The sequence below is a fragment of the Rattus rattus genome, chromosome 4 (assembly GCF_011064425.1).
Source record: "Rattus rattus isolate New Zealand chromosome 4, Rrattus_CSIRO_v1, whole genome shotgun sequence".
In the NCBI taxonomy this organism is placed as follows: Eukaryota; Metazoa; Chordata; class Mammalia; order Rodentia; family Muridae; genus Rattus; species Rattus rattus.
Window position 1 is genome coordinate 154,889,340 of NC_046157.1, and position 71,392 is coordinate 154,960,731.

At 49.0% G+C, this 71,392-nt stretch overlaps 2 protein-coding genes across 2 annotated transcripts; both read right to left on the bottom strand.

Moving 5' to 3' along the window:
- Positions 1-16,586: 16,586 nt before the first annotated feature.
- Ddx11 (DEAD/H-box helicase 11) lies at positions 16,587-42,671 on the bottom strand. The gene is given in 27 exon segments (XM_032901456.1): positions 16,587-18,010; positions 18,083-18,237; positions 18,402-18,480; positions 18,764-18,848; positions 19,496-19,596; positions 19,710-19,778; positions 20,006-20,155; positions 20,676-20,779; positions 21,030-21,102; positions 24,362-24,474; positions 24,872-24,994; positions 25,097-25,217; positions 25,414-25,452; positions 29,039-29,106; positions 29,219-29,251; positions 30,111-30,199; positions 30,533-30,579; positions 31,368-31,514; positions 33,058-33,263; positions 33,651-33,738; positions 35,248-35,355; positions 36,007-36,052; positions 39,087-39,241; positions 39,527-39,613; positions 39,716-39,726; positions 39,997-40,240; positions 42,528-42,671. Coding segments are annotated over 27 exon segments (2,721 nt in total). The 3' UTR covers positions 16,587-17,974.
- A 4,958-nt stretch (positions 42,672-47,629) lies between these two features.
- Positions 47,630-58,893, bottom strand: LOC116898559 (WASH complex subunit 1-like). Its single transcript, XM_032899767.1, has 8 exons — positions 58,756-58,893; positions 57,590-57,663; positions 56,126-56,279; positions 48,874-48,985; positions 48,553-48,699; positions 48,256-48,392; positions 47,848-48,003; positions 47,630-47,795 (listed from the first exon to the last, which is right to left on the bottom strand). Exons 3-8 carry the CDS (start codon positions 56,272-56,274, stop codon positions 47,630-47,632), a joined length of 867 nt encoding a protein of 288 aa, XP_032755658.1. The 5' UTR covers positions 56,275-56,279; positions 57,590-57,663; positions 58,756-58,893.
- Positions 58,894-71,392: the final 12,499 nt, after the last annotated feature.

Consider the following 71,392-nt stretch of genomic DNA (forward strand, 5'->3'; position numbering starts at 1 on the left):
TCACCATGAGGTCTCCTGGACCTGGGGTGTCCCTCAGCCTTTAGCCTGCTCCCTCTCCAGGCAGACAGTCAGTCTCCTTGCACATATCCTGTCCCTCTCCAGGATTTTCCTTAACTATGAAAATAAGACACTGAGTAGTACAGGTGGGAGGAGTTATCTTAATCCTCCGTGTTCTGACCTTCTGTCACTGTCTGTCTTCAGATGCCTCCAGCTATGATTCTGACTATCAGTAAGCACTTAATGGTCATGAGGCTTCCCTGACAGGAACAAAACAGGACTGAGCCAAAATCTCATTTCTGTGCTCCAAAGTCCTTCCCTGTTTGTAGTTGCTGAGGACGGTCTGAAGAGAGAGACTGAACCTGATCTGTCCTTGAAGGCACAACTTTGGAGCTCTCTGACTTAGAACTGTAGTTGCTGCTAATGCTGCTGCCTCTGAGGCAAAAATCTAGTTCAGCTCGTGAGAAGATGAGCTTTCCATCCCCCAACCTGAACTTTCTGTCTCAGAGCAGACGGTGTGTACACTTGAAAGGAAAGACCAGGTGAGGAACATGGTGAGGTCCCAGGTGGCTCTCACCGTGTGCTTCATCTCAACCCACGTCCCCAAGTTCCTTCAGTCCCATCTCAATATTACTCATAGTTCTAAGATGAATAGCGTCCTGGAGGGCTGATAGGACTGAGGGATCCCTGGGTGGCATGTCCCCTGCACAGACTCTTCAGGATCTCCTGTGAGGGCCTGTCCCTCTTCATTCATTACCCATCCTGTGGTGTGAATCCCTGAACACGCTGACACTCACTGCTCAGTGTGCACACCTGCCCGCCACTTCCAGGAAGTTCTCCCCTGTTTGATTCTGTGTTCCAGCCTCCTTTTCTATAGAACGTGTTTAGTGTAGTCAAAAAGGAACCTGACTAAAACAGTGTTTTGAGTAGCTAGACTTCCATGATGCATAGAGGCAGCATGAGGTGGGGTCCCTGGGAACACTTAGCTTTTGTCGAGTGCCCAACGTCCTGCCAGCAGGAAACACACGCGCGGACACACGAATCCTTCTGCAGCAAAACGTTTTTATTGTATCTTAAAGAGAGGGCCCGGGGCGCCAGCATGGCCCGGCTTATATACACCCTAGCGCAGCACATCCACACCTGATTGGTCGCTTACCCATGATCTCATAGGCACGCCCCAGAGTGGGCAAAGACCTGTCACGAAGACACTCTTGCCCATGCGCACACAGTTAACTTCCTGAAAGGAAGTCGGTTGGCGCGGCGGAGGCCAGCGCCATCTTGTAATGGCAAAAGCTATCCCGGCTTTCCATATGGGGCGCAGTGGAAGCCAGCGCCATCTTGTGGTGGCGAATGTTATTGCGGCTCTCCACATGTCCCCCTTATTGTTTTACTAATATGAGGCTGGTCTAGGTCCTGCAGTTACGTCCATCTGCTGTCGCTCCTGTCTTAGGTCGTTCCTCTATGTCACAGCCTTATCCGTCGAAGGGTAACCCTATCACCACTGGGCCCCGTGTCTTAGATTGGTCTATGCATGAGGAAAGTTGCCCCTCTCTGGATACCACAGTGCTGTGTGACAGTAACTGTTAAATGACCTAGGGCAAACTCTACAAAAGAGGCCAGCCAGAAAATGAGTTAGTGGGGAAATCATGATCACCCTATCGCGTGTAATGAGGAAACCTCAGCGATGTAGAAGGGCTGATCAAAGAATCATTGAGTCTCTTTCATCCCAGTGCAATGGATCCATAGATCCATGGGGTGCAAGAGCAGAGAACTCAGATACCGACTAATTCCTGAGCATAGATAACCAAATTCCAGGGGAGGCCCCTTGTTCAATGGCCACAAGTGCTTGAGTGATAATGACCTTGTCACGTTTCTGTTGAGATCTGAGTTTGCAAACCAACCATAGCATGAACACTAATCTACAGCATAGGGCTGTACCAAACAGAGCCACTCCCGATAAGTAGTGGGCACCTTATCTGGTTCTCCTCAGCTGCTACCACCAAGGGCCGTAGTCAAGCCGCTCCTATAATAAAATTTAGAATTCCCAATTGTTAGCAACTACTCCAGAACGTTCACCCACTGTGCTTGTCTAACAATAGAATGGGGGGATGGTAACTCCAGACACTGTAGACACAATGGCTATAGCAGTAAATGGCTGCTACAATAGCCGAGAAAATAACAAGGTCTTTCCCAGGACAGTTCAGGATCAGTCATTCTTCTCTGGAACAACCAGCAGGCAAGGGAACCATGTCTGAGATCTGCACAACCAGGGCAGAGTTCCCCAGTCCACAGCAGCTTCACACAGATGGCATTCCTGTGAAGCTACAGACTGCAAAATGACAACACCAGTTAAGGCAGCAAGAGTCACCAGGGGAATGAGGGGGGCAGGGATAGCAACTGGACTCCAGTCTTCTCCAGAAAGCAGCAGTGCACAGAGGGTCAGAGAGCAGGCCACTGTGGGACGGGACACATGCAGCAGTAACACTGACTGCAGCAACGCCAAAATCTCTGTGATGACAAAAGATGAGAGGGAATCTTCCATCTTCCTCTCAGGGCAGAGGAATGACTCCAGGGACCCCGAACCATGAGAGCTGAATCTTCATGCTCCCAGGATCAGCAAGTCTCAGCAACCACCTCTGGCAGCTGGCACACTCTTGTAGCATCCTGTAGAAAAAACACAAACATTCCCTCTTCCCCATATAAAATATCTGAACAGGATCATGCCAATACGTGCATCTTTCTATTTCACCTAGGCAGAAGTATGCCTAGTTGTAGGGTGCCATAAACACTCAGAGTGTTCCTTGGCATCCAAATTTTAAAATTGAAATAAAAGGATCATTATTAAATAATTGTATAGCATACATAGCATACAGGGATATAACTCCCCCTTTTTATTTATTAAGATATAAACTGTCTAGTATCATTGTCCTCCCTCGTTAAGGGGTCCAGGCAATCTAGTTTGAGTTCTTAAATGTCCTATAAAGGAACAGTACTTAGTGTTCTTAACCACTAAGCCATCTCTCTAGCACCTCACAAACTTTATTTACCTAAACATAAGCATTAATTAGAAATGCCAAATCCTGTAAATATTGTCCAGATTCAGTCGTACTAGAAATCCCTGAGCTGGCAGGGCAAGGCTGGGAAAGGACAGTGAGTTGTCAGACAATTCACACTGAAATCATCACTCACTGATTTCATGTAGAAAACTTGTCTCTAGTAAAGCATTAAGTAATTGAAATCAATTGTAAACCACAAGCCACACATTGGCTATCAGTATGTGAATTGAAAGCTTGATTTAAAAACAGTGGCTAAAGCACGGAATTTAATAATCTGTGCTGAAGCAACAGAAACTCAAGAGAATAAACAAGTGATGCAATCATACATGTAGCCTTTTCATTAGATGAACCACCTATAAATACAGTAAGCACATTTCCTATGGGTTGCATGCACAAATGTACAGGAAGTACAAAAGCATGCAAAGAGTAAAATTATCAATTTTGCCTGAAAAATTTGTATATGTAATAGGCCAAATATCAGTATTTTGTAATAACCAATTAACTGTTGTTTGGAATAAGATATGTTTTACCAGGTTTCTTTTTAAAATACTTCCATGACTCTAGCCTACAATTCTGTATTAACACAACTGAAGCTTTATCTCCAATGAAGATAACAAAGTTAAGACCTCTGGTAAGGTGAGGTACTTAGCCAACTAACATATCCTTAGAGGCTTAAAATTAGTTTTAAATATTCTTTTCTGGAGTAGTGTAACAGCTACTCCCCAAATATTAAAGCTCATTTTGAGAGCAAAGGTTTGTAGTAAAAATTTTCATATACACTGAAGGATTTAAAGTTCTAACTTCTTACATTGAAGAAGCGACAAAATTACATAATATAAGGCTGTTAGCCATTCCTAATGATGTCACTTTATGGGCTCTCTAAAATTATAAGCAAGCTCACGAAATGAAAACTCAAAATCAATCCTCTAAATCTATCTTGAAATGGCAGTTGGAGTAAGCAAACAGGCTATATAGTGCTCTCACAAGTTCCAAAACCTCATCAATCCTTCATAAATCCTATAACAATCTCTACCTGTTTGATTTTTCTTAATTACAAATAAGTTTGAGTTAGTCAATGTAACACTGGCAATCCTTAATCACAATCTTTCAGTTCTCCTTGTAACACCAGAGAACAGCCACAACTTTGGAAAGTCACCTGAGTTCTGAGTACTGTCCTTGGGGCAGTAGAATTAGTATCAAAATACAGATAACTTTAGGGCAAACCACAACTTTGGAAAGCAAAACTCAACCTCCAACAAGCTAGCCTCTAAAATCTAGTCTCCAAAACACCGAGTCTATCCTTCATGCTACAAAGTTTGACTGCCAATTCCTACATGTGAACGCACGATGGTGCGGTCTCCAATACCTCAACAAAGAGACGTTGTCCTAAATTCTTTTAGAAGCCTGGTTTCTAGAGTAAGAATTCCATAAAAATATTACCTCAATTTAGACCTGTTTCCCTAGGTTGGCTCATGCCACATGTTGTGTAGAATGACTTCATCCAAATTGCAATTTTAAGCCAACTTTCTGTTACCAATGTTACACCTTTTTAACCATATCCCATAACTTAAAAGCCAATAGTCCATAACCAAGGCAAGTAGAGTATATTTATACATTTAAAACCAATGAGAAACAAAATTGAAGTGGCTACACATATCTTTAATATTTAGACCAAGCACCATTTTTACCTTTTTAGCTATGATTTTAAGAGAAGCACCTTGTCACCTGTTGAGTCTAATAATCAGCTCATGCAGACGCTCACCCCTGGGCAGCTTCTCCAGCTGACCTAGACTCCTGGCTACAGGTACAGGGCTCCAAGGACTGATTGAAACTGCTTTTTATTCATTTGTTCCTTTTTGAAATGAGTTAAAACCAAATCAAAGTGTGAACGACCAGCAGATAAAGTTTTTTACCATTTTCTCTTTTGAACATGAAACGTAAAACATTTAAGCAACAAGAAACAAAAACCACAGACATAAACTGACAGACATGGACAGCTTGGTGCACCAAGGACAGACAATAGACAAAGGGGAAAACCTAGATGGTGTCCCAGCAAAGGAACCCAGGTTCCAATAGGAGTCAGCAGAGAGGTAGGATTTCCCCTTTCCCACCACTTCCACGGTGACCATCCACTCGAGTGGAGTTGATATGGACGATGGATTGTCTCAATTCCTGGACTAGTCCATCAACGTGTTGAAACCAAATTCCTGTAAGATACTGAGATATATTACGGGATATCTGAGCAGCACGACTGACATTCACAAATGGTATGGAAGTGAAACACAGTCCTGAATATTTCCACTCACAACCCAATTACATTAACTCCATCAAGCTGTGCATGGGCATTGAGATGTCCTTTTGTTTGATTCTCCTGAATAAATTTTCAGGCGGTCTACCTCTATCAATCTACCTCTATCTGATCAGTATGACTCTGTGAAGCTTAAACAAAATTACCAGCCTTGCCCACAAAGGATCCATAACTTTCGGTTTCTTCACAGTGGCTCTCCACCTAGGCCCATATCTTTCTTCTTCATAGCGAGCTGCCTCATCTTCTAAATCCTCTTCCTCAGAGGAGCCAAGCTTGTCTGTTTCTGAGCTATCAAGCTCTAAAACCTCTAAGTCCTTTACCGGATAAAGGCTTCTCCTTTTCAAAACTTTTTTCTCCTTTCTCTGTTTCTCTCCCGGGGCGTTCTTTCCCCAATCTCTTACTCCCTCAGATCTGAAGTCTTTGGAAGGGTCTGTTTTTTTTTTTTTTTTTTTTTTTTTTTTCTTTTTTCGAGCTGGGGACTGAACCCAGGGCCTTGCGCTTACTAGGCAAGTGCTCTACCGCTGAGCTAAATCCCCAACCCCTGTTTTCTTTTCTTTTTTTTTTTTTTTTTTATTATTATTAACTTGAGTATTTCTTATATACATTTCGAGTGTTATTCCCTTCCCGGTTTCCGGGCAAACATCCCCCTCCCCCCAACCCCCTGTTTTCTTATATTTACCTTTTCTCTTGGAGCTCTTTAATCTTTTACCTCGCTTTGTTTCTGACATGTTGTCTTGTAACTCCCCTAGCACACTCTGTCCTGCTACCACAGTTGGGCGGCTCCCATCTTCTAGGCACGACCTCTGACATTGCCTAGCAGCAGCCACAAAATCAAAAACCAAAAGAGAAAGCATGAAGGCTGCTAAAACGATAACAAAAGCTTCCGCCACATCTTCTAGTGGGGGAGAGAAGTGAAAAAGATCAAGACCAAACATATCTCTCAGAGCTTACCCGCGTCCTGCAGCTTTGGATTCTCTCCGCGGACGGAGGGCCCCTCCTTGGCGCCTGGCGATGGTGTGGCGTTTTATCCCGGGTTTCGGCACCAGATGTCGCGTGCCCAACATCCCGCCAGCAGGAAACGCACGCGCGGACACACAAATCCTGCAGCAAAACGTTTTTATTGTATCTTAAAGAGAGGGCCCGGGGCGCCAGCATGGCGTGGCTTATATACACCCTAGCGCAGCGCATCCATACTGATTGGTCGCTTACCCATGATCTCATAGGCACGCCCCAGAGTGGGCAAAGACCTGGCACGAAGACACTCTTGCACATGCACACACAGTTAACTTCCTGAAAGGAAGTCGGCTGGCGTGGCGGAGGCCAGCGCCATCTTGTAATGGCAAAAGCTATCCCGGCTTTCCATGTGGGGCGCAGTGGAAGCCAGCGCCATCTTGTGGTGGCGAATGTTATTGCGGCTCTCCACAAGCTTTGTCTCTCTCAGTAACCTACACTTTGTGATCAGACGTCAGCTTCGAAAGACACTGTGCTCCCATCTTCAGTGGGCAAGCCTTCTCTGAATGGCATTTCCCTAGTATCAGCATGCTTCTCCAGGAACATGACAATATCCTATGATGTTCTACCATCCATGCACTCTCTGCTGTCCTCTCTGTCTGCACACTTGACTCCTGTAACTCTCATTGTGAGGAGTTCATCCTCCGGTCTGGCACATTTCTTCTCTCCAGAATCTCAGTACAGTGTCAGGTCAGGAAGCTATGGGCTGGATCATGACCAAGGTACTGGGGACTCTGTCCTTCTCATCCCATGGTATCCCATCCCCTCATGTCTTCCTTGCAGATCCTGGTGCTTTCCCACAAGATGCTGCTGGATATGGCCCCGTGGCAGGCCAAGTGACTCTGTCTGCCAGACAGGAGACAGCGTCACTGGATCAGCAAGCTCACGTGCATCATCACAAGCAGATGTCGGATGGAGTTCTGGGAAACACAGTGTGGACACGTGTGATGTTCGTCCTCCATTTCAATGCCTAGACCTAGAATTCCTCTGCCGGTTGGGGCTTGGAAAATGGCCACGTGCAGAGGGGCTGGCAGTTCAGGTCAGTGGTTATTCCTCAAATGTGAGACCTCTGGGTATCCAACTGTTATCGAGCGCCTTCTCTTCCCTTGCCTTCCCCCATGCTTCAGCAAGGATGCTGCACACTCATTTCTCTCAGTGCAGAGGTGGAAAGAGAGAAGAAGGGGAGTAGCACAGGCTTGCCTCTCAATATGATTGGTGTTTCAGGGAAGGTCATTAGTGGAGGTGCTCAGGGTCCCTGGAAACTCCTCTGTGATGTCCTCTGACACATGGCACACACTGACACAGGTCCCTCTGACGCTTGACAGAACTCCCTGAAGGACATTTTTACATTACGACTGGAAATGAGACATTCAGAGGGAGTGAGGCAGTGTTCCCCTGGTCCCACTGAGCATGAGTTGGGAGCCAGAGGTTGATAACTTTGACTGACTAAGGGAAACACCAGATATCTTCTACTGTTGCCCTGGGTTGTTTTAGAGTCAGTGCAATTATCTGATTATCCTTTTCAGTTGCATTTCTACCACAGTGACGTGACACTTCCAGGTTATACTGCATGACCACAGTGAAACCAAGGCTCGTGTGCAAACGGACTACCCATGTCATAGCCATAGCCTAGAGCAGAGAGAAAGAAATGCATGCATGAGGCTTGCTTGCTTGTGCTCATTTAGAGCTCTCTGCTGTCATGCAGTCTGGGACACAAGCCTAGGGAATGACACTGCCGAAGCTGTTGTGCCTTCCCATGTCAATTAAGGTAATCAAATCTGTCCTCTACAGACATGCTCACAGGGGAACTTCATCTAGAGGACTCCTCTGTGAAGACTCTCCCTCCAGGTCACCTCTCCTGCACTGCTTGAGAGTCTGATTAAAGACCATGAATTGCTCCTGTGGCCACCACAGCTCCCAACATTGAAAACTCTCAGACTCATGACTGGAGGCTTCAGCTTCTCACTTTGCCTGGGCTCAAGGCTGACACCTTGTAGTGTGTTCTCTCTGCCCTCTCAGTTTCTCCTCACATTATACCTGACACTGTTTTCACTCAGCCATCAGCTCATAACTGCGATGTCTCTACTGTGTCCTCAAGTAATGCCTTCCAGACATAGATGAAGATTTCTCAGCAGACTTCTTTGCCTTCAGGGTGATCCCCCTTTTTTCTGTTTCCTCTGCCAGGTCCTTTTCCAGGTATGAAGCCCCTTCCTCCCAGAAAGGATAGCGACTGGTCAGCCTCTATGCCATTTCCTTCTGTTAACCCTGTGCTTCTTTGAGTAGGTCCAATTCTGTGCTACAGACATTACCCTAATTTTCACAGGTGGTATGGCTCTAAGAGCCCATAATCTTGAAAGTATGTTATATTATTTACATATATACTCATTCACTTCCGTATTCACTTTCTCCTTTATCCTCTCTGGCTGGCTGTCTCTCTGATACTTCTGCTTTCTCTCTGTCTTTACATCTGTTTCTGCCTATCTCCCTCCCTCTCTCTCTCTCTCTCTCTCTCTCTCTGTCTCTCTCTCTCTCTCTCTCTCTCTCTCTCTCTCCCCCTCTCCCTCCCTCCCCCCCTCTGTCTCTCTCTCATTGTTTGCGGGGGTGCAGCATGATATTTTCTGCGTAGCCTATAGAGATCAGAGAATACTCTATTGATGGATATCTCAAACTTGGTGAAATACCAGGTATCAGATTCAATTGCCTATTTTTGGAAAAGATTTTGCAGGTGATGAAGCTGAAGGATCTGAGGTAGTGCCAGTACATGCAGGAGAAGTACTAGACTGGTCTGGGGAGTGGGAGCCTTGGCCTTGGCACACACAAACAATCTGTTCCCTTTTGGATGGCAGTCAGGACAATCTTATCTCTCCTGCAGACTTGCCTTGATTGTTGACTTGGGGATCCTCAACCTCTCAGCTTAGTTCTCTAGTGTTAAGTCTCATTGAATCTTAGCATCCTACTTCATTCACCCCTGTTCTTTCTGCCTACCTTTATTTTGCCAGGACTTTCTGTGGCTATGACTGTACACCTGTAACACTTTAGGATGGGCAAGTCCACATCAGGGTACCCAGAACCCTTACACAAGATGCTCTTATTTACCTGTAGGAAGTCCAAGCCAGGAACCCCACTTTAGACTCAGTGCTGAGATTGACCTTAAAGTGCAAAGAGTGACCAGCTGCAGTGCGGTTCCTGAGCCCAAGAGCTCCCAGCTTCACTGTGAAACCTTCATGATTCATTCAGGGTTGGGACTTTTCTATTCTTTCGTTGTCAGTGTAAAGAAATACATCTGTAGAAGGTGGAAGTCGAGAGAGCAAGGGGCAGGCATTTCTTGCATGATCTTGACCCATGCTGGGTTTCTCCCTTCCACCTCCACCTTCCACACAAAATATACCCCATCTCTCCAATGGTCATGCCTGTTCTGGTGTCCTGCACTCAGTTAGGAGATTGGAGCAAGTGTCCAAGGAGTGAAGGTCAAGCTCTGGTTTCTATCAGAGAGTCTGAGCTAGACCACTGATGTGCTGGGAAACACTTCCCTACTCTATGGGACCTTCATCTGCTGTAATGTCCAACAACCTGTTCAAGGAGCAATGTGCCTCTGCCATGATGAATACAAGGTAGACAGAGAGTCCAGAAAAAGAAAATGAGTCTGCAGTCTACCAACTTAACACTGTGCAATTCTATCTTCTAGGGATCAGGGACAAATCTGCACGGTCCTACCTCCCAGAAGATGAGGCAAGGCGATGCAGGTAGCATGACTCATGACATGAAGCACTCAGAGGTTCACCACAAATCTGAAAGTCAAGATACTGACCTCCATTAATATTGTCTTTCCTTAGCCTCCCCTTGGAGACAAAACTGAAAGTCACCGTGGACCTTATCTTTAACATGCTGGTAAGACGATCACCTTAGATAGGCGAGCTTTTGATGCTAAGTCATGGGACTCCTAGCAGCTATGAGAGGAGAGGGCACAGGGGAGCTCAGTCCTGCAGCTGACACCACGCATGGCTGATGACCTGGGGTTGTGTTCTCAGTGGGCAGCACGGGGAAACTTCTACATCATGTAAAAGGAAACTCTCCCAAGAAGCCTCAGGTCTGCACCTAGAGCAGAGGCTTTGATGGCACCACATCCTAAAGCTAGGGAGGTTGGAAACATGGCTGCATATGACTAGTCCCACCGCTCTTGCTGCAGCTGTTGTCAGGGATGTCCCCCTACCTCTTCATCCAGTGCCTCCTGGTCTGACTTAGATACTCTTGCTGGAATCACAACCCAATGCATCTAAATTGTCCATATATGGAAGGACGGGCTATTTATTGTGTTCTGGCAAATGTACTCATGTCTGTCCATCACTGAGATAAATGATACACTGTGACCTTGTGAGAAAGGGGACAGCAGGCTGAGGCAGGTCTCTCCTGAAGACACAAAAAGTCATCAAGGCTCACAGGAAAGGGCCACATTTGAATTCCTACTTGACAGGCCCCAGACCCAGGAACTCTCCTTCCTCCTGGCTTTCTTTGTAAAACACTCTTCCCCTCAGACAGACCCATTTCAGTCATTCTCACAGCCATCACCTTGGCACATAGTCTGGATATCATCTCCCTTTGTGTGACATGGGAAGATGTTGGCCATGTCCTGTTTCCTAACAGTGCTAGAGTAAGCTCACTTTACTGCACATTTAACCTGTCTCAGCAGGCTTTTGTGTAACATGGGGAGATGTTGGCCATGTCCAGTGTCCTAATAGCTCTAAAATGATCCCACTTCACCCCACAGCTAGGCCTGTCACAGCAGGCTTTGCTATGAGCCATGCAGGCCTCTTCTTCCTTGTGTGTGCTTTCCCTATAAAGTAGACCTAGGTAATGTTATCTGAGGATGTCCTTCCACCTTGTAAGTCTTCCCAGCTCCCCCACCATGTCCTCAGCATTTAGAGGTGAGCAAAGGCATCAATTCCACCCATTGCACACAGCAGCTAACTCACACCTCATTCTTTCCTGACCTGGTCCAGATCTCCCCTCAAAACTACTCAGAGGACGTTATCCATCGATCATTTGTCTGAGGTGCATTAGGAGGGAAAGCAGAGGTGAAAGATCCTTTCTTGAGCATCCTCAGTTTTAGCTATTCAGACACACAGAGGGAGACCATGACTGCAAGCTGGCCTTTGTGAACACCATATCATCTAGGGACATGAAGCTCTGACGTTGGTACTTCTCTACAGTGGCAGTGGCCTGTGCTCTCATAACAGTGCTTTCTCTTTATAAATCTTAGAGGACAGAAGGTCCGTTCTCCCACAGATATGAGCTGGGTTTAGTACTACACATGCTGGGAGATGAGGATATTCAAATGGAGATGTAGCCTGTTCCTTCTGGCCCAACAGGGAGCCATAGATCACCTATTCTTTTCCCTGTCTGGAAATCTCAGGCTCTTCTGAGTTTAATATAAGGAGACAGTGGACTATAGGCTAGGGTCTCTGATGCAGAAATGTGTCCATTTCATGCACATTCTGTCCACTTGCCAACCATGTTCTCTGGCTTTTCAAGAGGATATAGTGTACATTAAGCTTTGTCACTGTCTCTGGAGAACTCAATCTGGCACTTCCTGTGGAGGATGCCACCTGAAAAGCCATGTGATTTTATTATTTTCTTTTTTCTTTTGATTTTATTATTTTCAATGCATGAACTTACTGTTCTCTTTGGTATATATGAACATTCATGAATATCAACTTAGAACTCTATAGACAAGATGTATTTGAAAAATGTCAGTGCTGTTATCCTGAGCTATGCCCTCAAGTCCCCACTCCACCTCCTGACAGGTTATCTCATCACCAAGATTTGCTGTCTTTCTAATATTTGCTCAGTTGCATCTGGCTCATGGTTCCTGGGGATGTCTCCTTCTGGTTTCTAGCAATGACCCTGCTGCTTCGAGCTGGCAGACTGTCTCAGTTTCTCAGGTGTTTGTTGACTGGACCACCCATCTCCCTTCTCTTGTTTGATGTGCAGCTTCCTTTGTAAAACACATTGCAAGAAAGAGTTGAAAAGACCACTTGTAAAATTTATTAATGGGCTGAATTCTCAGGAAACCCGTAGCCACGAGAAGGAGGTGCTTCAAGAGACACTAGTAAGCTGTGAAACCCTATCAAATTCCCAGTGATGTGTTCAAATGAGTGATGCTCGAGTGTGTTTAAATTTGGGAGAACTCATTTGGTACTGAGGAGCCTAGATAGTTCTTTTCAAAAGGCTAGGCTTGGGCCTACCGATGCAGAGTTTAGAGAATCCCACTTCAGCTTTCAGGTCTACCCAGGGATGAAAATAAATCTACTAATCTTTTGGCACAAACATGTAAACCCAGGAGCCACTACTACAGGGCATGAATGGTCCTTTGCTTGTAGCTAACTTGTCATCCTTTAGGCTTGAGCTTCCCTTTGGCACGTGTGCTTCCTGCCTCTTGGCCTACACCACGCTCTCTTCTTTGCCATCTCCAAGTCTGGGACATTACAAAGGCTGGATGATGTTGCAATGAGGGGTCTACTGGCTTACCCCCTAATTAGAAGCTGCTTGAGTTGTGGGGTTTTCCTGGGTTCAAGGTACCTGAGCAGAGTGGGGCAGGACAGGTACACACAGTCTGGAATCAGTGGTCACGCTTTAGCCATTCTCTGCTCTACTGTGGAAGACAGCACAGGAGAGGAACTTAGCTGACTTGCTCCTCATTATACTCTCACAGCTTTTCAACTTAGACCTCACCTGCTCTGGTCAAAGTTGCAGTCCAGTGTGTTATGAGTTCCTATCTACCGGTTGGTGGATGAACCAATAACTCAATGGATACTGTTTTGTAGAACATTCTGCACCTCCATGTTGAGCCAGCCTTTGATATCACCATGTCTTGTGATCCCTTCAGAGTGCATCTCAACATTGATCATCGTGAATAAACCTTCTAACCAGCACTGAGAATTCATTTCCCAGAAAATGGAACATCCTTGTGGAAATGACATCTCTGGACCCTCATAAACCCATCCTGGTGGAAGGTAGAGCTCTGTCAGTCATGGGAGCAATGCATCTCTGCTGGTCAAGATGAGTTGATTCCAGGAAACTTTTATCAAAATGTGTTAAGATGATCTCAAGCATTTGACTGTTAAGTGTTCAAAATGGTGTGTGGACACCCTATTTGCACAAAGGAAGTAAGAAGTCTACTGAATTCTTTGGGGGCTTTTGGACATGGCTTGTGTGTTTAGCAAGGTTCAGGTGTGGGAGGACATCTGTGGACAGTGGCATATCTGCAGTGTCCCACCATTTCTTCATGATGCTCCCATGAGACTGGGAAATGGAGAGGACACTGTCACACTAAAATGGAGTCTCTTGTGTATGAATGTAGGGGCTGTGCACAGTAGAGTGGGTGCTCATCAGAAGTAACATTTGGACATTTTTTTTCAGCTATGGAGGAAGAACAATTGGCCATCATCCTCACCCCTGGATGTGTTTATATGTTCATCCCAGCCCTTGAGCTGTCAAGTCTCCAGGGGAAAACTTCGTAGGGGAAAGTGCAGGATCTATGTGTGGGTCTCTTTGCTTGCCTTCAGTACACGGATAGCACAGATGATGCTTCCTCTAACTGGGAATTTGATGGCTGAATGTATAGTTGTGTCTGTCTCTCCTTCAAAGTATCTGGGACCCTCACATTCTCTGTGCTCACTAACCCCATTCTTGAAGCTCTTCCACACCTGCTTCCCAGTCATGGTCTGACCACAAATTATTAGACTTTTGAGGTGTTTATGAGGACAACCCTGACTGGATGTTTCCTTTTTTAGCCACACTGTAGGGAGGAGAACAAAGGCCTGGAGACGCCATGCTGTTCACCAGTTCAGGCAGTCACCTTCCCCAGGACAGCTACGATGCCACTGGACAGACAAGTATGGCACAGGTTAACTCTTTCCAAAAAGAGCCTGACTGTCCTAGTGCAGAGAGCTCCCAAGTCTCCCCCCTCAGCCTCCTTCAGTTCTTGTATGTCTCCTTGGCTAGCACTTCAGTGAACTTCTGATTCTGCTGACAGGAGAGCTCCACCGAAAAGCTCAGACTTCAGGTTAGAGGGACAAGTATAGCAAGGAGGGTTTCTTATGCATTGGTTGGGGTGCTAGGAAGTCTGGGAGGTGCAGACTGGTGGGAAAGAGCTGGAAATATATATTCTGCAAGAAACCATTCTTCTCTCAACTTACACAAGATCCTTCATTTTTTTTCTCCATATTCAGCCTCTTGTCAAACATTTTGGCCTTGCTGATGTCCACCGCTTAGCAGTGAATTGCAGCCAAGTAGCCTGGGCTCTATAAGGAGGGACCACATCCTTAGGAAGTACTTGGAAAGCATCCATGCACAGGAGGAAAGTTCAAGTCCAAAGTCTCATTAGAGATTCCAGGATACAGAGAGCCTGACAGCCTCAGGTCAGAGGTTACCTTCAATCCTAGAAGAGGAAGAAGGCCCCACTCCACAGAAGCAGCTTGGTGACGATGCTGTTGCAACCAGGACTAAGAATGTGACACTTGTGTCTGTGGATACCGGGTTCAGGAGTCTTGTGCCCAGGTATCCACAGTCCTCCTCAGGTACCTCATTTGGTGGCATTTTGCAAGTTCTGACATTATCAGTGTTATGTGCTGGTCGTGTCCCACTTGACACATAAGCTAAGAAAGATAACCTCTGAGTGGATATAGGATAAGATTTAAACTTAGGACTACATGCAGCCAGAAAGATGAAATGCCAGGGGTTGAGACATGTCTACTGGCTGAGGAGTTCACTTCTCAACGGCTCTCCTGATAGCATACACTGGGAGAGTAGGGTGGGGAAGAAAAGAGGTATCCTGGGGTTTCCCCTGGCTCCTTTAGTTGTATTCCGGGCTTTCTGCAGCAGCACATGACATGCAAGTAATATGTTGCTAATACTTTACCCAGTCTTCCAGCTGGCAAACCCTTAAAGCAATCCTTTGGTGTGTGTGCGCTGTTTTAATAATATATACAGCCCTGGCTTTATGTAACTCTATGCTTCCTCAAGATCCTTAGGTCCCATGAAGATTTTAGCTTGTTAAAACAGATGTCTGGAATGTGGGGCTTGTAAAATTGGCTGTTGCCTCAAAAGTGCAACCTGATGCGGGTTTGTCATCCCTGATGAGACACAGACGCCCCATCATGAGTTTCACTGTCCTCAGGAGGACACTTAACCATCAACAAGGATGCTCCCCACTTTGCAGAAGAAGAGATAAAAAGACTTCTGAAGCTTCTGCAACTTTCAAAAAGTGATCCTGAAGCAAGGAGAAGGTGCTGACTTAGGATGAGACCTCGAGCTCATATGTTCCACACAAAAAATCCATCCATCCATCCATCCATCCATCCATCCATCCATCCATCCACCCACCCACCCATCCATCCATCCATCCATCCATCCATCCATCCATCCATCCATCCATCCACTCACCCTCTCTCAAACATTCCTCCCTTTCCTCAAAAAATGTGCCTAGAATGTCTCCAGGATCTCCTGCCCGTGAACCTGGTCTCCAAAGTCACTAATTTTGGGTTGCACTATGCGGAGCTCTTCTGCACTTTGCTGCTCACAGGTCCTTTCTTTCCTTTGCCTGGGATCCCCGTCCTGCAGCTGTGCATTGTTTCTCCTTATCAAATCCAACATCCAGATGATCCTGCTTGAGTGATCCATAGACTTCTTAAATCCCCTGGGCTCCGCTGCTCTCTAGAAACACCCTGGAGGAATTCCTAAGTGAGGCTTCCTTCACCCATCACTGGGCACCTCGGAGGCTGGAAAAGCTGGCAGGCCTCAGCAAAGCAGCCCAGGCTTGTCCTGCAGATTACCCTCTCTAGACATGAGGAGCTTCCATGTGTCCAGCAAGGGCAGAATGGTAGGGCCTCCTTGTGTACACCCAGAAAGATACCCAGGTCAAGGATTCCACTGTGCTTAGGGCGTGAGCACAAGAGTGGTGAGATCAGTTCCTGGGAATCCTTTTACATGGGTCCAGGTTGAGCCCCCATAGAGATCTTCATTGAGAAACTTTAGGAAGAAGGGCTGGGTTACAGAATGAAGATGAGGGGAGGAATCCTGCACTAAATGCTGTCTCCCAGCACTGGGGAGATCAGTGGGAGAAATGACATGGATTAGCTTTATTTTTAGGATGAGGTAGGCACTTTGATCTCTATGTTTTAGGCTGGACACAGATACTCATATCAAAAGACAATGTATTTCAGGTTATAAGGCAAATGGAACAAACATTTTAATAAGTGAATAACACATTAAGGTGTAGAGGTCTCTAAGTGGCTTGATGGAAGTCACACAACAAATGAGGTCTCTGGGTCTCTTCATTCTGCAACCTGCTGCCGCCTTTGATGACCTGGATCAGTTATTCCTCCCACCGCATCTCCCCAATGCTTTTACATAGCTCACACTGCACGCTGTCCCTAGACAAATATCTATTATCATGATATCAATTGCATTTAGGAAAATTCTCATACTTGATCATAAAGTTCAATCGATGTTTTAATTGGGCATGATACCTGGATGATATTCCTATGATATGACCCTGGGAACATTGCCATTTCAGAAAGCAGGTAACAGATGAGTAGATTCCCAGTGACAATCCTTCAAGGTTTACAGAGGCTGTCATTCTCTGGGTCCTTTTAGAACTTGGATTTCTAGCTGCACTTCAGTGCATGCTAAAGTCCTGCGCTAGTGACAAAATCTTAATGTGTCTCCCTGTGAAGGTCTGTCTGTCTCAAAACATCCCCCAGGTGTGAGGGCCTTACCACTTCAATCTGGGGAGGATTCAAGGATCGAACCCCTTTGAGCTGCAAGCGGTACAAGCACCGTTGAAAGACAAGCCTGCACTCTCTCCTCTGCCTCCTCTTGGCTCCTCTCAGTTTGCAGCCCAGGGTGTTGCCTAAATGCCAAGGGCATATGGCTCCTGAGTTTGCCGAAGATCATATAAGGGACAGCCACTGCTGAACATGAAGGAGCTGTTCATGTTCAGGGAACAACAGAAGAAAATGAAAAACATGGAGACCCTTTTGCCCCATGACATGTCTTCAGGGGAATGTTGTTCTGAGCACAGAGGCCTGAGGAGCTGTGGACAGGATCAATGCTTCTTCCTTTATGGGGTATAGAGAAGTATATGACCAGGGTCCAAGTCTTTGTGAAGGTCCTTCAGAAAAATCAGTTTATGTCAGCTCTTTCAATATTAAGTATGTCCCCATTGTTTTCTCAAATTCTCTTCTGGACAGATGATGTGTGTACAATTTTGGGCCAGGCAATAAAGCTTGAAACAGGACATCTGTGTCTGAGATGGGAGTCCAAGGCCAAGGAAAGCTTACATGGCATGGGTCAGAGGCAGGCGGGCCTCACCTCAGAAAAGGCAGAGAGCTGAACCTGAGCCAGGTGCTACAGTGAGACTCTTGTCTCCGGGAACGTGGTGTCTTCAGGATGTTCTGGCTCTGTCCTTGTGGCTTCTCTATGTGAGTCCAAACGCTGGAGGGCACGGCCTCTGAAGGCTGGTGCACACAGCAGTCTGCATATGGTTTGCACCTTCTTAGGCCATATACGAAGGCCAGGTCAAGCACAGAAAATAAACAGAAGCTTACCCCAGACATGGGTGTGACTTTTCTCGATGGAACTGCAGAGAGAAAAAGGTGTGAGAAGCCCCATTTCCATCCAAGAAGACCTGGGGCAGAGGAGAAATCCTAACCTTCCGCATAGCAGCAAAAGCAGGCCCAAAGGTGGCTTTGACTTCCACTCGGTCTCGTATCCAGGCGGGCAACTTGGCCAGGATGGAAGGCCGGGCATACCGGTGATCCAGGAGCACAATGCTGGCAAAGTCCCTCTGGTGCCTGATGGCCCTGCCTGGGTAGATGTGTAAGTCAGGACCCTTGAGCTCAATTCACCTACCAATACTGCATGTGCACTGGGGTCTTCTCCTTCCCTGACCACTCAGATGGACAATAGTGTACATAGTAACAACCCTCCTGCCTCAAACCATCTGCCCCCAGCAGCTGCCCCACACTTACCTATGGATTGGTTTATAGCCTTCATACACAGATTCTCTATCAATACCGTCCCTGGCGGGGGCTGACCATGTGTCCTAGGCTGAGAAGAAAACAGAAGAGGGAAGCTCAGAATCTTACCTTTGCTTGCAGTGTAGTGCAGGCTTTGGAGCAAACTCAGGTTTCACGAGTCTGAGTCAACAGCTTGTGGTATAGTTCATGCCACAGAGAAGATCAATGGGTTAGAGGTGTACTCCAAACCTCTAGGGAAGACAGCAGTCATTTGTGCAATGGGAGGTCGGGCTGCAATGCCTTGTCATCCAGTCCCAGGGTGTGGGTGGCACCACTTCCTCCCTTTCCCCCTCTCAAACACTTCAGGTACTCACAAGGGTCTGATCCAAGTAGGCCATCTTCTCTTGTAGCTCTGGAGACTTAATGTTGGGGTACGGCATCCCCACCATCACCACACACCTGTATGGCATAAGTCATCAAGTCAGCATGTAGCTACCACGGACACTGCATCAACTGATAGGTGGAACGAGTTTTGTGTGATTTCATGGGCCTGTATGGTGTGTGCTGTACACATGCGTGTGGAGGCCAGAGGATGATAGATGTCATCTGACACTCTTCACACTATTCTCTAGGACATGGTTTTCCAGTAAATCTGAAGCTCACAGGATGCTAGGATTCATGGGCAGAACTACCCAGGGCCTGTCGCCTTTGACACACAGTGCTTACTGGTAAACACAGCCATGCAGGCTTTGATGTGTGTGTGTGGAGATCTGTTGTTGTGTCCTCTTACCTTCTGGGCATGCATCCTCACTCACTAAGCCATGTCCCATCCCTCCTACCACTTTTACGGCCCTCTTGTTCTTCCCATGGAGGTACCACTTGGAAAGGTTGTTTTAGCTCAGAGATCCAAGCCAGGCAGACCAGGATCCTAAGCAAGTCATGGCTGCCTTCTTCTCTGGTCTAAACAGCCAGATGGACAGTGATTTCAAATAATCCACCCACAGCCTGCAGCCCCCAAGCAGGTCATGTGGGTACTGACCCCATGGTATGCCTTAGCAATTAGGGCCCAGCGTTCCCAGCCCCGGCAGACAAGGGGACACACCTACCGGCCCAGGTCGTCAGAGAAGTTGATCCCTTCACTCATCTTCCCTCCAACCACAGAGAGGAGTAGGGCCCCTGTCAGATGGCCTTCTGAGTGACTGCAGCTCTGTCAGGACAGAATCACACCAGGATTCCTGAGCCAAGCCTGGGACCCACACAACTGTTCCCAGCTGCCAGGCACAGGTGGTCTCTGGACGCAGCCTCACTTCCGTCTCTCACCGCAATGCACTTGGAATACGCCGTCAGCACCTGCTCCACCTGGCTCGCTCTCTTGGGCTCTTGAAAGATCTGAGGGTAGAAGATGAGGCCTCCCAGCAAAAGGCTTCAAAAGACTGATTCTTGAGCCCAGTCTGGGTTTTGAAGCATGTGGATGGATCATGTAGTCAGGCTACAGCAAAGCCCTGTGGTCTGTGTGCCAGGCCTCGACTTGGTAGATACCAAGTTAACAAGGTTGAGGACCCCTCGGAAGAGCTACAAGTAGCAATATCCTTGTAGACAGGCTAAGGGGCACTCACCTTTTTCCTGACAGACAAACGTGCCAGCAGGCCAGTCTTGTCCCAGTGAGCATGTACCTGGCGCAGGTACTCGTAGGAAGGAAGGAAGCACACCATCCCTCCAGGGACCACATTGCACAAGTTACAGAGAATGCGGCCCGTCTCCTCCATCTGCAAAAAGCAGACAAAGAGCCAGCCTAGAGCAGGGCCCACAGTCACAGCCACAGCCACAGCCACAGCCACAGCCACACAGGATGGAAACTGAGCAGCTCCCCTTTGGTATCATGCAATGTGTTCGCTACTTTTAAGAGAAGTCCTCAACTGGGGCTTGGGGTGACTTCGTGCATTTATGCCATATCCCATCACTGGTACCCCAGAGATGACAAACCAGACTCTTGGTAAATCTCCCTATGTCCCTGTTTCATGGAGAATACCAACCAGAACAAACCGGCACTGAGAGGCCACAGGAGTTGTGACCTAGAAATTCACCCTTCCCAGGATAGAGACAAGGAACAAGAACCCCAAACTGGCCAGCCTTCTGCCCTGCATCCTCACGGGATGACAGGAGCTCTTTAGAAAGTATTAAGAAACGTATGGTGAGGAAGGCAGACCATCCGTCTCCATGCCAACACTGGTAGTTACCGATGCCTGGTCACAGGCCAGCGAGGACAGGGGGGGGGCTGGCACTAACCATCTGAGGCAGCTCTCTTCTCTGGTAGGTGAATTCCAGCTGTTGGTTAGAGGGCCCACTGCATATGATAAGGGGCAAGATGTTGTCTGGAGGGATCACGTGACCTGGTGATACCAAAGGAAGGCTGAAAACTAGTGTCTGGGTAGGGCAGTTTCTCAAATCATTTTTCCATCTAGGAGCTAAACTTTGAAATGCACTTAGCTCCTCTCTGCACTGACAGAGCAGTGTGAACAATGTGGTGAGCGGAGCGCAGAGCCTGAATCTGAGGAAGTGTGGTGGTAAGCAAGCCCACTAAGGTGCCAGCCAGTGGAGTCCTCTGCCTTTGCCCATTCTGCCCTCCACACAGTTGCTTACCACAGGAGAACTCAACCACTCTCGAAGCTTCTACCCCAGAACATGCCAGCAGCTGCTCCCGAAAGTCAGACACCTGCAGCAATGACATCAGGCCTTGTGACCTCAGAGCCTGGGGTTGTGTGCTCTTGCAGTGAATGCAAGAGAAGGCTGGGCTAGGAGGCAAGTCCAGGCACAGGAAAGGAGGAGCAGCCAATGATCCAAGGCAAAAGAAAACAACTGCTATCCAGTGTCCCCAGAAAACTTAAGAGAGAGCAGCAAGGGAAGCACCAGGATATACATTCACATCAACAATAGGGACCACGACCTACAACACATGTTCGAAAAATGAAACTAATCAAACATCGCAGTCAGGAAACACAGTAACAAAACGAACAGTTCTCAACACAGGAAAAAGAAACGGCCAATAAACGTGTGAAGAAATGCTCACCCTTACTCGCCACCAGAGAAATGAAAGTCAAAACTATGCTAAGATTCCTGCCTTATCCCAACAGAATGACTGTCAAGGCTCCGGGACCTTCAGGAAGAGGGGAAGATGGATTATGAGAGCCACGGGTGGAAGGAAATGTCTCAGGTCACACCAGGGCAGGTGACTGTGACAGATGGGATCCCGAGCAAACGCAAGGCAGGCAGAACCCCAGCATGGAGGTAGGGTTGTGGGGACAAAATCCCAGCACTAACCGAGGAACTACTAGCCTAACAACTGCTGCAAGGGGGAAGGCCTGTTTTCTTTAATGATGTGAACCCCTAGTAAGTTGATGACACAGAGGCAGACAGAACGCACTACCAAGACTGACTGGGCAGCACAGCACGGCCTTGATGGGGAGCAGAGCTGATGGGGAGGCGAATATGTTCAAACACAGCAGATAAAATTCTCAAGCAACACAAATATTTTTTAAATGGCAAGAAAAGTGAACAAAGAAATCTGGCGAGGATGTGGACAACAGGCCTGCGACACGGCTGATGGGAATGTAAGGTGGCCTAGCCACCGTGGGAGTCAGTGCACAGCTTCCTGCAAACAAAACACACTGAAAGTGGATCTTTCGTATGCACAGCTGAATAAACAATGAAATAAGAGGAAGAGGACATGCCGAGTCCTACAGTGCGGGGATTTCTACGATAGCTACAGGGAGAAAACAGGCAGAGTCTGGAGGAGTTCAGGCTGAAGGTGACCAGCTGACTAAGAGACCAGGAGAGCAGAGCCTGGAGGGACAGCAAGAGAGGAGCAGGGGACGAGATGGTGCACTGTACAGGATTCAAGCTGGGAAAGGAAAAGGAAGCCTAGCTGCTGGAAGAAGGGTTTTAGGGGAGGTAGCAGGGTGGAATGCTGGGAGGAGCCACAGGTTCTAAAGGATCCTGGAAGAGCTGCTATCACTTTGATGGGTTAAAAGGCGCCTCACTTAACCATTTGTCCCAGGATTCTGAGACCTAACAGCACTACTCTCCAGCTCTACTACTCCAGAATATGGAGCCAAAGGACTCCAAAAACCCACAGAGGGATTCCACACCATGCTCACTGCTGCACTAAACACCAAACAAGATACCCATCAACAGAGGTTTGGACACAGAAAATGTGGTCTACAAGACAGGTTTTGTTTTACTGGGCAGTGATGACACATGCCTTTAATCCCAGCACTTGGGAGGCAGAGGCAGATGGGTTTCTTGAGTACAAGGCTAGCCTGGTCTACAGAGCAAGTTTCAGGACAGCCAGGGCTACACCGAGAAGCCTGTCTCGGGAGGCTGAGGCAGGGAGGCAACTCAGGAAGATCACATTACGTGAATTAACTAGCTGCAGCCCTAGATGCTTTACAGGACCCCATCACACACAGATGATACAGTGATGCCATTGTCGGCGGGAACAGTGGGAGGGAAAGCTGGGAAATAGGAAGGAGAGTGAAATCCTAGGAGGATATCCTCAACGTATACACATATACAAAATCTTTAATAAAAACTTGAGGCCTGCACAGATGACCCCATGGTTAAGAACCTTCATTGCTTTGGCAGAGGACCTGGGTTTGGCTCCTAGCACCCACGTGCTGACTCAAGAGTCTGAAAAGCCAGGCAAGACAGCTCATTAAGACTACACAGTAAGAGCTGGACATGGTGGTGGATACCTTTATCTCAGCACTTGAGAGGCAGAGGCAGATGATTCTCCTGTGAGTTTGAGGGCAGCCTGATCAACACAGGGAATTCTAGGACAGCAAGGACAGACAGACAGGCAGACAGACAGACAGACAGACAGACAGACACACACACACACACACACACACACACACTACATAGTAGAGAGATTCCCATCTCAAAAACCAGCAAACAGAACAATAATGGCCACGCACAGTGTTAACACCAAATGAATACACACAAAGCCAAACCAAAAACTAAACCAGCTTCTACACGGGCTTAGAATGTGCCTTGACTGTAGAGTATGTGCCTGGCACGTACCTGGTTTTGAGGGCCATTAGCTGTAACACAGGGAACACAATAGAAAAGTCCTTTTTTTTTTCAGAGCTGAGGACCGAACCCAGGGCCTTGTGCTTGCTAGGCAAGTGCTCTACCACTGAGCTAAATCCCTAACCCCAGCAAAGTCTTAAGAAAGTTCTAGCCTCCATTCTAGCAGGCAACCAAGGCTGGAATCCAACTGTAATAGTCCAACAGTCTACACTATAGAGGGCTCTCAGGATGGAACAAGGAACAACCCTGGATCACAGAACTGAGAAAACTGGAGACAATGGGAAAAGAGTGTAGTATCCCACTACACAAAGCAGGATTGGGGTGAGCGGCACCTTGGTGGCATGTGAGACATGTCACATTTAAATGCAGCACTGAGGAGTATGCTAGAATAAACATTTGCTGACAAGAGTAAATAGTAACATCGTGTACAGAGAGAAACAGCAAACTATACCAATAATGTAGAAGTGTGGTTTAAAGAGTACACACACATATCCACGGAAGTTACAGACACCAGCACGACCCTTTGGTTTCCCCAATTCTGTAGTAAAGCTTGTCTTTGATGTCTATGAAATAAAACTAACTTTTCAAAACCATACAGGCAATGACTTTCCAGGAGATGCTGGCACAAGGAGGGAATGAGAGAATAGCAACTCCATGAGAGTCTGGACTACAGAAGGGCTTTTTCTCAGAGAGAGAAGCCAACTCCAGGGGCTGCAGACATACAAGAGACACAGGGCTGCCACCCCACCAGCCTAAAAGGCAAGGGCAGTGAAATGGTAGTGGTCCCTAGTAGGCGTTGCTAAGCCTGTATGTGCTGGCCCATTTGTGCTTAGGGGCCCAAGGACAGAGAGGAGAGGCTGATGTGTCCTTCCCGGGTACCTTACCGGCTGCATGGTGCCACCAGCAATGACCAGGGCTCGGCATTCCTTCACCACCTGGGCAAAGTGCACAGCTGGATTCAAGAGTAAGAACTTAAGGCTGCTCTGACCAACACTGCCTGAAAGACAAATGGCAAAGGGACAGAGCTGACTACGCAGAAGAAACCCAGATGATCTATGGAGGGCAGTGAGCTCCGCTCTCCCTTTAAAAAGAAAGCATTTCTCCTGCCCTTGGTACCACAGACTCTGGGAACTCAGGGGCAAAGATAGTCTGGCCAGTGTCCCATAACCCTTGGACAACAGGACACAGATAAGGTCCAGCCCCATCTAACCACAACCGCGAGTCTCTAGGTTCTGTAGGGACCTTGTCTGAGATAATTCAGCACCTCTGAAACCCAGTCCCCAGGTCTACTGGTGGCTCCAGCCTAGGAGGCATATGGTTCCTTCACACACAGAACCAGGCAGCATGACAGAGTGCTTCCAAGCTAGGCCCCTTGGTTACAAGCAGTGGATTACCTTGGCGGTTCACGATCACCCTGCCATCCTGGTTGGCTGTGGTGAGAGCTTCTAAAAAGGCCTCAATGTGCATCAGTGGGGAGGCAGGCCGCAGGGCTACAGCCTGGCCCTCCTCCAGGGAGTCTGCAGAAGAGGGCAGGAGGGGAAAGAAGGCCTTCCTTATATGGAGTCCATGTCTCTCACAGGGCCTGTGTCTGGCTCTCATGGCTCACCATCCTAGCTCACCCTTAGGAGGCCCTGACTGCAGGCTCTTCAGGAACTGCTGGAAGCCACCCAGACCTCGGTTCTCCTCAGAGTCTGAGACGGATGGAAGAACAACTCCAAAGCATTCTGTGAAGCCAAAGAGCTGTGTTGGGAACAAGAGGACAGACAAAAATGAGGAGGAACTCTGAATAAGACTCCCCAACCAGCCGGCACCCATTTCCTCCCAGGCCGGGAGTCACCCCACCCTATGGACAGTGGAATCAGAAGCTAGAATCCTCAGGCAACAGAGTAAGCAGGCAGGGGCACTCAGGCTCCTGGCCAAACAATGGGAAAGGTACCTTCCTGCTGAGCATGCTCTTCTCCAGGTACCGCTGAACCTGCAGAAGGAACATGGGCCATTGTGAGAAGGAAGCAAACTGTGGGCTAAACTCTAGAGACGGCCATTGAAGGGATAGGGCTCATTACCCCCTCAGAGGAACCCAAAGCCATGTAAAAAGGGAGAGGCAGTGGACCATGAGAGGCAGCCTGGTCCTTGGTTGAGCTAAAGGCGCTGAAGCCCCGGAGACCCTGAAGGGACAACAGGAGCTTTGCCTGCTCCCAGGCGCCAGACCCCTGCAATTAGCTGAAGCCCCCCATAGATATGTGGCCATCAGTCACATAAGGGCGATGCCCCAATCCCTCCACATGTAGCCCCAATGCCTCAGGCCAAGGAAAAGAGTTGTGCATGACCTGTGGTCACTTAGGCTCAAGACACAGATCTCTATGCTAATGAGGTACCTTTAGGCATAGAGGTAATAAGCTCCCTTCCCAGATATTCCTGACCCCCGCAGAAGGTATTTACTCTCAGGGTGACCCTAAGAATTGGGGTATGGTTTTACACATCCACTTTCCACCATGGCATTAATGATTCAGACTGTCTGAAGGCCTTTACCTGTAGAGCTGCTAGCTAATCTCCTGTAGAAGGCCTCTCTGAGCTCCCAGACACAACCTCTATCAAGCTAAGGGCCTCCACCAAGCCTGCCAACTGTCAAGCTAAGAACTCTCCCTGTGGGCCCAGCCAGAGCTCTCCGCCATCCTGCTCTCTCCCTCTGCTTCTGGCTATATGCAGCCCATGGACCCCCACCTCCATTCTCAGCTCTTCCTCATCTCCTAGCAGGGCCTGGATGTCCAAGAGCCTGAGAACCAGAAGGCCCTGGCCTCATTGAAGACCAGCAGACTGGAACCAGCTCCAGCTGTCCTGTACCTTAGACTGTGTTTTTCCACTTTGGAGTGGTCTCTTGGTGCTTCCCTACATCCCAGCACATGCCCAGAGCTACTTGGAATAACTCAGTCAAACTCTCTGTGTTTGCCTCCCCAAGCAGCCATGCCCTGTGGCGGAGTGGATCCCGGACCCACAACCCCAAGCAATCTTACTGGTCTACTTTCTGAGTCGAGCAGTAGGCAGGTACTCACTACTCTAGGGGCCCTAAGAATGCAGGGTTCCACAGGAGACCTCACAAGCATAGCCTCACCATTGACGTTCCCACTCTCTTGTCACCTTAAGGGAGTTCAAGACAAGATGTGAAGGGCAGGAAGGTTGGCTCACAACCATCTGTAATTCCAGTTCAGCAGATCTCCCTTCTCATGACCTCCGTGGGTACCAGGCATGCATACATGTGGTGCTCAGACATACATGCAGGGAAAACCTCCAAATACATTACAAAGAGCAAGGCACTAACTGCCAAGTGACAGATGCAGACGGGGCCTTGAAGAAGAGGTGAGTTAAAATCAATGCCAAGGGTAGTGAAGACAGCTCATAAGCTCGCCACACAAGCAGACACCTGAGCTGGAATGCTCAGAGAACACACAAAAGCCAGAGTCAGTTAGCACTGAGTGTCTAACCACAATGCTCATACTGAGAAATGGGATGCAGAGAGGAGAAACAGCCCAGAAGCCTGTGAACCAGCGTGCCTGGCACAAACAGCGAAAACAACCAAGAGACCCTATCTCCAACAGGATAGAGAAAGCAGGGACTAACATGGGAAAACTGTCCTCTCGCCTGACATGCACCGTGGCGATTCAAAACGCAAATGTGTGCTGGCATACACATTAAAAAGACAAATCTCGGGCTGGAGAGATGGCTCCGAGGTTAAGAGGTCTGCTCTTCCAGAGGTCCTGAGTTCAAATCCCAGCAACCACATGGTGGCTCACAACCATCTATAATGAGATCTGGTGCCCTTTTCTGACCTGCAGGAATACATGCAGGCAGAAAGCTCTATGATGTATACATAATAAATAAATAAATGTTTTTTTTAAAAAGACAAATCTTTAAAAAAACAAAGACAAACAAACAAACAAAAAACCTCAAAACCGTTCTAGGCCGGCCTGATCTATAGTCTGAATTCCAGAATGGCCAGGGCTAGATAGTAATACCCTATCTTAAACATCAAAACACAAAATAATAGAAAACTAAAATGAAAACCGAAGTCTGGTCCTTTACTTCAGAGCAGAAAGGAGATGAGCCTGGCCCAGGGGAGGTGGGGATGCAGCCTCCCTGCATGCTCAGTAGGGAAAGGTTGGTGCCTCTCCCCAGCTCATAGTGCATCATGAGGTCTGTGGGAAGTAGACAGATTGCAACCCAGGCTGGCATCGGGTGAAGTATGCCTTAGTCAGCCATTATAAAGGGAAAGGCAGAGGTGTGAGGCACGCTGGAGAAAGAAGGCTTCCTCAAGGCTCACAGCTGTGGTAACCAAGAGCCATGGGGAATGTCAACTATTCAGAGCTGAACAAAAGAGGAGAAAGGTACCAAAGACGACCAACAGGATGACAGTAGTGACGATGACCAGAATTAGTTTAAGGAACACTGATTTGAAAACTGGAAGGCAAGCATGGAGAACAAGATCCAGACTGGGTCTAGCTGGTGGGGTCCATCCAGCCAACCTTGGTTCACCCACGGATAGCCTGGGCCAGTCGCCCTCCAGACCAGCTAATCTGAGCCTGTTTTCCTGTACTTTTGCTTTATGTTTCAGGGTTTCTCTGTGTGGCCCTGGCTGTAGACCAGGCTGACCTGAAACACAGAGATCCACCTGCCTCCAACTCCTGAGTGCTGGAATGAAAGCGGGCACCACCACAGCCCAGCAGTTCTCCTGTTCTTAAGTGTCCACAGTTTGTGCTGGCAGAGTGCTCAGGACAAAGGGACACTAGGTTGTGGTTTAGAGTCCTAGCGACTGAACTGTGGGAGCACCAGTTTTCAAAGGCTAACAGAAGCAAAGGTCTGTGCCTGCCATCCTGCCCAAGGATCCACTGGGAAGACTGGCTGGGCAGTCCTAGCCACGCCCACCTGCTCCCCTCACACAGTAAGTCCACAGTGGACTGTAGTCATAGCCACGCCCACCTGTTCCTCACTCAGTAAGTACACAGTGGACTGTAGTCATAGCCACGCCCACCTTCCCACCTCACTCAGTAAGTACACTGTGGACTGTAGTCCTAGCCACGCCCACCCACCTGCTCCCCTGTAGTCCTAGCCACACAGTAAGTACACAGTGGACTGTAGTCATAGCCACGCCCACCTTCCCACCTCACTCAGTATGTACACAGGGGACTGTAATCCTAGCCACGCCCACCTGCTCATCACACTCAGTCACCCTGGAGAAAGTCTGGCAGAACAGAGGTGGGTAGGGATGGAGAGGTTGTGTTTACTCCAAGGGATGCCAAGACCAACCTCTCTTACCAACCCTAGGTCACAGAACCCCAGAGTGGTGTACAGGCCCTGGCACAACCACTTGGCTGCTGCTGTCCTAATTTAGATCCGTTGATGTTAAACACTCAAGGACAACGATTTACATATTATTTCTTCTATGTCTACTTGATTAGGTGACAGGGCAGAACACGACAGGCAAGTGAACAAAACTGACCTCCTCCCCTACCTCTCCTTTCAGAGCCTTAAGGAAACCCAAAGGTGCCGGAACCACAAGAGAGCTTTACCTTGAAGAGGTTGATGTTGTCCACCTGGCTCTGAAAGAGAAAGTCGTTGATGCTCTGCAGCTCAGACCCTGTGGGCAGACAAAGATGCTCCTTTGTACCTTGGTGAGGCCTCAGCTCCAGGCTTGGAGTAAAGCCCTGTGGGCTCAGACCACCTCCCACCCTTGACAGCCACTTCCTCACCTGTCTGAGGCAGGCTCTGTGTACTGGGTTTTGCTTAACAGACCTCTCAGAGGAAAGGCCAATGGGTCAGGGGTGGCAGCTCTGCCCACTTCTGAGCTATAACTCCCCTAAGCGTCATAGCTACAGGAACATTCATTTTCAAGTGACATCCGTGTGGGGCATTTGTACAAACAACACACTAAGAACCAGCCTGTCAGGGAGCTGTGGGTGTGACTCACACACTTCAAGTGGAACCCAAGGCCAGGCAAGAGGCAGGAGCAGAGTAGTCTCCCACTGTCCCTGAGCAGGACAAGGGAACACCAGGGTCTGAAGAAGACGTTGACTGTGGCACAGGCACAGAAGGAAGTGGAAAGTACCCTAACACAGGACGACATCTTGCTACAAAAGCCTCCACCGACTTCCTAAAATATAGCTGTAGAAAATTTCAAACCGATGACATATAGTGTAAGAGTCCCTTCCTGCCTTTAGGAAGAGGACAAAAAATCCTGACCTGCAGGCTAGAGACAACAGCCTGCATCCAGTCTCCTGAGCGACAGGCAGACCCCAGCTTCAGCCTTAGTTTTCCCTCTGTGAACGAAGTTTGAATCTCCTGGGCTTCCTTCTGCCAGTGTGTCATGGCCCCTAGGACACCATGTGGTTGTAACACGACCATGAAACATCAGGTCTGTTTCCCACTGCATGATGATCATAACTGGCACCCTTGGGTTTCTTAAAGTGAAAAGGCTGAGGTCAAACATCTCAGCTAAGACAGACAGACACAAGGACACCATAAGGAATGACCAAGACAGCTCTTGAAGGCATAAAACACCCAAGAGTCCTCACTGGCATTCAAGGACCAAGACCAACACAATAGGCAGATTAGGGGTCTGGTGGGAGGGGGGGGAAGAGGTGCACCTTCCCTCCCAAACAGCCACAAACTTGTCCAGCAAGTACAGGATCTGCTTGATGTACATCAGGTTCTTGGCCTTTAAACCATGCTTCCTGAGGAATGAGCATCAGAGCAGGGTTGTGGCATCCTCCAGGAACTCCCTGCACCAGATGCACGGCCTTTCTCTCCCGCCAGGGGCCGACACACTGGGCTCAGGTACACAAACCCTCCAGCACATAAAGGCTGCCTAGGACCAGGGTTCTCAGCACCTGCTGCTCTCCCCCAGAAAGCCTAGGATGAGGAGGGCACACACCAGGACAGACCAATTCAACCCATTCTTCCAAGACGCTGGCACTACCAGTCACCTCCACTAGTGCTCCAGGAGGCTAATGTGGAAGCCACAGAGGCTGAGCATGGGGGACCTTTTGCCTTGGGAAGTCTCTTACCTGTATCTTTCCATGTACTGGAGCAACTGGGAATGGGCCTGGCAGAGCTAAGGAGAAAACAGAACAGCACGAAGGAATTCCAGGATGTGGTTAAGAGAACCTCTGTAGCGATCTAGAAAATGCCAGCCCAGGACACATGGGGGCCATCAGGGTGATGGGCATCTGGGTAGCAACAGACAAAGGCAAAAATGCACAGGTAGGCCGTGGGGCTGACAAGAGCTGAGAGAGTAAGGGAAGAGTCCAAAGCCAAAGGTCCTCAAGCTCAGATGAGAACTGAGCTGGGAGATGGCTTACACTGCAGGACTGAGTTCAAGGTGGGTGACATCACATAGGTTTGTCAGAAGCCAGTGGTCACATCCTGGTTCACCTCAGTTTGTGCAGTTTGGGTATAAGATACACAGCTTTGCCCTCCAAGAATCCCCAAGTTCCCAAAATTACGCAGGGAACCCCTACCCCAAGAGAAAAGCATGAGGCACACAGAACCCCTTTACAGCTGCTTGCTGCCACATACACAGGAAGGTAATCAGGAGCCTGCAGAGGCCTGGAGCAATGTGGTACCACAAGGATAAAAGGCACTGCTGTGAGCCTGCTGGCCTGGATGCCCCATCCTTCCAACAGACAACTTTGAGCAGCACTGGGTGGAGGAGCTGAGGACAAAGCAGCCAGCCCTTTGCAAGCTGGCATCCAAGAACCTCACTCTTACCGAGGAACAGGAAAGGACACAGTTCCAGTTCAGTTCACCCTTCCCAAGCCCCACATCCAGAACACCCCCTGATCCAGGCATTTAAAGGGATGACCAATGTCACTCTGCCCCAAACAGGAGGGGCTGACCCACCTGGGAACCATTGACCTCTGTGCTGTGGATATTGGTGATGGTGTCAATCAGGTTGTGAGCCTCGTCCATGACCACCTGCCCTTGCAGCCTGATCCCCTAGTTGCCGGGTTGCTTTAGAGTCAGTGCAGCATTGGGTAAACCCACCAGCTGTAGGGAAAGGTGATGGTTGGAGAGGCCATGTAGCAACCTGTCTTCCCAGAGCTGAAGGCATCCTGCAGTAAACTACCCAGGCACTGCACTGTTGAATTTTTGCTCAGACCCTGCAGGAGGCAGTCTGGGACTCCCAATGCCATAGGAATCCGGACTCCGCCAGTTCCAACAGCCCCCTCCGCTCAGAAGGTTTCTGAGAGGGTCAACTATGGGAACTCAAATTGGAGCTGATCACTGGGAAAGGGGAGGGCTGGAGTCCCTGGAGGTGAGCTCTCCTGCACTGCCTTAGACTCCAAAGTTCTTCACCCCACTGAGAATCAATCACCAAGCAGCAGAAGGCAACCCCAGCCTCTGGTGCTGGGGCTTCAGCTACTCACTCAGCCCTGTGGCTCTGGCACATTCTCATGTAAATGACCCTTGGTTTTTCATCAGCCAACAGAATCTGAGAAACCATGTCAATGAGGGGTGAGTATAAATTCAGATTTGTAGGTGTCCTGCCATGAAGATTTTTCCAACAAGGAAGTGAGGGAGAGCACTCAGTTGGGTGAAAAGTGTTTTCCTTGAAATCAAGGGCCTTTCTGGGACACAATCCCATTGGGGAAAGGCCAGGAGTGGTGGCACCACTGGAGATGGCAGCAGGGGAAGCCTGTGACAGGCTCATTGATGCACCCACACAAAGATAAGGACAACGGGAAAACCAGGTGCCAATGTGGGTACCGTCCTTTACGACAGTGAGGGAAGAGAATATCTGTCTGGGCCCCAGTGCTCCCATGTAGAAACAGAACTATTTCAGTGGGCTGTTTATAAAGGGAAATGAGGTGAGAACAGCTTCCACATGTCTGAGAACACACCATGCTCAGGTCTTCTATCTCGGACAGCACCACCTCACTTTCGGACAGACATCTGGAGACAAGGCTGCCTCCTCAGTCTGTCTGTGCACACCCACATACAGCAGGGACATCCATGTGTGAGCACCGCCCCTGAGCAGGAGGATTACTCAGGACCTGCTCTTGGGAAATCCACTAAGTCTCCTGGATGACATTCAGAGCTCCCTTTGGAGGGAGCAGGAGAGGCACAAAGTACCTGACTTGTGAGGGCAGTGACAGCCTTGGCCTTGCTGTCAGAGAGAAGCAGATTTCTCCTGTACAAAGCCAAGGCGGTCAACCCGGACAGGACTGCCAGCAGCCGTCAGAGGGATACACCAGCAGCCCTCAGCTGAAAAAGCATTTGGTTATTTTCCAGTTCTGGGCTCAGCTCCTACCCAACACCCTTCAGTGTGGTTCTTTAGGATGAACAACACTCTTCTCAGATTCCTACGCAGCTGAACTCTCCATGATGCTAACTGGCCTCTCCCCAGGCCATGTGGGATCCCTGGCCTCCTCAATCTCTCTGCTCTGGAGAAGATGGCCTTGTGCCATAGCGGTGAGATGTGAAGCACTTGTCATGCTAACCCAGGTAGGGACATCGTCCTCTACACAAGAGAGATGAGGAAAGCCTTGTGTCAGCACATGGACTACTTCCCATTCCCCAGCTCGCTCACCTGGGCTGCAGGGATGGCAAAGCGGCTTCCATAATAGGGGCAGGCCTGGGCCTCCTTCCCGAGGGCCACGAGCTGCTCCATGTCCTTCACCTCCAGCAGAATCTCATCCCGGAGAAGCTCCATCTGCTCATGGTTGTAGAAGGGGCAGGAGGCCTGCATCTTCTGTCTCCTTCTCTTTGCCTTGTCTTCCCCAATTCTGATCTTTTCTGTGGTGGTGCAGATGGAGGGGAGCAAGGACAGGAAGGGGCTCAGCTACGTCTGGGGTCAGGAGTAGGAACGATGATATGGAACCACACACGTTCACGGGGTAGGAAATTCCTGCTTACTGTGGACTCGTCGGGATACTATGGGAATTGTCCTCTATGCTCTCCAAAAAGAGATGGCACAAACATGTCTATGCCAGGTCCCTGACCCTGACCCAGGAAGCACCAACACTTGTGCCCAAGGAGGGGCCTGAGGCAGAAGCCAGGGCCCGCTTAGCCATTCCTTCTGGTTAACACAGTCCTCACGCCATGGCCCTGTTGTAGACCCCACCACACTTCTGCCACTCACACGCTGTCCGGAACGTCTCACGACACAGGTCCTGTACCTACCGTGTTTGCGTCTTTGCATGTCCACGCAGCGGTCATTCATGAGGTGCACAGAACCCAGGCTTTTCACATCTTCATTCACACAAAGGCTCTACAAGGCAGGAGAAGAGGGAAAGCAGTGGCTTTCGTTCACATTGGGAAACCTCTGTTACCAAGCTTACCCTCAGTCAACTCTAAAGATTGCCTCATCTTGACCCTTGCTTACAGAATGGACCATTAACATAGAATCGGACCACTAAACTGCTCTTCTGCCCTCCTGAAGTTTTCGTTTGTGCCTAAGCTGCACCACACAAAGCTCTCCACCAACTCCAAGACTGAACCTGTTCTCTGCGTGCATGAGAACCCACTGTGTTTCGTATCAGTCGGGGGTGATTAGGTTTTATGTGTGTGGGCATTCTGTCTGCTTGTATAACTCTGCACCATGTGCGTGCCTGGGACGTGCACGGGGAGCCAGAAGGAAGCGTACGATGCCCTGGAACTAGGGTGACAGATGGCCGTGAGCTGCCATGGAGATGCTAGACATTGAACCTGGGTCCTCGGGAAGAGCACAGCAGCCAGTGTTCTTTGCCACTGGGCCATGGCTCCCGCCCAAGCTTATACTGTTTGAAGGAAGCTTCCTCACAGTCCGTTTCTGTACCAGTATTTTAGGGTTTTGTTCCTTAGTTGGTTTTGGGGTTTTAGTGTGCATTGTGGTCATTTGTTCTGAGAGAGCGTCTCACTGTGTAGAGCAGTCGAGCCTCAAATTCAAAAACTTCCTCTTCCTCCGTATCCCATGTGCAGGGATTAAAGGTGTGCAGCACCACACCAACCTATATGAAAGGGTTTCATGTGCTCACATTCTCTTTCTTTCCCAACCAAAGGGTGAGTTTGCAGTGGGTTTTTTTTTTTGTTTTGTTTTGTTTTGTTTTGTTAAGAAAACCTCTGCCCTTTATTGAAAAAAAAATTACTGTCCTTTGTTGTGATCTCTGGGCCTAGATGAGAGAAATGGAAGCCACAGTAGTACAGCATTTCTCTCTCTCTCTCTCTCTCTCTCTCTCTCTCTCTCTCTCTCTCTCTCTCTCTCCCTATCTGATTGTTTTTGAGATTGAAACTGCATTTTTCTCCTACCCTTTATTCCCTCCAAACGCTCCTTGCTATCTTTCCAATTCACCGCCTCTCTTTCATTGATATATGTATATTCATAAGTGTTTATGTGCATACACATTATCTGCCTAACTCCAGCCTGCTCAGTGTATAGAACGTTACTTGTAGTAGGTTGGCAGGACTGACCATCTGGTCTTGGATAGGCAATGGTGGACTGGTTCCTGAGGAAGAGGATTTCTCCCACTCAAGGCATTTCTGAGCTCAGCTGAACATCTTGGATACTGAACACTGACAGACGTCTTTAAAGATAAAGAACAGAAATGGCGCTGGCTGAAGGACAAAGGACGGACTCACTGCCAAGTCTGTGTCTCCTGCAACTTGTTAAGTATAATTGGCCAACCAAGGAGCGCTGCCCCCAGGCCCACCTTGCCCTCAGCAACCTCTGTCTATGCCTAGGCCAAGAGAAAAGACACAGGAGGAGGCATCTGTCTGGACAAGAACACCTCCTTCTGCTTACCTGCCGAGACCCAAGGGAGACTAGCCGCGTCTCCTTGCCAAAAGGGCTCTTCTGTACCTCACGCACAAACTGGGCCAGCTGTGAGTGTGTCCGACTGCAGTAATAAATCTGACCAGAGGAAAGGAAAGGGATTCAAAGAGGGGAGTCTAATTGGCAGGCACCATTGGCCTGAGATCCTGCAGGAGGAAGCAGGGCAGTCACAAATGCACACTCCTGAGATGACGAAGACTCTGCTCAGGTCAGGTTACACCTAACTGGGGCCCAGCAGTACCTAGGATCCAAGTCTCCCACAGTTTAAACTCAGACTCAAGTCCTAGGCTAGGAGACCTAGGAGACCCTGGGAAAGTGGGTTTCCCCACAGTGCTGATTCCTGATATGGCAACGACCTCACCTCTCTGGAGAGCATGGGAGGAAGGTTTTTCTGTACCCAGGCCCTGGAAGGAGAGGGGGAGCATGAGGTGCACATTCTGCTGCTCTCGAACTCAGCACAGTAAGACAGGAGAGCAGAGCACAAGGACATCCACACTGCACAGAAAAGTCCATCTCAGACAACACCAGGACTTTGAACATGGAGAGGTGTCATGGCACACACAGCTCACTGCACTCCATGAGCGTCCAAGAATAAGGACTCCACACATGCTTGCTCCTGCCTTGCCCTCCCCACCTCCCCCTGGAGAGGGGAACCTGTGTGTCCTAGGCCCAGTGTGGCTGATCCTCCAAGGCCTCCCTTAGAGGCCATCAGAGACTCGGGCAGCTTACCTTGGTTATATGTTCTTCCTCCAAGTCATCCTCACCCTCATCCGCCCTAGGAGACACCAAGATGGAGGTCAGTCTCCACACAGCACACTTAAATACCTAAAAGCACTGAAATGTGCTCTGGGCTCTCACTGACAAGCAGGAGGGCAGGCCTGTCCTCAGAAGTCAACAGGGCTGAGGGGCAAGCTCTGAATACAACACAGACACGACCCAGGAAACTGCCAAGCCTGCTCCTCAGGACACCCCACACAAGCTCTCTAGCTGCCTTCACTGCTGCTCAACTCTGTGAAACCTAGAAAACACAGAGAAGGAAAAGACCTGGAGTTCTTTTCTCTTTAAAGACCTCTTTATGTATTTTGTCTACATGGGTACTGTCTGGACGTACATCTATCTGCTCACAAGAATAGGGCATCAGGCACTTCAGAGCTGCCATGTGGTTGCTGGGAATTGAACTCAGAACCTTTGGAAAAGTATTCAGCACTGCTAACCACTGAGCCATCTCCCCAGCCCTAGACTTGCAGTTCTCTCTCTTTTTTTTTTTTTTTAATTTTTATTTATTTTACGTATGTGAGTACACTGTAGAGTGAGTACACTGTAGCTGTCTTAAGACACACCAGAAGGCTTTGGATTCCATTTCAGATGGTTGTCACACACCAGCTCTGGTCTGACAGAGCTGAGCTATCTGACTGAGCTATGTGGTGATCTTCAGAGAGCTGTCTCCAACAGAACATAAGGCTGTCAGCTTCTACCCCACAATTTGACTTTGGGTTGTTCTTTCTGCCACTCTCAAACACCCCTGCCCCAGGACCGCCAACTAAGCCACTGCTGGCCCTTGGCAGACTCTTTCTCTGTTACCTCTGCCTCTATGTGGTCGGTCTCCTCCTTAGGCTATCCTGGAAGAGACACTGCTGCTCCTTCTTAGTCCTCCTGGGATGTGATCGGGAGAGCTGCCGATTTGTTAAGGTGACACCCAACTACTATGCCTCAAGCCACGTGTACAAGCCCAGTACCAGGCTGCTCTTACTTCTGCACTACCTCAGGGGCCGATCAGAGCCTGGTTAATAACAAAACTTCCAAGACTCCATGACAGGCTTCAAATTGGCAGTTCAGGAGACTAGGCCTAGATCTGTTTCCAAGAAATGGGCAAGTCCAAGCAAGCCAGTTACTGGAAAAACCCCAGACCTTGGGCAGCCAATCAGAAACTGCCAACACCACCAGAAGCTGACCCACCACGTGCCAGAGCCAAGCAAGGGCAATGGGTCAGCAGCAGTTTTCAGGCTCCCCCAGCAGCAGTTTCCAGTCCCTCCCTCCACCCCCAAAAGTGGTTCTAGGATGTCTCTAGACAAATGGGGGTGAGAGTTCACTTTGGGGGTCTCCATCTTGGTAATGGAAGATGCCAACATGCTGGACTGCTGCTGAACAAAACACTCTGCTTTTACATACTATTTGAGTCCAGGATACCATTCTTCCGCGAATCACAGACACTTATACTATACTATATGGAGGATCCCTTACCCTTCTCTGAGCTTGTCTGGGGAGTTCAAAAACTCCATGTGCAGAATGTCATGTAACCTTGGTCAAGAGTACAGGTATGCCTTCCCTTTTACTGTTAACAGCCCATTCAGCAAGCACCTGAGATTCCTGAAATGCTTCCCCATGCTAATGAGGCATTCTGGTACCCGAAGCCTTCAGCCAATGATCTTTGCCCATCCTCGATGCTTCTACCACCTAACGCCCAACCCCCAAAGTATAGAAGGCTTGAATCACCCACAGGTAAAGTTGACCTGCCTCTCTCCAGCTGTCCCGAGGTGTCTTCTTCCCCCTATGTACTCAAGGGGTTTCCAACCCATCCCTACCTGGCATCTCTGCTCCCACTGCCCTCGTGGGCCATTGCTCTTTGGGGGCCAATATTTGCTGAAGATCCCCAAGGCCAGGGAGAGATGCAAATACCCACAAACCTTAATGTTTTAAGGACATTCTAGTACTGGATATGGAACATACCACTCTCAGGCTGAATTAATCCCTCCCCCAGCATCCTGCTGTACTTTGACATCCATCCAGTATTTACTCAGCCCTCAGAGACCTGTACCTGCTCCAACCTTAGGTCTTCTGTCTCTTCCTCTCTTTGCTCTGATACTTGGGCCTTCCCTCAAGCACACACAATCTCCACTTCCAGCCCAGTGAGTTTATGGGACCCTAATCAGAACCCTCATGCCTCAGCAGGCCTTACCTCGGTGTGACTTTACACACTACTACTATCCTACTCCATTTTCCTCTAAGCAAACACACTGGTTTCAAACTGAACTGTACACTTATGTCCCGCCCATCTCCCAGCCTAGAAATGTACGCTGGTCATGGACAGGGCTATACCCAGCTGACCTCAACTGGCTAAACAGGGTGCCCACAGATATATCCTGAACAGGATCCCAGCTGGGAAGAAGTCTGTTCTCCTCCCCTAAAGGCCATGAAAGTCCTGTGTCTCACTCACCCTGACACTGACATTTATGTCACTGTGCACATGAAACTCCAGATTGCAGCACCTGGGCCACCAGACTTTCCCTACTAGAATTGAAGTGGGAATGAGAAAAGAGTGCCTCGAGAGGAGCTGTGTGGTACAGCCATGAATAAGTCCCTCCTGTCGGAGTGTCCTGGGTCACTCACAAGTGAAGCTCATAAAATAAGAGCTTTCGGCTCATCTGGACCAGAAACCCTAAACGATGTCAACTGTGAGTCTGGAACTCTCTCTGACGGTTATGCTTACGCCTACTGGTGGAGAACACAGAATCCAGAACCAGGTGGACTACATCCAGGCCCAGCTCTCCCCCATTCATGAGCCCACAGCAATGGCCAAGACATAGCACCTGACCCAGCCATGGCCTCCAGGATTCCACCACTGGACGACAGCGGGGAAAACTAACTCAACACATACACAGGACTGTCACAGAGAAAAGGGTCAACCGTGGATGTCACCAGCACTTATGACCGCTTAAATACAAGCCCAAGGTGAACAAACAAGCAGTCGGCTATCAGGCGGTCTCCTGGGTGCTCCGGCTGAGGCTGCAGACTGACATCCGAGGTCTCACCTGCTGCCTCCTCTCTCCTCATCACTCTCATATTCTGCCAGAACCAGATGCTCCTCCCCACACTCCAGCTGCCCCAGCTGCTCTGGTGCTGTGTCTGCAGCAAGCATCTCCCTGCTGAGGCGCAGGAGAGTCTCCATCTCCTCTTCCTCCTGTCTCTGGGTGGGAACAAAGACACAGAGAGAAGTCTCGCACTGGAGCTCCAGCTGACTCTGTGACAGACCTGGGCCCAGCACTGCTGCCACCAAAAACAGAGAACCACATTCTCCTCAGAGGATGAACCCCACTGCCTGACTCAGATCCTCCACCACTTGAAAGCCCCAACCACTGTTTGAGGAGATGGTGGCCAATGGGAGCAAGAGTGGGGTCTGCCAATCGGGTGTCTCACATCGGGCCCAGGCAGTGTGCAGCTGCCCACAACCCACAGCCCTCCACGTGCTCACCGAGCGCTTGGCAGGAAACCTGCATCTTCTATCCTGGCAGACCTCCTGCAGCCGCTCCTCTCGCTTCCTCCTCCTCACCTGCTCCTCCTAGAGGACAGGGACAGCAGAAAGAGACTCCTGCAGAAGTGCCACCCCAGGCCTTTCTCAGTAACAAATCTACTGAGAGAGCCCCTCACAGGGTGCTACCACCTCCATTCTCTCTGCCAATCTGGCCCCACTGCTCAGGTCAGTGGGGCTACATCCTCTCTTCCTCCAAGGCATACAGTAACAGCCATTCTTCAACTCTGTCCTTTCCCAGGCGAGTGAAAAATGGAAAAGGCTTGCATCATAAAGAGACAGCAATGACCTCAAGGTCAGCCAAGGACTGAGAGGCAACACCAAAAGAAAAAAAATCCTAAGTCTTTTAATAAATTGAAAATAATCATTGAAGCCTGTTCCTGATCACTCCCTTCTCAGTCCTCAGATCTCACCTCAGCCTCCCACCAGGTCCCTTTCTTCTTTCTTCTGCACAAATTCAGTGACCCAGTCAGGATCTCCAGCAGGTCTCAGGGTGTCAGAGGGTTCTTGGCAGGATGAGGAAGACAGGAGGAGTTCCTCCCACTACTTGTGGGGGCCAGATGCAGGAGCGAGGAGACCAGCCTCTGCTTGCAATTTCTTCTGTTCAAAGTCCCGGAGCCAGGACAGGGCCCCACAAATCAGACTTAAGGACTTTCCCTGCAGGAGGAAAACGACCTCAAACCAGGCCAGAAGCAAAGCTTCCCAGATGATGCCCCATGTAATAAGGCCATCAAAGAAACCCTGGTTCTGAACACGATGATGCTCCAAGACCATCTAAAATGGAAAGGAATCAGTGGTCACCAGAGACACGGAAGGAAGGGAGGTAAGCTTGGTCGAGAAGGGGAATTAGCTGCTCTTAGGCCAAATAGCTCCATGTCCTAAAAGAATTTAAGTGTTTTTTTCAACTTACAAAAATATCTAAATAATGACGGGAAAAATACATTAACATAAAGCATGGAATCCAAAATTCTTGCCAAGGCCACCTCTGACTCCAAGCTTTAGGGCAACAAAAGCCCAAACACGCATAGTCAGTCACACGAGTTGCTACTGTGGGCGATGTCTACTGTCCAAAACACTCTTCCTGCCTGAGGTAACACCGTTCCATAGTACCGTTCACGCTGACAGGCAGCCCTATCCTGTGCTCCTAACCCCAGTGTCTGACTGACCATGAGGCCCTTAGGTGCGTCCTCATTCTTACAAGGACTGGCAGCCTTATAAAAAAAGGGTCATTCAGATGCAGTCACACAGAAAACAAAGGCACCATAAAAAAACGCAGGAAGATGGCATCTACCAGAACAGGAGGGGCCGGACAGCCTACTCACATAGCCTTCAGGAAGAGCCAAAACTATGAAAATGTTGACTCCAGACCTGAACCTCCAGAACTGTTAGTGCTGGATTTCTGCTGTGGACGCAATCTGCAATACTCTATACCATGAAGACCAGAAGACGGACTACAGAGGAAACTGTGGAGTCCCCCAGGCTGCTGTGCCTAGGATACATCTGGGTTCATGTGACTCTTTAGAGCTAACCCTCTCTCTTCTTAACCTTCTGAGTTTGTTGCATTTAGGGGTGGCTGAAAGTCTCCAGAGCAGGGTTCTGATCTCACCTGCCCTAAGTAAACAACTGGGAGGACCCTAAGTAAAACAACTCCTCACCTGCAATCCTCGATGAGACAGTGGCTTATCTCAGGAGCTCTGGGACTCTGACCTGACTCTCAAAGCTTATTCCCATATATGTAAATGCAAATATTTTTGTATATATGCAAAAATGGAACAGTGCACTGCCTGGTTCTATGCCAACTTGACACAAGCTGAGTTATCACAGGGAAAGGAGTCCCCCTTGAGGAAATGCCTCCATGAGACCCAGCTGTAAGGCACTTTCTCAATTAGTGATCAAGGGGGGAGGACTCCTTGTGGGTGGTGCCATCCCTGGGCTGGTGGTCTTTGGTTCTATGAGCAAGCCAGGGGAAGCAAGCCATGGCCTCTGCCTCCTGGCCTGCGTGAGTTCCAGCCCCGACGTCCTTGGGTGAGTTGACATAGCACTCACTGTGCACAGTACCTCCTCGGGTGAGTTCACATAGTACTGACTGTGCACAGTACCTCCTTGGGGGAGTTCACATAGTACTCAGTGTGCATAGTAACTCCTTGGGTGAGTTCAGATAGTACTCACTGTACACAGTACCTCCTTGGGTGAGTTCACATAGTACTCACTGTACACAGTACCTCCTTGGGTGAGTTCACACAGTACTCACTATGTACAGTACCTCCTTGGGGGAGTTGACATAGTACTCACTGTACACAGTACCTCCTTGGGTAAGTTCACATAGTACTCACTGTGCACAGTACCTCCTTGGGTGAGTTCACACAGTACTCACTGTGCACAGTACCTCCTTGGGTGAGTTCACATAGTACGTCCTTGGGGAAGTTCTTACAGTACTCACTGTGCACAGTAATACACCAAAGTTGGAGAAAGAAGCTGGGAACCTGCAACCACAGCCCTGTTTGGTTCCAACAATCCACCTCAGATACATCCCTCACTCAGTCTGGGTGAGGAAGGAAGATAGACTCGGGGTTGGCTCCCAACAGCACTCAGTAGCTTGGGTCCTACACTCTGAAACAGTGCTGAACCTGGGAAAAAGCCAAAGCTTTCTCGATGTTCCTCAACATCAAAGCAGCAGTGAGCCACAGAAATCACAAAGCCATTGGTGGTGTGGGTTACACTGCAATTTGAAAGTCTCAGCTGCCTTTAGCCTGTTCTCTCCATGGGGCTGCATTTAGCGGTTGAACAGAGGAAGAGACCACTATGCAGAAAGAGAACCTGATGACGACTGTGCCCAGCTTCCTCTTGAGGAAGGCAATGTCTACACAGGTGAACTGTCAGGGTGAGAAAGGCCGCCTCAAACTGTCTGAGTGGCGCTCGCACATCCCTCATCCCTCACACTCACCGTGCCAGTTGGACTCTCAAATATCCCAATCTTGCCAGCCTCCAAAACCTTGTAGAGTTCTGCCATGAAGTCTTTCTGGATAGGATAAGGGGGGAAGGGAAACGGAAAATGGATGCCATCCATCTCCTGGCTTTCCTCAGCCATTGCCCTAGAGGGAGGGAGGGAGGGAGGGGGAGGGGGGGGAGGAGGAGGAGAGAGAGAGAGAGAGAGAGAGAGAGAGAGAGAATTACTTTTCTCATGAGCCACGAAGTGGACTGAATCTGCTGAGTCCAAAGCACTTTTCCCACTAGTCACACAGTTTCCCTTTGGGTTGTACATTTTTCTGGCAAGCAGTCACCATGCTCTGTCCATTGCACACACGTGATTATACCAGAACCACACAACCCATAAAGTGATGCTGGTCAGATACTGGTTTTGTAGGCTCCAGCCCAGAAAGACCTTAGGATGAACCTCCTGTTCTGCTACTGGATGCCCTTCCAATAATTCCTCCTCAAAAGCAGAGGCCTGCCTTGCCAAGGTCAGTGCTCTTTGGATCAAGCTGCCTTGGACGTGGGAGTCCTCCAGCAATGTTCCCGAAGGCCTCTGTAATGGGCATCGCCTGCCCAAGCTGCCTCACCTGATCCTACGATGAAGGCCTATAAACCTATGGAAAATGGCACAGAATGACCAACAAGACCTGTTCAGAAGGCACTGATTCACATCCATACCTCCTCCATCAGACAGCTCACATCTGCTTTTCTTCATCCTAACCTCTATTTCCACACGAGCAGCGCCATCTACTGGTTATTCTTTCTGACCTTGGGACACAGGGCTTTCAGGGGCTCAATGGTAGAAAGTTTACCAGGAATTTGGAGCCTCCTTGGGCTATGATCCCTGGCACCCTAACGCCACTAAAAGACAGCTGCTTGGTTCCAGACAGCAGACTGTAAGAATGCTTTTCACAGCCACTAATCTCTGACTGGACTGGCTTCCCAATACTAAGGCCGTGCAGAGCATTCCCCTTCCCCTGTCGGGACAAGGGCTCTCAGCTCCATGCCTGTCTCATTCCTGTTTCCTCTTCTGAAACTCTTTTCCTCTACCACCTCTTTGCCATCTGGAGGAAACTCTCATCCACACCTCTTTTCCTGGGAGGTAACTGGACAGGCCCATCTGTTCTAAGTCCAAATAGTAATAACCCTAAGACCCACTTTATCCTTAATAAAATTACTGACCAAAACAAAACAACAAAAGGCCACACAACAAACTAAGAAAACGCAGTAATAAAAACAGCCATGCAACTGGAAAACCATTAAAACACAAAGAGAAGGTAAAGAAAAGTAACCAACAGGAGGTGAAGAGATGGCTGAGTAGTTAAGGGAACGTGCTGCCCTTCCAGAGGACCCAGGTTCAATTCCTAACACCCACTTCTCAGCTCACAACTGTCTCTAACTCCAGTTCTAAAGGATCCAGACATACAGGGAGGCAAAATACCCATACACATAAAATAGTAAAAATAAAAGTAATTTTTAAAAGGTAAGCACAGATTGTGAGCATCTAACGTGTGTTAAGCACTCTACAGAGCCCCCAGCACCACCCCTTAATTTCACTTAACCTCTCACTGGTATCAGGACACGACATGCTTCTGGAGGCTAAAGGTACAGAAATTAAAGGACTGCTGACTGGGGGCAATGCTCACTGCTGGAGCCCTTGCCTAACAGCAGCATGGAGCATGGAGCTTAATCAACAATTGAAAGAGGCTAGGTGTTAAGGAGTAACATAGTTACTTAAAGAAGAAAAAGCAAGCATTGGACTCACGCTCTAAGAGCTGGCTATGGTCAAACTCACCTGGGTACAACAGAGAAGTAGCAGGACTGAAAAGGAGAGGTCCTAGAGTTATGCACACTAAGGTGAAGAATGTCACTGTCTGGGAAAACCAGGGACCTGGGCTGAGAGCAGAAGGGGAAACATGAGCACTGCAAGCTAGCCTGGATTTCAGGACAGGTTCCTGAATACAGGAACCATGCATTTAGTATTTACTCCTACTTTTATGACACTTCCACCGCAAATGTGGAAGACTTCCACACATCAGATCGAACTTTCTGAACCTTAAAAAAAATGCGGGGGCAGGGGGCAGTGCAACGGAGGAAGTAACAGTATGGGCCCTGGGAGAGACTGCCAAATTGGATCTCAAGTTAATTATAGTCAACCTGTAGGTCTTCACCTGACGTCCACTATACACAATAATGCCCGAAAATCTCTTAATACAGCCTCCTTAAATTTTAGAACTCAACCTGCTACCACCACTGGGCTGCCCCTCACACTGGTTCTCTGCCAGGCCGCCTCCGCCCCCAGGTACGACCTTAGGGCGCGCTCCGTTCACGCCGCTCCCCGGCAGCCTCTTTTTGCGCCTCCGCTCGAGTCTGCCCTTCTCACCTCTCTGCCTTCGTTGTCAGCTCTTCACTCAGGCAGGACCGAATTCGCTCTCAGCCTCAGGGCGGACTCCCTGAGGCCCACAAGTAAGCCCAGTAGCCGCGGCAAAATTTCAAGCTTCACAGAAGGAGCATGCGCAAACAGAAAAGCCCGCCACTTGGCCACGCCCCCGTCACTGCGTCTGCGCACTCCAGCTCATCCGGTGCTTTGAGGTTCAAGTTGGTTTGGTTAGGGCTCTGTGCTTGAACCTTGATCTAACTCTTCGTATCAGAATTTTAATATTACCATTTATCGGGGTTTTGTTTTCACAGAGATATCGAGCTTTTTAAAAAAAAACTTTTATTTATTTAATGTATGAGTGCTCTGCTGCATATACATCTGCCTGCCCGAAGAGGGCATCAGATCTCCCTAAAGATGGTTGTGAGCCACAATGTGGTTGCTGGGAATTGAACTCAAGATTTCTGGAAGAGCATCCAGTGCTGTTAAATCCTCTCACCAGCTCCCAAGTTATCATTTTCTAAATACACTTTTCTCAATGTTAAATGTAAAAAGAGGAACTATTAAATATCAAATGTACACAAACCCTTAAGAGCTAAGAGGGTTGATATTCTTCGTGCATATATTTGTTTCCTCCTTGCTGTAGATATTGGATCTGTTTCACAATAACGACAAAGGTGTAGGTATTACACAGAGTCCTTTACAAACTTCTCCTGTTGTGTAACGCAGAATAAAATATTTAACAGACTCTGGGGAACAGGCAGTCCATTGAGACTTGGTTTTCTGTCACTAGTAACAAAAGCACACACAGCACAGGAGGCAGAGCAATTAGTCATTATAAACGTCCCTGTTTACTGCACTAGGAACATTGGACATGACCTATTTTCAGAGGCTGTGCCAGAAAATTCTAACCACAACTTCAAGTTTGGTGCCCTTAGCCCTCTCTTGCCAAGAGGTGTAAGAATGATTAATTCTCTGCCCCTTAGTGTCCATTTTCTAGGGAGACGGGCAGTTGCAGGATTTAGTCCTCAGTGGGATCTGAAAGCCATTGATTACCCTGATGGTTCTGTTGTCATCTCTCCGGATTCATGAAAGGCTCAAGACAGCTTGCAGTAGAAGAGGAGGACAGGGGATGTGCTGGCTCCCACCTCCTTAACCCCATGCCCAGGCTCTGTGGACTTGGTTACTGTTTCCCTTAAGTTTGATTGTATCAAGTTCCAACCCCAGAATATCCAGGATTTTTTGTTCCTTTCTTCCCACAACAGAGTTTCTCTGTGTAAGCTTAGCAATCCTGGAACTCCCTCAGTAGACCAGGCTGGACTCAAACTCAACGAGATCCTCCTACCTCTGCTTCCCAAGTGCTGGGATTAAAGGTGTGCACCGCCTGGTGAAAGTCCAGGATTTTAAACAGTCCAAAGCCTCTGAGTTCTTAGGGCCTCTTTGGAAAGCACTGTCTTGTCCCAGCAGATATTCTAAAAATGAACCATCCTCTCCCTGGTGGTTAGTGGGTAGGTTAAGTGCTTTCCACGAGGCAGCCATGTGTTTATTCCAGTCAGGTAGGACTCCTCTTCCTGTTTTTTTTTTCAATTTCTCACTCTTGCCACCTCTCTGGACTTTCATACTATCAAGAACACAACCCAGGTGGGTCAAGTGCTGATGACCCATGAAAACCTGGCAGCTTGGACCAGCAATGGGCCTGCCCAGTTTGGATTAGTAGGTCCTCTCCAGTGCTACAGCATGGCTGGAAGTCATCTGAAGGGCCCTGCTCTTCTCTGTGGTCTGCTGGAAGATAACCAAAGGGAAGAACTACTGATGACTTGACCAGCTAAGCAAGTGCTCTTTCCTGCTGGGGCTGAGGGCCCCATGGAACAGAGTAGTGGGCAGCCAAGATGTTCTCAGGATGCAGTTCTCTCACCTGGCCTGGCCCTCAGCAGGAAAACACCCCTTTCAGGTGGCAGGTGCAGAAGTGTAGGGAAGAAGCCAGAGAGGCTGTAAGAGTGGTGGGTAACGGCTTATGGCACTCTGAAGGCCTGAGCACCTTACACCCCTGGATCCTGTGTCCCACAAGTATGTGGTAACAGCTGACATGAGAGAAAGATGGTTTGCTACATCAGACCCTTTCAAATACCTCTAGCATTTCAGAGAACAGGGGAGGGCTGGAGAGGAACCCAGTGGGACCAACCTCACAAGAATGGGACAGTCTAGTGACACTTGTACCTCTTCCCTTTGACTATCAGGGTGTCGAGCTCATGTACCTGCAGGGACTGGATCTTCCCCTTGGGATCTCATACCAGGAGGAAGACTGAGGCTCCCATGGTGGGCAGAGGGGAGCCTGTCTCCATACAGCTCTGACGTGTCATGATGGGCAGGACCACATTCTGACTCTCACTGTTCACTTAAACCTGAACCTCATCTTAGGACTCCCAACGACGGACTTAGCAACCGTGGAGGGCCTAACTCAGTCTCCCTGTTCTCTTCCCAGTGGAGTCACATTGGGTACATCTCCCTTTTCTCCTTTTCATTAGGGTTTGTTTAACTGACCTGTTTCAGGGCTGAGCCCAGTCTGTTAACAACTCTGGTAACAAGCTGTGTCACCCCTAGGCTGGAAGGCAAGGTCCTGCACTGACCGTACATTGTCCCCTGCCTCACAAGAGAATTTGGGCAGATTCTCTATCTACTTGATCTTCTCTATGACTTCATTCCTGGCCCAGGCCCGTGAACCCTGGCCTTGCTGCAAATTCAGGACACCAGCCATCCTCTGTGAAGTCCAGCCGCACCTTCCAGGTGAGACAGGAAATGTACTGACTCTGCCGCAGCTCAGGGCCCACACTGAGTCCATGGGGCAGGTAGCACGCATGGACCCTGGGTAGACAGAGGCTTAGTGGAGCCCTCACGGAACAGTACAAGGGCCTGCCTGCCCAGGCGCCCCACACCCACCGGCTGCTCCAGCTGCTCTCTCTTGCTGATGGACAAAGGGGCATCGAACAACTTCTCCTCCTCCGTGCCCAGCATGGTGTGCGTTTTCGTTACTGCGCCAGCCAGAGGGTCCAGGAAAACATACTTCTTATACCTGTGGAGGGGGCTAGGGTCAGGAGGCTACCTCTGTCCTGGGGCCAGGGAGGCCCCTACCACCTCTCCTACGCATTGGGGAAGCACTTTGTGCATTGGAGATCCACTCTTAGGAACCCAATCAAGTCCTGAGAACTGTGCCAGGCTCAGGTCTCCGAAGCCACCCAAGCAAGGCCTCCCTCCCTCCCTCCCTCCCTCCCTCCCTCGCTCTCTCCCTCCCTCCCTCTTCCTGCTAGCTATCTCCTGGCCATACAGGTTTTCTGTGGTGTTGAAGAGCAGCAGGGAGCTGATGGAGCTAATGTTGCTGGGAAGACCCCCAAGTCCCTCCTCAGCCTCATCCTCAGGCTCCGACTTGGTGCTCACACACACGGGAAAGTATTTCAGCTTCTCCTGGGGCAGGATCACAGTGGATGGAGGTTCAGCGCTATGCTTGACCCAGCACCATCCTAACCGTAATCCTTATGGAGACCGAAATCCGTGGTCAGCCTCCCCTCCCCACCTCCCAGCAGCCATGGCCTCCAGGTGAGTGACATGCAGGTGGCATTCAGACCTGCAGAGCCCGCTCATCCAGCGGGCGGTGCTTGCTCTGGATCCTGTACCGGGGTCTTCTCTGCAGACCAGGGTCCAGGGCTCCAGTAAAGATGGAGCTATACTCCTGCAGGTGCTCCGGGGCTGGGTACTTGGCACTGGAAAAGACCTGCGGGTACAGGGACAACTCTGGGGCCTGAAATATTCAAGGCAGCCTGGCGATCTTACAGACAGGCAGGAAAAATGGGGTGGCCGTGGGCAGGAAGAAAGTGAGGTGTGGCTGAACAGTAGGGATATAGGAAGACCAGTGTGCCAGCCACAGGACACAGAAGCCATGGCCTACCTTGATGGCCTTCTTACTGCCCTTGATCTTCTCTATCTTAGCCTGGGCCAAGGAGACCCTCTCCCCAATGGCCTGCAGCTGGCGCCGGCTCAGCTCTACTCGCTGGGAGATCCTACAAAAGGGGAAATGTAGACATTGAGGACAGTTTCAGGTTCTGTGGCCTCGGTGCCCCTGTGCCAGGGGCACGCCTGAGCCTTGCCAAGTCCTGCCACAGGTGCTCAACACAGGAGAACCTGCCTATCGGCTACTCTTAGTGCTGCTCACCTGACTGCCGTCTGCCCACATTATTCAGCCTAAGGAAGTCAGTGCCATGAGCTCTGGACAGACAGACAGACGGACAACCAGCGTGACTCTAGCTTGGTGCCCACATATGTCATCTGAAAACACATGATTCCTGCATCCAGGCGTTTACAGCCTCAGGCAGGCAGACAGTTGTAGGAGCCACTGGCAGTTGGCGATGTTTGTATCTACACCCATCCCTGTTGGTCACATGGTGTTAACAGACTTCTGGTCTTTGCATAGAAGACAAGTGTGCAACAAGGTCAGGTAGCCAGGCAGACCTGTGACCTTACCTATATTTAGTCCCAGACAGCTAAGGAATTGCCCTATGCATTGTGGATCGCTCACAGAATAAATATGAAGGCCTAATGCTGGCTCACAAGACTTACATAGCCCCACCACTAACCTGTCCCATGCTCTCTAAGTGTGGGACAGCAGTAACAGTACCTGACATACCCTGATACCTCAAACCCAGTGTTGCCTCTGGGGTGAATGGAATGCAGTGTGACACTCACAGGACCAAAGCCTTCCCTTTGTTAAGGCCTTTCCTCACTGGAGCTTCCCTGACTGAAAGCCTGTCCAGGACACTTCCCAGGCCTGGCCTGCTTCTTTCCCACAACCCCTGGTGTATCTTGTGCACACTAAAGGCCAGGCCTTCCTTATTTTGACCATGCTCTGGTCTTGCACAGAACCTGGCACAGACACATCCCCAGGTGCTCTCACTGTACCCATGTGGTTCCCACTTGACATGTATGAGCTTCACAGACACTTCCCCACACCTCTGCCCCACAGCAGGTTTTTATCGCTGAGATGCTGACTCTGACCGTGTTTAATACAGTGTCAGACTCTCAGTGCTCTCCCATCTCCTTATCTGCCACAAATACCAGCAGCTCCTGCCTGGAACCCACACACAAACCCTCAGAGCAGGCCTCTGAGCATTAGCTCCATGAAATCATGATGCACTGCAGCTCACACTGGGAGCCAAAATACACAGGTGACTTCTGCCAGGATATTTGGTCATAGCAACAGGAAAAGTAAGCCCCGTGAAGGACAGGAGGTCAGAGGTTCTCCAAAGACACTTCTGGCTGTGAGTATGACATTTCTACCAAGAGTCTTCAGGGGAGTGACTAGATGGCCAGGAGAGTGCCTAGATACCCTGTACCACAACACCACAACACTAAATAGGTCGCACATTCCCCATGAAGCCAGGTAGACCCAACCACTGCAGGGCTTCACTGACCATGCGTCCACCATGGGACTGGTGGACTGCTTCCCCTTCAGCCCTGTGCCCATCTGTTCTCATATCTCCCCACAAAGATAACTGGCACCTCCCAGCACTCTAGCAAACCCCTAGAGCATGCCAGCACTGGTGAATGTCCTCTACTCTCTGATGGTTCTGAGTAACCTGCTAATGACAAGACTAATTAAGGCTGACTCCTCGTGGAACCCTTTCGTGGCCAGGTACCACACAGGGAGAAGAGAAGCCATACAGGAAGTGGAGTGAAGGGGAAAGGGAAGAACCTGAGAGGGGAAAGGATCAAGAGAAAGAAAGGAAGAGGGAAGAAGGATGGGAGAGAGTAGGAGGAGGAACTGGCCAGGCCTGTGCTGGTCAGAGTATCTACATATTCATACACTCTGTCTAGTTCCCACAGACATCAATCTGACTCTTAGAATTTCACAGTTCTGGGAGGTGTTACATTCTTGTGCAGGTAACTTAGGCATGGGTTTCCTAAATGGAGTCAGGCCCCTGTGGAAGCATAGCAAATCCCCAGGTTCTATCCCTTCTCTCTGTCAAGTTCCTGCAGAGGACAGGTGGGAAGGAATCTGCTTCCTAGTGCTGACTGGTGACCAGCCCACCATGCTGTGCACGGCTCACAATCAGCTGATGTGAGGGCCCAGAGAAGGGTCAATGTCTTTCTGCTCACCTGTCTGTTCTCCAAAATGGTTCCCAAGGGGGTGGCCATGGAGAAGTAGAAGGGTAGGTGCTAAGCTCATCCTCACACCACAAGACCAAGCATAAAGTGTCCCTTAGGCTGTGGACATCTGCAGCAGGGTGAGCAGACAAACTGACCCGTCTGTCCTCACTGACCCATCCTTCTTCTGAGACCCTGGTCTCATAACCTACCTGCTTCCTTGAGGTATTTCTTTTCCCGTCCTCTCTGCCTCCTCAGCTGGAACCATACCATTGACCCTGTCTTGTGAATCTTTAACTCTGCAGGCTGACTCTAGGACCCACCCACTCCCCTTTTTGTCCTTTCCCAGATTCTTCCGCCCCACTATTTCTCTGTTTTGGAACCTCACATAGTCCCATGAATCTTCGGGATAAATCACGAAGTCCTACCCAAATACAAGAACCCCGGCAGGCTTCACCTCACAGGTCCCAGCTTTTCCCTCAGAGCCCTGCTTACAGCCAAGTCTCCATCCAGTCTGAAGCCTTCCCACAGTATGATTGAGGACACAGAGGAACAGCAGGCAGTGCTCACAGCCATTTTTCCCCTCTTTAATATAAAGTAAAAAGATGTCAGTGTGTTAGAAGCAGCAATGCCTGTAACCTCCAGACCTTTTCCTGTCCCCGTACGGCACGCCCCTTCCCTGCAGCCTAGGCCAGACCATACTGTGGGCTGAATTCAGGCCTTCAATGCCCACTTCTAGACTATAGAGACTATCATGCCCAGTCTGAACCCTATCCACAACCTCTCCCTCCCCCTGAACTTGGGCCCTATGGAGGGGTGAGGGTGACTCTTCCTCTTCTTTTCTTTCCTTCTTCTGGCTTTCTTGAGACTCAGTTGCTCTGTATAGCCCCGGCTGTCCTGAACTTGCTCTGTAGAGACCACAGTGGCCTCAAACTCAGAGACCCACCTGTCTCTGCCTCCCTGGCACTGGGTTTGAAGACATGTGCCGCCACCTCCCGGCTTCTTTTCTTTATGAAATGCATCTCTCATACAAGCCCCAGTGCAAACTGCAGGGCAATTCTATCCTGGACGAGGAGGGCTGCCTGTGACCTAGGGCCATGTTGATCAGCCTGTGACAGCCCCTTGCTAACAGCCCTTGAATGTGGAAGATAGGCAAATCCAGCTAGGTCACAAGGGCTGGTGCTGGATCAACAAGAACCGCAGGTACAGGGAAAACCGTTCCTGCTGGGCCTGAGTCTGAAGTCTGAGCTCTGCCCTGACTGGCTTCACCATGACACTACCAGAGCAAGGCCCGTCTGTGAGCGCACAGTTCAGAAGTCAGCAGGTAAAAGGGAGGGGTGGGGGGAGGAGAGGCCAGGCCATGATGGCACCATCTGAGCCCTTCATCGCAGAAACCTGATCTATTCACTACTTAATTTTACAGAACCTCATTTGGACACTTCTGATAGTCAAAGGTGCCACCAAATATTTTTTTCTAGATCTCTGCAAAACCAAGGACATCACGCTGGGGACCACTTAAGACTCACGCAGTTCCTTGCTCTCCAATTCCAAGTTTCTGGAGGAAGCCATGTCTTGCATCTTTTGTAACCCTTGGTGTCTAGCTGGGAGAGGAGCTGGTAGGAACGAGATAACGTAAGACCTTGCATGAGGTAGCCTGGACTCAGGCTCAGTATTGATACCTCTAGTTCAGTCACATGGAGCACCTACGCCATGCTTAACCCACACCCATTCTCCTGTCCCGCTTCACCCTCCTGCCTGCTCACCCCATCCACAGGCGAGGGGACGCGCAACTGTCTACACGGTTTGAGCACAAGAACGGGAAAGGACAGCCTGTTGAACTCAGCATCTGTCTCGGCCTCCCTGAGGCTATGACCCTGATAAGCCCCCACTGCTCTGAGGGACTGGTTTAGTGTCTATTCCATCACTGAACATACAACATCCATCGGCTTGGCTGATGGCTTGAAAGGCCAGGGTCCTCTTGCTGTCATGCTACTTGGATGCATTTAGCATGGGAGGCATCTTAACAATTCCCGTGACCGCCGAGGGCAGCCATATGGGCGGCAGTGGGTAGAGATAACAGCAGGTAAGAGACAACTTACTAGGAAACACTTACTTGGTAGAGACTGCTTATCTCTGCTTCTTTAACTCTTTCCTTCTTTCCAGCCTACAGCCCTAGTAGGAAAGGCCACTGCTATCCTAAGTGCGGGAGAAAACACTGAGGCTAGGCTATGTGGCCAGGGTTTCCAAAGTGAAAGTGGGGTGCCCCTGGGGTCTCAGTGAGGGTATTCTGCTCCAGAGAAGACCTCCCCAGCCACATCAGCAACTGCTCTTTTTTATTGCCAAGTACTCAACAGGCTTTGGGTAGGAGGAGGCTGAAGCGGATCTGAGGGTTAAATGGAGTCTGGCTGAAGACAGTGATCACAAACACAGGCAGTCCCATTTACCCCAGTCTGGATGCTCTTGGAAAACACAGGCTCCTGGAGAAAGAGGAGCAGGCCCCAGGAAGGAGTAAAGGCCCTGGCATAAACTGAGAAGATGGGAGACTTGAGACTACAAAAGGACTGTTAGTCAGCTTGAAGAGGACCTGGGTTCCATTCCCAGCCCCTTGTGGCGGCTTACAACCATCCTCAACTCCAGGTAAGAAGGGTTAAAGTTAATAATCTAACACGCTCTTCTGGTCTCCTCGGGTACCAGGGGTGCACACAGCCCAACACATTTAAAAAAAAACAAAAAACAAAAAACAAAAACTTAAAAACAAATGGAAAGACCTTACTTGGAGTGGGAAGAAATGTAACACTTAACACTAGGTGTGGACAACCAGGCAGGAGACAAGGTTCACCTCAGGTCACCTATGCTCAAAGACAGGACCTGGGTACTAACACACCTGGCCTGGGAAGGATCTGAGACCAGCATCCATTGTATCTTTAAAGGGCACTCACTGAGGATACACTGTTGCCCAAGGCTGCTCTACACAAGTGCTGAGAGTCATCCTACATCCCCTCTGCTACAGCTTGGCTGCCTCCCTTCCAGGACCCATGGGAAAGGCCTGCAGGCCACCTGAAGTAGAATAAGGAAAAGGTCTCAGCTGGGCAGGGGTGCTGCACATCGTTAATCACAGTGCTCGGGAGGGAGAGACAGGCAGACTTCTCTGAGTTCCAGGCCAGCTGGGTCTACAGAGTGAGTTCTGGGACAGCCAAGGACACAGAGAAACCCTGTCTTAAAAAAACAAAACAAAACAAGTTTACAGCACTGGCTGTTCTTCCAGAGGTCCTGAGCTCAATTCCCGCACCCACATGTTGCTTACAACCATCTGTAACTAGTCCCAGGGAATCTGATGCTCTCTTCTGGAGTAAGCACACATTAATAAATGTAAAAACAAAATTGTTTTTAAATGTAGGGCCTCATTTAAGAGGTGGAACCTAGTAAGAGGAGGCTGAGCCATCAGAGGTCTGCCCTTTAAGGGAATAGGAGAATCCCCGCCTCTTCCTGCTTCTTGACTTGCTGGACCCCAAGACTTCAGGAACCTCCTACGCCTTGCCCTGCCAACAAGATGCACTGGGCAGTGTGGCCGGTGACCAGACTGAAACCCTCCAATTCTGAGCCCCATGTAAGACTGTGAAGGCCCTGCTCAACCCCAGCTTCTCTGTGGTAGCCACACCTGTTTCCTTCAAGGCCCTTCCCACCTTAGGCTCCCACTCACTCTTTCTTTGGGGACGTTATTCCTCCCACCCCATCTGTTTGCCTCCCAGGCTTTACCGTAGGACGTTACCTCTCACACATCCCTTCCTCCATCCCTCTACATTGAACAGGACTCCGGCTCTAAGTCTACAGAACCTAAGCCCCGTCCCAGCGATGTGTGTAGCAGTCAGGTGACAACCTCAGGGAATGAATCCTCTCTTTTACCTCGTGGGTCGCAAGGATGAAACCCTCATCGTCAGGCTTGGCAGGAAATGCCTTAACCCACTTAATCTTTGGCTTTCTTTTTCTGCCTATGAAATGGGCAGATGGCCAGACATGATGACACGCACCTCTAGTGCCACGGCGATCAGAAGCTTAAGGTCACTCTCCAATACACAGCAAGTTCAAGGTCTGACTGGGTCAGTGATACCCTATTTCTGCCCCCACCACCAAAGAGGAGGAATGATAACACTGGCTCCTCCCAGAACGTCTCAAGGGTTAAAAGCATTAACACTGCTAGGTCAGTGGTGGGTAATGCTATATAAAGATGTTTGTAGAGGTATGGTTAACTACTCACTACACTAGTTAAATTCACCTTGGCACAGCATCACGTTTTAACCTACAAAGGACCACAGGCACAAAGGTATATGATGCGTAACATCGCAATAGAGCAGACATCCTCCCCTCCCCTAAAGATGCAGTAGCTATGGCAACATTGCCACAATGCAGGGTATTAGTCCTGGGTTTGAGGAGATGCTGAAGAAAATAACTCTGTTTGGCCAGTAGCATAGCACAGCACTTACAGTTACGCACCATGTACTTAGCAAAGGTAAAATGAGATTTGCTGGCTTGTCTTCACTGTGGTGTAACCGCTATGGTTCTCTTACAGCATATTCCCTCTGCTTACAGACGTCAGCTGCTACCTCGTTGTGCAGCAGCAGTTCCACGGGAGACACTGCCGTGGAGGACCAGAGCATCTGCATCTGTGGAGCACACTGTCTCGGCCCACAGGGACAAAGCCATCTAGTGATCCAGTCCTCAGCACACAGCGGGGTTAAGGAAGGCACAGCAGCTCTTAGGCCTGTCCACCCAGCCAGCGATATGCTCTAGCTGAACAGCGACACTCTCGATCTACAGCTAGACCTGAGCACAGGGCCTGTGCCCCCGGCCCTGAGTCAGTGAAGGACGAGATCTGGTGGTGGATCTTCCACCACAGGCCCATGGGAATGCTAAGGGGCTACACTACAGTGAGGAGGTGGTGAGTTCTCAGGCACTTACAGCCCTGAGAACTGGTTGGGTCACTAAAGAGCTTGTTTGCAGAAGGTACACAGGGTTGTGGAGAATGGCCCTCAGAAAAGGGGTGCTCCTGCACCGGGTCCCACCTGCTGAAGATGTCTCCGGAGATGTTCTGTAAGTACTGCAGGGCGTCTGCCACTTGCTGGATTGCCTCCTCTCGACGCAGGTCTGGCTGGATGAGGGGCACCGCATAAACCTGGCCTGCCAAGGAGTGCTGGGTCTTCACCGCCGTCATGGTGCCTGCGGGAAGGAACCAAGACATCAAGAACACAGCCCCACACCCAACCCCTCCATCTACCAGCCACACACAAGGTGGCCGTGTCACACGCCTGGGACCCCGGGAGACAGAAGCAAGGACTGTCCGTTGTTTAAGGCCATCTTCTGATACAGACAGCTCAAGACCAGCCCGGGCTACCTGAGACACTGCCTACGTGGTAAATGGAGAGAACCCGCTCCCAAAATTGTCCTCTGACCTTCATATGTTTGACAACACATGTGGACCTGCACAACATACACATGTTGTACACACACACACACACACACACACACACACACACTCACTCACACACACACACACACACACACAAATTAAATAAAAAGTATTATAGAAAGTCTCGATACTATTTTAGGCAAGACATATCCTAGAATGAACTCCAGCATAAGAATCAAAATTAGGGGTTGGGGACTTAGCTCAGTGGTAGCTCAGCGCAAGGCCCTGGCTGGGTTCTGTCCCCAGCACCAAAAAAAAAAAAAAAAAAAAAAAAAAGAATCAAAGTTAACGGTGACATTGTTTTATCATTCATCCACCACGTGGCTGTCTTTATTCAACTTAGTAAAATATGCTATCTCACCACTACTAACAATAATTAGTATTTGTAACTATTATTTTCACTAGCTAATAACTAGAGCAACTCTGCCAGCCTGCCTCATCTCAACTAGGACCTTCCTTCTCTCAGTGTCAGTGAATTTAATCAGTGCCCCCAATTTCAATTTAGGAAGTTTGAGCAAACAACATTTTCAACTGTAAAATACTTACCTTTACTCAAGACTGGCTATGAATCAATTATCTAATTCACAATTGTTACCAGTCAGTACATTCTGTTGTTTTTCAGACACAAAAATGCAAACCATTTTAAGAGCTCACTTTTTTTTTTGTCCTAATTGACAGACATCTTCTCTTGCTTGATACCCTGCCCTATGCTGACTCAGCAGGTCCTGATGTGATTGATGCCCTGTGCTGACTCAGCGGGTCCTGATGGGAAGAGCCCCAGCTTCACTCAGCATCATTGTGATTGCTAATGTTCACATTAAACTCTGGAACTAGGCATCGCTATTGCAAAGAGGTTGATGGCTCTCATTGGAAGAGTCTGGAGTGTCACTGTGAAGAACACTTCAAGCATTAACCATCTCCACTGGGACAACCGTCACTTCTTCCAAAGTGAAGTTCAAGATAGGTCTGTTGACTACTGACACGGGCTGGGGGTGTTCTGCCACTTCCTCTGCATCGTCAGCTTGCTATATACGATAATTCTGCCCTAATTGCACATCACCTTGTAGTCTCAGTGTCCACACTGGAAAATCAAGTGAATTTCTGGTGATTCTCCTGCTCTGGGACACCCACGTTCTGCAAGTAAATCCAGTAAACTCAGGGGTTGCCCAAGGTGGGCTTCGATGGAATTGTACTTTGGGTTGTCATCGGGGCTCTGTAAGGAGGGGTGGATGCCTGTTTGCAGTCCTGCCCACAAGGGGAGGTTTCCAAACCATCTAAAATGGATTGAAGGCCACCCACCCTACTTGTGAGGGAAAATAATAAATAGTTGAAAACGCAATTTACTATAAGTCGTCTTTCTGTGACTTTTGTTCTGAGACAAAGTAATTCCTCCCTCCAGCAAGTGACTACAGTTCTATCTTGGCCTCCAATCGTTCCTGCTCGTTTATTTTTCACTTGTCATGCATGCCATGAATATATAAACATTCCCATTCCCGTATCACGGTGTCTCTTACATACATACACACACACACACACACACACACACACACACACACACACACACCTCTGTCAAGTATATATATATATATATATATATATATATGGCCCTCAGAAAAGGGGTGCTCCTGCACCGGGTCCCACCTGCTGAAGATGTCTCCGGAGATGTTCTGTAAGTACTGCAGGGCGTCTGCCACTTGCTGGATTGCCTCCTCTCGACGCAGGTCTGGCTGGATGAGGGGCACCGCATAAACCTGGCCTGCCAAGGAGTGCTGGGTCTTCACCGCCGTCATGGTGCCTGCGGGAAGGAACCAAGACATCAAGAACACAGCCCCACACCCAACCCCTCCATCTACCAGCCACACACAAGGTGGCCGTGTCACACGCCTGGGACCTATATATATATAGAGAGAGAGAGAGAGAGAGAGAGAGAGAGAGAGAGAGAGAGAGAGTTTTAGCATAAGTGACACGTTTCTAGTGATCGGCACTTAACCCAGATCACCAACACCCCCATGTGCCCGCCTCCAGTGAAATTCTTAATCTCGGAAGTTCCCGGCACAATCCACCCGCACCCTGGGGGGTGTCGTCCTCCCTCACTCTGCTCCCCGGAATCTTCAGGAAGCCTCAGGGCCTCTTCCCTGCAGCCAGAGCTGCAGAGTGTGGGAGGGGTGGCGGGCCGGATTCCGGCACAGATTTCCAGGACCGTTCCGCCCGGGCGCCCTCACTCGCCTCCAGCCGGTGGGCAGCAGGGTCGCGGCCTCCCCTCGATCCCGCGCTCGCAGTCCGCCCCTTCCCTTCCCCGAAAGCTCGCCGAAGGGTGGTGTCCTCACGTGCGCGTCCCCGCCCCCGATGACCCGCAGCCCGGGGTCCTAGCGTCCGCCCGCTTTCAGCTCGGTTCTCCGTCTTCCGGCTCTCTCGGACGCTGGTGGGCGGGGCTCAGAACAGGAAGCTGCCCAATGCTCTGTGCCTGCCTTCCCTGTCTGTGAGGTTCAGGTCTCTCCTGCTCCCAGCTCCAAGAAGCCCTCGCCTTACATCTGACCTACTATAGAACATCAAGTGGAGCCCCACCACCACCACCAAACGCCCCCTCTGTTCCAGCCTTACACACTTAAATGGCTTAAGAAATCTTTTAGAAGATCCTGTGTTTACCTCTGAAGGTAAAGTCCCTTAGTTTCCAACTTTAAAAAATCAACGTAGAACCGGACAGATTCGGTATGATTTGACCTGGAATACTCAAGTTCTGCATAGAAACAGACTGTAGAATATTGCTTCCTGGGACTGGGAAAGCAGTGTGGTAGATGGACCGTGTGTATTGAGAGTGTTAGAGGCAGATGAGGCTCTCTCTTTCTCCATCCCTTATTCTAGTTTTCAGACAGCCCTTCTAACCCACAGCCAGACAAAGCCTTAGGGGCAAAGAAGCCACCGACAGCCCACAGCTGATGAGCTCTGCGTGAGGCAGCAGCCACAAAAGAAATGCTGACAGAAATCCACCCCACCCCCAGCTGAAAAATAGCAGAGAAGCAGCAGCAGCGGGCTTGCAAAGATTGCCATAGCAACCAGGAAAGGTTTCTTAAAGTTGTCTGTGCACAGGGCCTGGAGAGAGAGCTCAGAGGGAAGAGCGCTAAGTGCCCTTGCAGAGGACCCAAGTAAGGCTGCAGCACCCACTTTGATTTCCTCACAGGCACCTGTAACTCCAGCTTCAGCAGGATCCAGGGCTCCCTTCTGCCTTCTTTGGACACCCACACTTAATGCACGCACACGCACACTCGCCTCCCCCCACCCCCTATGCACAAACGCTCGTCCAGGACTCTACCCATTGCTAGGTTAAGCTGGGCCTCTGTCAGGTGTTGTGGCCGTCTGATGTTGAAAGCATTGTGCTGTGGGGAAGTTGTGAGCTATGTGCTTGCAGGGAGGGCACCCCCTTTGGAAGTTGGGGAGTCTTCTGGAAGACTCCCAAATGCTGCAGCAAGTGCCATGCAGGAGCAGCACTCCTGCTCTGGTAACATCAGTGCCAGGTCTCATGATGCCTGCAGGTAGTGAGGTACTAGGGCAGGGGAGGGCGTCCCTTTCTTGTCCATACCACCGACTGGGCAACAAGTGTCAGGGCCAGCCCTCTTACACTTGCTCTTACTGAGGGCAACGCACCATCCTTATGCTGGACTGAGATATAGGCAGTGGGGCTCCTGCTATTGCATGATGACTATGGCTAATGCCACGTGGTTATGTTAGGTAGTACCTGACATGGCCCGTGGGGAGTTTGCTGGAGAGCATGCATATAATTTCTACTTTTAGCTAAAAATTCTGCAGACCTTGTCTCAAATTGGTTGTCCTTCTTTTGGAGTCACATGGCCCATTGTTCTAACGTTTTGTTGACTAGGATACCACACCTGTACTCAACAGATTTTCTGTATTGAGTGGCTTTTTTGTGTAAGTCACCTCTTACCTCCCTGGACACAGCTTAATGAAGTCTTGCATCTTCTTGTTGAGGACCTTAATAATTTCGGATTGGTCAAATCACCCAGGGAAAACAAAACATGTACGGATTTTCTCAGCCCCACTGAATAAAACTGACCTTCTTCCTTCCTGTCCATGAGCTCTGGTTTACAATTATAATTGCTTGGTTGCTGTCTTCTTTTAAATCAGACAGTGCAGCCCTGAAGTGTATCTCCACCCTATTCCAGACCCTCTTCTGACCTGACTGTGACCCCAACAGTGGCCAGAGTGAAGAGGCCCTGTACAATTTTTGCTTAGCTCATTTTAGAACTGAAGGCAGCTACTGGGAAATGTTGTTTTTGTGAGATGTGGTCTTTCTTTTGAGTCCGGCACATCTGGTAATGATTACACAATGTCTACCTCCTTCGAGTAACAATGAAAGACTGGGGCCTGGCAGAGGCAAGAGAGTGTGAGTGTGCAGGAAGGAAAGAGATAGAGCAGCCTCAAGCCTAAAGAGGGAGCTCAACTAAAGCCTGAGAGAGACTGGGAAGCAGAGAGAGGCTAGCATGGGATCTCTGGAGGAGAAAGTGCTATTGAGTGTGCTCAACCTCAAGCTGCAAGCAAGGTAAGGGGAGGGAGGGAGGGGAGGGACAGAGACAGAGACAGCGACAGAGACAGAGACAGAGACAGAGCAAGCTCATCCTCCAGTTGAGACTGCCTTTCAGTTTGTACCCAAAAACACTGCCTGTTTGTTCCTTAAGGGCCTTCCAGATATCACTGCTTCTAGTTGAGCCCACCAATCCTGTGTGGAGGCTGGACCCCAGCAACAGACCACAGAACTGTTCTAAGTCTGGTTGATTCAATGGGTTCATGGGAGCTCCTTGCTGAAGGATGCATGGCACAGGGGCGGCATGGGGTTCACCTTGGAAAATCTGCATTTCTGAAGCTACACCTGCCTTGCTTATCTGAAATTTCCTTCACATGTAATGGTGCGTCAGTGTTCCTGATTTCTCATCCCCTCCCACATGTTTGTGCTCATCCTGTCGGTTCCCTTCTGAGCCATAGTGAACAGGGCAACCATGAGCCTGGATGTCTGAGGATCCCTGCCTTACATTGATGGATCAGGCAGGAGTCCCCTTTTCCTTGTTCTGAGGAACTTTCATGCTGGCAGCTAGGGTGGCTGCCCCAGCCTCACTTCCCAACATCAGTGTGTGAGCACCAATGGTTCTCCCCGTCCTGCCTGTCATTTTCCGTGTTACCAGTCATGGTGGAGGGGGGACCTGTCACCTCAAACAACTTTAATTCCATTCCCGGGATGGTAAGGATGCTGAACACTTGTTGAAGTGTCTACCTTTGTGGGTCTTCTTTTGAGGGTCTTCTGTTTAGTTTTCTCCCCCATGCATGGATTACATGACATGGCTTTTTGTGTAATTTTATGTGGGGCAGTGGATCCTGCCACCAGACAAAAGACCTGAAAAAAAAATGGAAGTAGGTTTTAAAGACCCCGGCAATTCTCATAATTGAGAACAGTAGGCATTTAGTTCCAATTCAGGCCAAGGCCTACAGGTTTCAGAACAAGTAAACATGACATTCCAGTAGTCGGATGATGTACCTTAGGGACAACTTAAGCCCATCCCACATGCAAATGAAGCATCCTAACCTCTCTGATTGAGCCAACCAGAAGCATCTACCCCTGGATCCTAGACAACCCCATAATGTTCATAAGTTCCTTGTTTACAAGGAAGAAAGTGCAGAGTTATTTCACCAAGAATCATCCGAGCGCATCCGTCTTATTGAGCTGTAATACACTTGGGAATGGTTTTCCCTGAGGAAGCCTTCCTTGCTTCCTTGCCCCGTCCAGCAGTCTGGGTTTGAGGCTTCCCTGCAGCTGCTTGGCTTGACACTGAGGATGCCATTGGCTGTAATTGCACTCCACATCCTGCCACTCCCTTGGTGGCTCTGCCTCTAGTTCTCTGGATAAAGTATAGTGTATGAAATACTCACTGGGCAAGCACAGATGAGTCAGTCTCCAAACTCCTGAGGCCATGTCTGCTTTGATTTACTTTTCTTTGTGGTGGAGTCCACGTGTGCACACTTGAGTAGTTCTTAGGTGAATCTTAAGTGCCTCTCAGTGTGTGAACACTAGGGTAGAGTTTTAGGGTGACTTTGATGTCCTTTCTCAACCCTCTGCTGCTCTTCAACACCACAGAGGAAATGACTGACCAGGAAATAGCCAGCAAGAAGAGCTGAGGGACAGGCCTGGCTTAGATGACCCTAGAGTATTAACCTTGAGAAGAATACTGGTCTGACAGGTTATGTGACTTCTAAGAGCAGGAAATCTGATGTTAAAATATTTCCCTGAGAGAGTATTCAAATCAACAAAATCAGAACTGAAAAGGGAGACATAACAACAGAAACAGGAAATTCAAAAACTCATTAGATCCTATTACAAAAGCCTGTACTCAACAAGACTGGCAAATCTGGATGATGTGGACAATTTTCTAGGCAGATACCAGGTACCAAGGTTAGATCAGGATGGGATAAACCATCTGAACAGTCCCACAACTCCTAAAGAAATAGAAACACTCATTAGAGTCTCCCAACCAAAAAAAGCCCAGGACTGGATGGGTTTAGTGTAGAATTATGTCACAGCTTCGTGGAAGACCTAATACCAGTACTCTCCAACTATTCCACAAAATAGAAACTGGAAGAACACTACCCAATTCCTTCTATGACGTCACAGTTCACCTATAGCTAAACCACACAGAGACCCAAAAATGAAAGGGAGCTTCAGCCCAATTTCCCTTTTGAATGTTGATGCAAAATTACTCAATGAAGTTCTTGTGACTCCAAGAACATATCAAAGCAATCATCCATTATGATCAAGTAAGCTTCATTCCAGTGATGCAGAGATTATACAATACATGGAAATCTATAAACATAATCTACTATATGAACAAACTCACAGAAAAAACCCACGTGATTATCTCATTAGGTGCTGAGAAAGCATTTGACAAAATTCAACACCCCTTCATGTTAAAAGTCTTGAAAAGATCAGGAATTCAAGGTCCCTACCTAAACATAGTAAAAACAATATACAGCAAACCAGTTGCCAACATGGAACTAAATGGAAAGATACTTGAAGCAATGCCACTAAAATCAGGGAGTAGACAAGGCTGCCCACTCTCTCCACACCTATTCAATGTAGAACTTGAAGTCTTCGCCAGAGCAATTAGACAACCACGAGGTCAGAGGGATACAAATTGAAAGGACGAAGTTAAAATATCACTATTTGCAGATGATATGATAATATACTTAAGTGACCCCAAAAATTCCAACGGAGAACTCCTAAACCTGATAAACAACTTCAGCAAAGTGGCTGGATATAAAGTTAACTCAAACAAATCAGTAGCCTTCCTCTACTCAAGGGATAAACAGGCTGAGAATGAAATTGGGGAAATGACACAATTCACAATACTCACAAATAACATAAAATGCCTCAGTGTGACTCTAACCAAGCAAGTGAAAGATCTGTATGACAAGAACTTCAAGTCTCTGAAGAAAGAAATCAAAGAATATCTCAGAAGATGGAAAGATCTCCCATGATCATGGATTGGCAGGATTAATAGAGGAAAAATAGCCATCTTGCCAAAAGCAATCTACACATTCAATGCAATCCCCATCAAAATTCCAACTCAATTCTTGATAGAGTTAGAAAGATCCATTTGCAAATTCATTTGGAATAACAAAACCCCCCCAAATAGCAAAAGCTATCCTTAACAACAAAAGAACTTCTGGGAGAATAACCATCCCTGACCTCCAGCTCTATACAGAGCAATAGTGATAAAACTGTATGGTATTGGTACAGAGTCAGGCAGGTAGATCAATGGAATAGAATTCAAGACCCAGAAATGAACCCACACACCTGTGGTCACTTTATCTTTGCCAAAGGAGCTAATACCATCCAGTGGAAAAAAGATAGCATTTTCAACAAATGGTGCTGGTTCAACTGCAGGTCAGCATGTAGAGGAATGCAAATTGATCCATTCTTTTCGACCTGAACAAATCTCAAGTCCAAGTGGATCAAGAACCCCACATATAAAACCAGATACACTGAAAGTAATGGAAGAAAAAGTCAGGAAGAGCCTCGAAACATGGACACTGGGGGAAATTTCCTGAACAGAACACCAATGGCTTATGCTCGAAGATCAAGAATAGACAAATAGGACTTCATGAAATTGCAAAGCTCCTGAAAGGCAAAAGAAACAGTCATTAGGAAAAAACAGCAACCAACAGATTGGGAAAAGATCTTTACCAATCTGACATCTGATAGAGGGCTAATATCCAACATATACGAAGAACTCAAGAAGTTAGACTCCAGAGAAACAAATGGGGTAGAGATCTAAAAAAAGAATTCAGAAAAATATTGAATGGCAGAGAAGCATATAAAGAAATGTTCAACATCCTTAGTCATCAGGGAAATGCAAATCAAAATAACCCTGACATTCTAATTCACACTATAGCTAAGAGAAAAAAAAATGAGGTGACAACAGATGCTGGCCAGGATATAGAGAAAGAGGAACACTCCTCCATTGTTGGTGGGATTGCGAGCTGATTCAACCACTCTGGAAATCAGTCTGGAGGTTCCTCAGAAAATTGGACCTATTACAACCTGAGAACCCGACTATACCACTTTTGGGCATATGCTCCCACATATAACAAGGACACATGCTCCACTATGTTCATAGCACCCTTATTTTTAATAGCCAGAAGCTGGAAAGAACCAAAATGCCCTTCAGCACAGGAATGGATACAGAAAATGTGGTACATCTACACAAAGGAGTGCTACTCAGTTATCAAAACAATGACTTCATGAAGTTCATAGGCAAGTGGATGGAACTAGAAAATACCATCCTGAGTGAGGTAACCCAAACACAGAGAAACACACATGATATGCACTCACTGATAAGTGGATATTAGCCACAAAGCTCGGATTACCCAAGATACAATCCACAGACCACATGAAGCTCAAGAAGAATGATGACCAAAGTGCAGATGCTTCAGTCCTTCTTAGAAGGGTGAACAAAAATATTCCCAGGAGGAAATATGAAGACAAAGTTTGGAGCAGAGACTGAAGTAAAGGCTACCCCGAGACTGCCTCACCTGGGGATCCACCCATATACACAGTCACCAAACCCACACACTGTTGCAGATGCCAAGAAGTGCATGCTGACAGGAGCCTGATGTAGCTGTCTCCTGAGAGGCTCTGCCAGAGCCTGACAAATACAGAGGTGAGGACGATTACAGCCAATCATTGAACTGAGAACAGGGTCCCCAATGGAAGAGTTAGGGAAGGATTGAAGGAGCTGAAGTGGTTTGCAACCCCATAAGGACAACAGTAGCAACCAACCAGAGTTCCCAGGGACTAAACCACCATCCAAAGAGTATGGGGTTACCATGGCTCCAGCTGCATATGTAGCAGAGGATAAGCTTGTCGGGCATCAATGGTAGGAGAAGCCCTTAGTCCTGGGGAGGCTGGACTCCTAGTGTAGGGTATGTCAGGCTGGGGAGGCAGGAAGGGGTGGTGGGGCGGGGGAACACCCTCATAGATGCAGGGGGAAGGGGTGGGATAGGGGGTTTATGAATGGGAAACCGGGCAAGGGGATAACATTCGAAATGTAAATAAAAAATATCCAATAAAGAAGTATTTCTCTGATTCACTCTGGGGATAGCCAGAAGACTGGCCCTAGGGACCTGATGTTCTCTGGTCTCTATTCCAGCTCATAGGTAGGAGGAGAATAGATTCCTGTAAGCCCTGTCTGCAATGTGAACAAGGACATGTGATGCTGGCAGCCAAGAGCAGAGCTTCATACTGCTTGTGACTTGCAAGAGAAGCAGCTGGACCTAAAGGTACTGATGGAGGGCTCAGGCAGGCCCTTCCACGACTCTGCTTCTGTCAGAGCAAGGGAGCCCATCTATCCAGCTGCATGTGGCCTCCATGCTATCTGCCACATGACTTCAGCATCTGCCTTACACTTCTATTGGCTTCTCAGCCCTCCTGTACACTCCAACAATCCTGTACCTTCAAAAGAATCCCCTATGCCAGTCATGTGCTGGTTTCTGTATTGGCGAGCCCTTGGTCCTGGCAAGGCTGGACCCCAGCCTAGGGTTATGTCAAACTGGGGAAGCAGGAAGCCGTGGGTGGGTGGGGGAACACCCTCAAAGACACAGGGGAAGGGGGTGGGATGGGGGTTTATGGACGGGAACCTGGGTGATGGGATATAACTATCCTGTTTTTGTTCTATCCTAGTACAAGATGTCAGGTACAGTGACTTCATAGGGTGTTCATGAATTCCTGTGTCCCAGGTGGCATTGCTGACCTGAAGCCTCCATACAGAGGCAGATGTGCTCTTCCAGATGGGGGAGCTGATACCTGGGCTACATTGAGTCATGAATCTCACCCTCACACAATCCCTCCCACTTTCCTTTTGCTTTCCTCCTAAAAGCAGAGGATGTAGTGATTTCAGTATCCACTGGAACCACTCACTACACCACCTTAGGGCCACTGCATTGCTCTGCTGCCCTGCACTGCTATTCTGTAAATGGTGGCTCACGTTGAGATTGCCAGAGAGCATGGCAATCACAACACTGAGGGTCACAGATGCATGACATGGCTCTGTGAGCCTTGCACAGGTCATTTTCTTTAACGTCCCCTCCCAATGTCTAAAGTTGGAATGTCTGAATGATTCTCTGTAGGTTTAGTGTTGCTGGGGCATGGGCCTGTAAACAAAAATGGATAAAACCCATGTCAGGCACCTTGTCCCGGGACTCATTCCAGAGTGGTATCTGTACAGATTTGAGCTGTGGGATTCTGAATTACATAGAGGTGAATCTTGGAAATATCAGGCTCAGAGCCTTGTTCTCAGTCAAACAAGGGTGAAAAGCATCAATAACCACAAAGGACAGAACGGGAGTTTTAATATCGCCTGTGGGTCCATCTATTTTCTGCCCCTTGAAATCTTTCTTTAAAAAATCATTCTTGGCCTATGTGTCAAGTGGGATAAGATCAGGACATGACACTCCCAATCAGGACTCTCTCATAGATGAGGTACCTGAGGAGGACTGTAGATACCTGGGCACAAGACTCCTAAACCTGGTATCCACAGAAACACAAGTGTCACATTCCTAGTCCTGGTTGCAACAGCATCGTCACCAAGCTTCTTCTGTGGAGTGGGGCCTTCTTCCTCTTCTAGGATTCAAGGTAACCTCTGACCTGAGGCTGTCAGCCTCTCTGTATCTTGGAATCTCTGATGAGACTTTGGTCCTTGAAATTTCCTCCTGTGCATGGATGCTTTCCATGTACTTCCTAAGGATGTGGTCCATCCTTATAGAGCCCAAGCTATTGGCTGCAATCCACTGCTAAGCTGGGGACATCAGCAAGGCCACAATGTTTGTGACAAGAGGCTGAATATGGAGAACAAAATGAAGGAACTTGTGTAAGTTGAGAGAAGAATGGTTTCTTGCAGTAGATATGGTCCCAGCTGTCTCCCACCAGTCTTTGTACCTCCCAGACTTCCTAGCGCCCCCCCAGTGCATAAGAAACCCTCCTTACTATACTTGTCCCTCCAACCTGAGAGTCTGAGCTTTTCCATGGTGCTCTCCTGTCAGCAGAATCAGAAGCTCACTGAAGTGCTAGCCATGGAGACATACAAGATCTGAAGGAGGCTGAGGGGGGAGACTTGGGAGCTCTCTGCACTAGGACAGTCAGGCTTTTTTGCAAAGAGTTAACCTGTGCCATACTGCCTGTCCAGTGGCATCGTAGCTGTCCTGGGGAAGGTGACTGCCTGAACTGGTGAACAGCATGGCGTCTCCAGGCCTTTGTTCTCCTATGTACAATGTGGCAGTCCTAAACCCAGCTCACATCTGTGGGAGAGGCGGATCATCTGTCCCCTAAGATATAAAAGGACACAGCACTCTGCTATGAGAGCATGGGCCACTGCCACTTGAGAGGAATCCCAACGTCATTGCTTCAAGTCCCTAGAGACCATGGTGTTCAAAAAGGGCAGCTCGCAGTCATGGTCTCCCTCTGTGAGACTGAACAGCTAAAACTCTCTGAGGATGCGCAAGAGAGGAACTTTCACCTCTGCTTTCCTCCTAATGCTGTTCATCATCTGCACCTCAGAGAATTGAGAGATGGATAATGTCCTCTGAGTAGTTTGGAGGGGAGATCTGGGCCAGGTCAGGAAAGAATGGGGTGTGAGTTACCTGCTGTGTGCAATGAGTGGAATTGGTGCCTTTGCTCACCTCTAAATGCTGAGAACATGGGGGGGAGCTGTGAAGACTTACAAGGTGGAGGGACATCCTCAGATGTCATTCCCTAGGTCTGCTTTATAGGGAAAGCTCACACAAGGAGGAAGAGTCCTGCATGGCTCAGAGCAAAGCCTGCTGTGACAGGCCTGGCTGTGTGGTGAAGTGGGCTCACTGTAGAGCTGTTAGGACACTGGACATGGCCAACAGCTGCCCATGTTACACAGGAGAAAAGCCTGCTGGGACGGGTCTAAGTGTGCAGTAAGGCGAGCTTACCACTGTTAGGACAGTGGACATCTTCCCATGTCACACAGAGGGAGATGATATCCAGACTGTGCCAAGGTGATGGCTGTGAGGATGACTGAAATGGGTCTGTCTGAGGGGAAGAGTGTTTTACAAAGAAAGCCAGGAGGAAGGAGAGTTCCTGGGTCTGGGGCCTGTCAAGCAGGGCTTCAAATGTGGCCCTTTCCTGTGAGCCTTGATGGGTTTCTGTGTGGTCAGGGCAGTCAACCTCAGGAGTGACCTGCCTCAGCCTGGTGTCCCCTTTCTCACAAGGTCACAGTGTATCATTTATCTCAGTGATGGGCAGACATGAGTACATTTACCAGAACACAATAAATAACCCATCCTTCCATATATGGACAATTTAGATGCATTGGGTTGTGATTCCAGCAATAGTATCTAAGTCAGACCAGGAGGCACAGGATGAAGAGGTATGGGGACATCCCTGACAACAGCTGCAGCAAGAGCGGTGGGACTAGTCATACGCAGCCATGTTTCCAACCTCCCTAGCTTTAGGATGTGGTGCCATCAAAGCCTCTGCTCTAGGTGCAGACCTGAGGCTGCTTGGGAGAGTTTCCTTTTACATGATGTAGAAGTTTCCCCGTGCTGCCCACTGAGAACAGAACCCCAGGTCATCAGCTATGCGTGGTGTCAGCTGCAGGACTGAGCCCCCCTTGTGCCCTCTCCTCTCATAGCTGCTAGGAGTCCCATGACTTAGCATCAAAAGCTCACCTATCTAAGGTGATCGTCTTACCAGCATGTTAAAGATAAGGTCCACAGTGACTTTCAGTTTTGTCTCTAAGGGGAGGCTAAGGAAAGACAATATTAATAGAGGTCGGTATCTTGACTTTCAGATTTTGTGGTGAACCTCTGAGTGCTTCATGTCATGAGTCATGCTAACTGCAACGCCTCGACTCATCTTCTGGGAGGTAGGACCGTGCAGATTTGTCCCTGATCCCTAGAAGATAGAATTGCACAGTGTTAAGTTGGTAGACTGCAGACTCATTTTCTTTTTCTGGACTCTCTGTCTACCTTGTATTCATCATGGCAGAGGCACATTGCTCCTTCAACAGGTTGTTGGACATTACAGCAGATGAAGGTCCCATAGAGTAGGGAAGTGTTTCCCAGCACATCAGTGGTCTAGCTCATGGCCTGGGAACAATATCCCAAGGAAACGCAGTGACATTGGTCACAAGGCTACCCTCTGACACATAAGAGGAGACCCTCCTCCAGTCTCTTCAGATGTGGAAGACCGAGTGTCAGAAAGATGGTCAGAAAGTTCTTGTTTCTCAGTCACTGAAGCCTTCGAGGTTCACTCACAAGGTTTGCAGCTTTCTTGGGCTCGGTGAGACAGATGTGCTGCGTGCCTGCTCTAATGCTTCCCACAGGAAAGCAGGTCACACAGGCTGACTGAACTGCATGGCGGCTGACCTTTCACTTTGTGTTCCCTCAACCTCTGTGTGTGTTCCTTCTGCAATGTAGACTCACCACACACTCACTGTAGACAGAAGCCTTTCATGTCCACAGCTGGAGCACTCCTGGGATTGGTCGTGGGTCAGATCCTGGAGTCCATTCATGCTCCCACAACTGAAGCCCATCTCCTATATCCCCAGAGCCTCCTGCTGTCAGCCATATACTATGTCCTACGTCTCCCAGGGGGGACTCACAGGACGATGGGAAGTTCACAGGCTTCTGGAGATTAAGCGTAGACCCAAGGGAGCCTAGTTAGTGTGAGAGGCCATCAAGGTGCTTCCTAGGTATGCACGGGGGTGGGATGTTGGATGGGTGTCCCTAGGCCTGTCCTGTGGCCGCACAGGAACTGCCCAAGGCAGCACAGGCATTGAATGGATTGAGAGCAGAGCTGTGGTGGGATGCTTCCCGTCTCTGCTCCTTACTTGCTCTTGAGCAGGCCTCTGTTGGGTTCACCTGTGATGACGAGAAGAAGGGAGAGTTGAGAAGGCCAGGGGTCAGTGTCCTGATGGAATCACTGTGAGGCATTGCTGCCTTGAGCCTGGTGGCCGTGAAGATCCTCTGCCAGCTAGTCTGCCCTGAGTAGGAGTTGGTTGGTAAGACCAGCATGGTATGGTATGCCAAGCATCTGCATGCCACTGTGGAGATTCTGGTGACACTGAAACCATCTCCACTGGATACGGTACCCAGGATACTCAGTAAGTGGGCATCCAGCTCAGCTTCCCCATGTAGGCATCCAAGCAACCATGTGAGGCTTCACAGAGCTCAGCACACTCTGCCTGTCCAGTGCAAATGTAGGGGGACACTCAGGTTGCCCCTTTGTGTTTGACCATGGTCACTCTGCCAGGCTCTAGGTCCCCAAGCAGAGTCTCTA

Coding starts and splice junctions, on each gene's coding strand:
- LOC116898559 (XM_032899767.1), bottom strand. CDS start 56,274: ATGACGGCGGTGAAGACCCAGCACTCCTTGGCAGGCCAGGTTTATGCG. Junction 48,004..48,255: donor TTCAACACCACAGAAAACCT/GTATGGCCAGGA, acceptor CCCCCTCCACAG/GTATAAGAAGTATGTTTTCC. Junction 47,796..47,847: donor GGTGTGGGGCGCCTGGGCAG/GCAGGCCCTTGT, acceptor CTGTCTACCCAG/GGTCCATGCGTGCTACCTGC.